Here is a 72,089-nt window from a genome sequence, read left to right on the forward strand (position 1 = left end):
ATTCATTAGACAAAAAATTGCAGGCAACTGTAATATTTTGTGATCTGTCAAAGGCATTTGACTGTGTAAATCACAATATCCTCTTAAGTAAACTAGAATATTATAGTGTAACAGGAAATGCTGCAAAGTGGTTCAAATCTCATATCTCTGGCAGGAAACAAAGGGTGTTATTAGGAAAGAGACATGTATAAAGCTATCAGGCATCATCCAACTGGGAACTAATTACATGTGGGGTCCCACTAGGTTCCATTTTGGGGCCCTTACTGTTTCTTGTGTATATCAATGACCTTTCATCAGTAATATTACCAGATGCCAAGTTTGTTTTGTTTGCCGATGATACAAACATTGCAATAAATAGCAAATCAAGTGTAGTCGTAGAAAGATCAGCCAATAAAATATTTTTGGACATTAATCACTGGTTCCTAGCCAATTCTTTGTCACTAAACTTTGAAAAAACACACTACATGCAGTTCAGAACTTGTAAGGGGTGTCCCAAGAGTATATGTCTAACATACGATGACAAGAAGATAGAAGAAGTGGACAGTGTTAAATTCTTGGTATTACAGCTTGATAATAAATTCAACTGGGAGGAGCACACCACAGAACTGCTGAAGCGTCTTAACAAATCTCTGTTTGCAATGTGAATTTTGTCAGACATAGGGGATATAAAAATGAAAAAGCTGGAATACTATGCTTACTTTCATTCCATAATGTCACATGGGATGTTTTTTTGGGGTAATTCATCAAGCCAAGCTAAAGTTTTCCAGGCACAAAAACGTGCAGTAAGAATTATATGTGGTGTGAACTCAAGAACATCCTGCAGAAGCCTGTTTAGGGAACTAGGGATACTAACTACAGCTTCCCAATATATTTATTCCTTAATGAAATTTGTCATTAAAAATATATCACTTAATCAAACCAATAGCTCAATTCATGGAATCAATAATAGAAATAAGAATAATCTTCACAAGGATTTAAAGTCACTTAGTCTTGTACAAAAAGGTGTACATTATTCAGGGACACACATTTTCAATAACTTGCCAGCAGCCATAAAAAGCTTAACAACCAATGAAATTCAGTTTAAGAGAAGCCTAAAGGATTTATTGATGGCCAACTCCTTTTACTCCATTGATGAATTTCTTAGTGAAACCAACTGATTTGTATATAAGTACAACATAACTTCTGCACAATTTCAGTGCAGTAATGTGTTCACTGAAAATTTGTGTGTGTGTCTCTCTCTCTCTCGCTCTGTGTGTGTGTGTGTGTGTGTGTGTGTGTGTAAGTATAATCTAACTTCTGCACCATTTCAGTGCAGTAATGTGTTCATTGTAAATAAGTATTACAGTAGTTGTATTACATGTTTATTACCTTATAAATAAATAAAAAACTTTTTTATTTTAAATTCAGTGCATTAGTATTTGTAAAATGACTCTTAGTGTTCATTAAAAAATTACGATCATTCCACTTGGGACCTGTGGAATGGTGCATTAGCTTATTTGTTTTAGTTGTAAATATTTGTCATGTATTGTTGTTTTTCTGACATGTTCCACATCCTGGAGGACCTCCTCACTACGGATCAATTGGAATGAAAGTAAATCTAATCTAATCTAATCTAATTTAATCTAATGCTATAGACACAGCAATAAGGAATAGCGCAGTAGGCAGTACAGTTGAAGACGAATGGAAATCTCTAAAAAGAGCCATCATTGAAGTTGGGAAGGAAAACATAGGTACAAAGAAGGTAGCTGCGAAGAAACCACGATTAACAGAAGAAATACTACAGTTGATTGATGAAAGGAGGGAGTAAAAACATATTCCGGGAAAATCTGGAATACAGAAATACAAGTCGCTGAGGAATGAAATAAATAGGAAGTGCACGAAAGCTAAGACGAAACGGCTGCAGGAAAAATGTGAGGACATCGAAAAAGTTATGATTGTCGGAAGGACAGACTCAGCATACAGGAAAGTCAAAACAACCTTTGGTGACATTAAAAGCAACGGTGGTAACATTAAGAGAGCAACGTGAATTCCACTGTTAAATGCAGAGGAGAGAGCAGATAGGTGGAAAGAATATATTGAAAGTCTCTATGAGGGTGAAGATTTGTCAGTTGTGATGGAAGATGAAACAGGAATCGATTTAAAAGAGATAGGGGATCCAGTATTATAACCGGAATTTAAAAGAGCTTTGGAGGACTTACGGTCTATAAGGCAGAAGGGATAGATAACATTCCATCAGCATTACTAAAATCATTGGGGGAAGTGGCAACAAAACGACTATTCACGTTGGTGTGTAGAATATATGAGTCTGGCGATATACCATCTGACTTTCGGAAAAGCACCATCCACACAATTCCGAAGACGGCAAGAGATGACAAGTGCGATAACTATCGCACAATCAGCTTAACAGTACATTAATCGAAGCTGCTTATAAGATTAATATACAGAGGAATCTAAAAGAAAATTGAGAATGCGCTAGGTAACGATCAGTTTGGCTTTAGGAAAAGTAAAGGGACGAGAGAGGCAATTCTGACTTTATGGCTAATAATGGAAGCAAGGCTAAAGAAAAACCAAGACACTTTCATAGGATTTGTCGATCTGGAAAAAGCGTTCGACAATATAAAATGGTGCAAGCTGTTCGAGATTCTGAAAAAACGTAGGGGTAAGCTATAGGGAGAGACGGGTCATATACAATATGTACGACAACCAAGAGGGAATTATAAGAGTGGACGATCAAGAACGAAGTGCTCGTATTAAGAAGGGTGTAAGACAAGGCTGTAGCCTATCGCCCTACTCTTCAATCTGTACATCGAGGAAGCCATGATGGAAATAAAAGAAAGGTTCAGGAGTGGAATTATAATACAAGGTGAGAGGATATCAATGATACGATTCGCTGATTACATTGCTATCCTGAGTGAAAGTGGCGAAGAATTAAATGATCTGCTGAACGGAATGAACAGTCTAATGAGTACACAGTATGGTTTGAGAGTAAATCGGAGAAAGACGTAGGTAATGAGAAGTAGTAGAAATGAGAAGAGCGAGAAACTTAACATCAGGATTGATGGTCACGAAGTCAAAGATGTTAAGGAATTCTGCTACCTAGGCAGTAAAATAACCAATGACGGACGGAGCAAGGAGGACATCATAAGCAGACTCGCTATGGCAAAAAAGCCTTTTCTGGCCAAGAGAAGTTTACTAATATCAAATACCGGCCTTAATTTGAGGAAGAAATTTCTGAGTATGTACTTCTGGAGTACAGCATTGTATGGTAGTGAAACATGGACTGTGGGAAAACCGGAACGGAAGAAAATCGAAGCATTTGAATTGTGGTGCTATTGACGAATGTTGAAAATTAGGTGGACTGATAAGGTAAGGAATGAGGAGGTTCTACGCAGAATCGGAGAGGAAAGGAAATGTGTAAAACACTGATAAGGAGAAGGGACACGATGATAGGACACGTGCTAAGACATGAGGGAATGCATTCCATGGTACTAGAGGGAGCTGTAGAGGGCAAAAACTGTAGAGGAAGACAGATATTGGAATACGTCAAGCAAATAATTGAGGACGTAGGTTGCAAGTGCTACTCTGAGATGAAGAGGTTAGCACAGGAACGGAATTCGTATCGGGCCGCATCAAACCAGTCAGTAGACTGATGACCAAAAAAAAAAATGTATTTTCATGGCTGGTTGCTTTTGTATCCTCAAGCCGCTGATTATTGGAAATTGTTCTGTCATCTCAGGCAGTTTCACACCAAAAGGGTAAGATGAAGCGCTTAACGCAAAGTGAACTTACCTCACCTTTTTTTAGTAAGGCTTTAGCTGGGATAAAGTGTCTCTTCAAGATGTCATTCTTCGGCAGCAATAAAGGTTAATTACCATCGAAAAAATAAGGAGTGGATTAAGAATAAACAAAGGAAATTCGAAAATTGTACAAATTGGAAGAAATGAAGGTATGGAGAGACTCAACATCGAAATAGGCGATCACGAAGTACATGAAGTTAAGGAATTCTTCTAACCTCGTAGGAAACTAACCGAATGAAGGGCAAGCTGGCGGCACATAAAAAGGAGACTAGCGCAGGGAAACAGAGAACAGTGGGAGAATCGCTACAGAAGATAAATATAAGCGTTATGAAGTTGTGCTACAGAAAAGCGTAAAAAGTTAGGTAGACTGATAAGTTTAGGAATGAGGAAACTCACCGCAGAAACACCGAAGAATGTAACAGCTTGCAAGCAGTGACAATGATAAAGGACAGTATGGTAGGACATATGTTAAGACATGGCGGAATAACTTCCGTGGCACTAGAGGAAGCTGTGGAGGGCAAAAAGTGCAGGGGACGACAGAGCTTGCAATAAATCCAACATATAATGGACCATGTACTGCAACAGCCACTCCGAGAATAAGAGTTTAGCTCAGGAGAAGAATTCGTGGTGGGCCTCACGTAGCCAGTGAGAAGACTGATAAAGGGGAGAAAGAAGAAGAAAAATACACTAGATTTGTAGTCAAAGACGCCAACTGTAGACACGTTTTTTCTCTCAATCCCGCCACCTGACAGCTGGCATTTCGCTCGCTACATTGGTTCCATCGGCGTCAAATTGCCTTTTGATGGGGGAGGGCATACCGACGTTCTTCATTCTTCATATGGCGTGTAAAGGCCACAGGTATACTTCAAACTTAAGTAAACGTTTCTTCGGTAAAACTAAAAATTTCTTTTCCAGAAACTAATAAATCAGTTACAGATATAAAACCAACGAAGAGCTAAAGATGCACTGTAAATGTTCACATTTTTTACATCTTCGGAAATGATATTCTCTGCTTTGTTATAAGTGTTTGAAAATGTGTCTCGGCTAAAAACTAGCCACCGAATGAATAAAAAGTAAAACTTTGCAGTTTGGACAGGTTTTTCGTTCTAATGATTAACTGAAGTTGCTGACCCAAACTACTCTAGCATGTTGGATATTCGTGAATATTATCTCGAAAACTTAAAATAATTCATCTGGGACATAGAACACTCTGATAAAAACTACAGTTTCTTCTCAGATAAAACACTAGAAAATCTCTTTTTCGAGAAGGTGCAAGGGGATACTCCTACATTGTGGATGATGTTTTGGTTGCGGTGGGTGGTTGTGGCTGGTAAAAATTGTAATGCTAAATAATTAACACTCGGCGCAGCCAACACTCATTGTGATGTGTAATCTCTGCGTTACCAGCTCGAACTATTATTTTGTAATTATGTGCGACTATTTATTCAAATTGATTTTTAAACTTTTAAACCAATTCATTATTTTTGTGTAGGAGACGTTGTAGCTCCGAAATTAAGTCTCGATGCAATCCCGTGCTGTTCAAAGAGCGCACTAATCGGCTTCATCATCTTCATTCACTACAAATAATAAAATAAAATTACCAATAATACCAAAATCAACAGCGGCAGATGAAACAGATGCTAGTTTAAAGAGTTTTACGGAGTAAAAAACAGAATTTCACAGCTGCACGTTGTTCATTTAAACTTGCCTCGATAATAAACGAAACAAGAACAAAACAGTGCTTGCAAACTGCAGATGACCAGAACAACCCAGGTCGAAAACACAGGCGGCACTGAACTGAGTTGTGCTGTATACGCCTAGCGGCAGAAATGTTTACTACACAAGCTCCGCCGGCGGCACGTTTGTTTTTTGGTTACCCCTTCGTACTTTTTTTTGCATGTAACCGATTTCATGACCCGTTGTAAGCTCGAATCGTACTCCAGATGAGTGACTACACACAAAAGCAATGAAAGTCGATATGGCCGACTTAACGAAACATCAAGCTGGAAAAGGAGCATACTATAACGAGGACGCTGGAGATCTGGAAGTCTCCTGAACTTTGACGCAGTATAAATTTCGCAGAATATTTAGGTAACGATGCAGTTTCCTTTGGGGGGGGGGGGGGGGGGCACCCTTTTCCTGCGAAAAAGGGTCCATGCTTTTAGCTGAGGCAGAGAAAGATGAAAAATCGTGCGTAGCTTGTTTGTAATTTCAAAGCCCTCTTCATAGACTTGGAGAAGACTTATGGGAATATGCATAAATTAACATTATTGAGCTACCTACGTTCTTTTCAGAGTAGTGCCATAGAAAATAGTAGCTTCTACTCACAGAACAGACGGTATAAGTAGTGACGCCTTCTGATTTTCGAGAACCGGACCTTGTGACATGGCGTTTGACACCTCTAGTCAAACATCGTTATTGTTAGCCGTGGAGTAATGTAGCACAGCCTAATTTTTATGTGAAAGTTTTTATTTGGTTGTTGATGAATGCAGACACAACATCGCTTTTACAGTACTCTGCGTATGGTAGGTCTTGGTTGTTGGTCACTGATAGGATCGTGTATATGATTATAGATCACACCCTCAGAATCATGTAAGGCCTGAAGGTAGCGTACTGAGTCACCGTAACTGGAATATAATAAAATATCAAAACGACAGTGGTAGGTGTTTTATTTTAATACGTTTTATGTAAATGGTAGTGACATATTTTATAAGCACTAGTCGGTATAAGCCACTACGAGAGTCGTTTCATTAGGATTTTGGCTGCTTTGTAATATTATATTCGAGGAACAGAGATTCTCCATTAACCAAGGTCACGAAAGTTTGCCCTAAATAAAGTTATATATTCTCGTCAAATACAGTTAAGACCGTCTCCATTGTTGTCTTACAAATCTATTCGCGTTCAATCTCAAGACAGGTCAAATGCATTGATATATCGTCAACACTGCTGATATAATCTGCACACTTTTTCCTAACCACAATCCACTGACGGGAGCAGTAGACGCGAAAGCGTAATTACAGCACTCTGTACTTACAGTGACTTATCGGTATGTTTGTACTGCTAGTAATAATTTTTCCTCCTTTTCCACTCACAAATAGAGCAGGGGAACATGACTATCTGTATATCTCGTACGAACCTAAATTTTTCATATATTCTTTACGTAGTCCTTACACGATACGCATCTTGGCAATAGTAGGATAGTTCTTCAGTCATCGAAAGGAACTTCGCCCTCTATGTAGGGATTCCCATTTAAGTCCCCGAAGCGTCTTCGCAACACCTTCGTGCCGATCGAACCTACCGGTAGCAAATCTAGCAGCCCACCTCTGATTTACTTCGATGTCCACCTTTAATCCGACCTTTAGGGAGACCCAAACGCTGGAGCAGTACTCAACAATGGGCTGCACTAGTGCTTCATATGCGATCTCCCCTACAGATGATACAAACTTCCCCAAAACTCTCCCAATACTCCGAAAGCAACGTTTTGCCATCACCACTACAATCCTTACATGCTCGTTCCGTTTCATATTGCTTTGCAACGTTAAGTCTAGATTTTTAATCGACCTGACTGTGTCAGTTGGTACATTACTAATACTGAATTCCATCATTATGAGATTATTTCTCCTACTCATCCACATCAACTTATATCTGTCTGCATTTAGACCCAGCTGACATTTATAACACGAACTAGAAATTTTGTCTGAGTCATCTTGTATGCCACTACAGTCACTCAACGGTCACACCTCCCTACACCACATCGTCATCAGCAAACAGCTGCAGGTTGCTGCTCATCCCGTTCGTCAGATCATTTATGTAGGCCTATGTGGAGAATAATAGCCACCCTATTGCATCTCACAAGGGCTCTGTTGAAGATACCATTGCCCCTTTTGAACCCTCGGCATCGGCGACCATATACTGATCACATTGCTGAAGAAGTCTTCGAGCTACTTACGTGTCCGAGAACCCATGCGTACGCTCGTACCTCCATTGAAAGTTAGCCTTCGGGCATCCTGACAGACGCTTTTCTGAAGACGAGGAGTACTGAATATGCAATCTTCATTCACAGTTCGTAGTACACCACGTGAAAAAAGGCACGCCGAGTTTCGCAAGAGTGTTGCTATCTGAAATTAAGCTAATTGGTACACATAACCTGTTTCGTCTCATGGAATTTCATTACATTCGAAGTCAGAAAACGTTCAAGAATTTGCAACATACGTATGTTAATACATATTGATCTGCAGTTTTGTGAGCCAGTTCTTTTACCCTATCTTATAAACAACCTCTTGGTTTCAGGTTGCTTGGGTCAGTGCGTTGGGAGAGAGATTCGCAAGCTAACTAAAGGGCCAATGCCTAAGAGTACTCTTTGTAATACTGATTAGGGATTCCATCCAGGCCTGCCGCCATACCTTTTTTTTATTTTTTATTCATTTATTTATTGTTCCGTGGGACCAAATTAAGGAGAAGTCTCCATGGTGATGGAACGAGTCAATACATGAAATTATAACACGATATTAGAAACAGATAAAATGAAATATAAAAAAAAAACATATTCAGGTGACAAGTCGTCAGTTTAAATGAAGACAATCAACAATGTAACACTGGAATTTGCTTAACTTTTTAGCTCTTCCAGGAGCTCCTCGACAGAATAGGAGGAGTGAGCCATGAGGAAACTCTTCAGTTAGACTTAAAAGAGTTTGGGCTACTGCTAAGATTTTTGAGTTCTTGTGGTAGCTTATTGAAAATGGATGCAGCAGAATACTGCACTCCTTTCTGCACAAGAGTCAAGGAAGTGCATTCTACATGCAGATTTGATTTCTGCCTAGTATTAACTGAGTGAAAGCTGCTAACTCTTGGGAATAGGCTAATATTGCTAACAACAAAAGACATTAACGAAAATATATACTGTGAGGGCAATGTCAGAATTCCCAGATTTTTGAATAGGGGTCGACAAGAGGTTCTCGAACTTACACCACATATAGCTCGAACAGCCCGTTTTTGAGCCAAAAATACCCTTTTTGAATCAGAAGAATTACCCCAAAAAATAATACCATACGACATAAGCGTATGAAAATATGCGAAGTAGACTACTTTTCGTGTTGAAGTGTCACTTATTTCAGATACTGTTCTAATGGTAAATAAAGCAGCATTTAGCTTCTGAACAAGATCCTGGACATGGGCTTTCCACATATCTTCTCTACGCCAGAAACTGTCATCCGTACTAAAGTCTACGTGGGGGTCAAACGACGGTATGTTTTATCAATCTTCCTGCGTGAGCGATTTCTTAACCCTTTCATGTACTTGAGAAATATTTCTGCAATTGATAAATCTAATAAGTATTGGACTGCAATAACAGTAGAAGCATCGCAAGAGCTCTACTTAAAGCATATTTATTTATTTTCTTTAATTTCTAAGTTTTATGTGTCAACATTTACTATAACTGCCATCAGTTGTTGGTTAATCTTCTTGATTCTTGCATCAAGCGCACAAACACATTTATTCACTTATTTTTTGTGTTTTGTATGATTTTTGCCTTACCTGCAACTCTTGAAGTAATTTTGCTATAGAGCATTTATTCGAAAAATAACTGCAATTAAACAGTAATAACTTTTATTTTCGTTCTGTTGGACATAGTTGTCTCAGCGTGCTTCAGTGGTAACTAGTGTACTCGCATTTAGATAATTTCGCAGGACACGAAATAGTTACTGTTATGTGAATAAACAATGTGGGATGGTATTTTAGATAGTTTTGGAAATGTATTACAATCTTTATTATTTATACAAACGAAAAAAACCCTTTGTACTAGAATAATTACAGATATCCCTTAGATCATGTGCTCCAGTAAAAGAGAGTACTTCGCTACTGATGAATGTATTATACAGCTTTTGGAGGGCTTCTAAATGACAAAGATAATCTGTTACAAGATAGAAATAAAATTTTTAAAGAAAGGCGATAGGGAAAGTAAAGATGCGCATGTTATCATTGAAGATCTTTAAAAGACGTACGCATTCCAATTAGCAAAATAAGGCAGTCGGAAGAAGTCACATCATAGACAAAGCTGTGGTACCAGAACACCTTCCAGATTCAGCAGAATTTGAATGGAGCACTACTTACGAATGAAGACAGTTCGTGATTTTGGAAAAAACGTTTCGTTTAGTATCAGTGAAAAAGCTCGGTAGTAGCAAGAAGATTAGAGGAAGGATAATTTATTTGCGGTTATTAATACCTTCGGAAGTTAGCAAAAGTGAATGCACTATTCAAAAATCAAGAGATCAAGAAGTATACTTGGAAAAGACCTGAAGATAAAGGCAAATTACATCTAGATTACACCATGATGAGACACACGGTCGGACATAAGATGTTGGATTGTAAGGCGCACCCCAGAGCGAAATAACAAGGAAGTGAAGGGGAAGGTATGGCGAAGAAATGGTCAAAGCAAGCATCAGTGAAATTATAAGCGAGGACGTCAACATTACAACGGGAATGACATTGTTAGAAGCCGAGGAGGGATCGAATAGATGGGAAGAGGACTTTAAAGGCATCTTTGAGAAATAAATGGGAGTCGATATGGGACACTTTGAGGATGAAGTAATAGATTCAGTGTTCAGAAGAGTTGTGGAAGACTTGCACCAAATAGGGCACGAGAGATAGTATAATACTTTCGGCATTTCCAAAATCAGTGAAGGACATGATAACAAAGGAACTGTACCTGTTATCTTGAGTCTGAAAGCCTGGATAGGTATCATCAGTCTTAAACAAGGGCTGGTAAGTAACACAACTATGGCATAATCATTTTCTTGGGTTAAGCATCCTAGACGCTAAGGAGAAGAGCATACAGAGGCATGAAAAAGAAAGTCTGTATGACAGCCGAAGAAACGTTTGTTCTTCGGACAGATATTTTTCTTAGACAATTCTGACGTTTCCATTAATAATGGAAGCAATACTTAAGGAACATCAACATACATTCATAGTATTTGTCGACTGGGAAAAATAAGTTGACAATGTAAAAAGGTGGAAGTTGATAGAAATTTTAAGAAACATTGGAATAAGCGAAAGGGAAAGACGGGGTACATACAGTATGTAGAGAAGAGCAATAGGGAGCCTTAAGAGTGAAAGACGAAGAACCAAGTGCTTGGATTAAAAAGGGTGCAAAACAGGAATGAAGTCTTTCGCCACTACTCTTGACTCTACAGATCGAATGATTGAAACAAAAGAATGTTTCAGGAGTAATACTGAAAATCGGCATGAAAGGATATCAACGATAAGATTCGTGGATGACGTCTCTACCCTAAGTGAATGTAAAGAAAAACTACGGGGTTACGAATACAGAATTTGGTTTGAGAATAAAATGTGCACTACCGGCCATTAAAATTGCTATACCACGAAGATGACGTGCTACAGACGCGAAATTTTACCGACAGGAAGAGGATGCTGTGATATGCAAATGATTAGATTTTCAGAGCATTCACACAAGGATGGCGCCGGTGGCGACACCTACAACGTGCTAACATGAGGAAAGTTTCCAACACACAAACAGCAGTTGACCGGCGTTGCCTGGTGAAACGTTGTTGTGATGCCTCGTGTAAGTAGGAGAAATGCGTACCATCACGTTCCCGACTTTGATAAATGTCGGATTGTAGCCTATCGCGATTGCGGTTTATCGTATCGTGACATTGCTGCTCGCGTTGGTCGAGATCCAATGACTGTTAGCAGAATTTGGAAAATTGTGGGTTCAAGAGGGTAATACGGAACGCCGTGCTGGATCACAACGGCCTCGTATCACTAGCAGTGGAGTTAACAGGCACCTTATCCGCATGGCTGTAACGGATCGTGCTGCCAGGTCTCGATCCCTGAGTCAAGAGGTGGGGACGTTTGCAAGACAATACAATCTGCACGAACAGTTCGACGACACTTGCAGCAGCATGGACTATCAGCTCGCTCGGACACCATGGCTACGGTTACCCTTGACGCTGCATCACAGACAGGAGCGCCGGCGATGGTGTACTCAAAGACGAACCTGGATGCACGAATGGCAATACATTTTTTCGGATGAATCCAGGTTCTGTTTACAGCACGATGATGGTCGCATTCGTGTTTGGCGACACCACGGTGAACGCACATTTGAAGCGTGTATTCGTCATCGCTACACTGGCGTATCACTCGGCGTGATGGTATGGGGTGCCATTGGTTATACGTCTCGGACACCTCTTGTTCGCAATGACGGCACTTTGAACAGTGGACGTTACATGTGTTACGACCCGTGGCTGTATCCTTCATTCGATTCCTGCGAAATCCTACATGTCAGCAAGATAATGCACGACCGCATGTTGCAGATCCTGTACGGGCCTTTCTGGATACGGAAAATGCTCGACTGCTGCGCTGGCCAGCATATTCTCCAGATCTCTCACCTATTGAAATTGTCTAGTCAATGGTGGCCGAGCAATTGCCTCGTCACAATACGCCAGTGACTACTCTTGATGAACTGTGGTATCGTGCTGAAACTGCATGGGCAGCTATACCTGCACACGCCATCCAAGCTCTGTTTGACTCAATGCCAAGGCGTATCAAGACCGTTATTACGGCCAGAAGTGGTTGTTCTGGGTACTGATTTCTCAATATCCATGCACCCAAATAGCGTGGAAATGCATTCACATATCAGTTCTAGTATAATAGATTTGTCCCATGAATACCCGTTTATCATCTGCAATTCTTCTAGGTGTAGCAATTTTAACGGCTATTTGTTTAGAAATAGCATAAATGAGATTAGCAATAAACTTATCATGAAAATTGCGGACCACCATGTAAACAAAGTGAAGGTATTTTGCTGCCTTGGAAGCTAACTAACTCAAGTTGGTCGACACGAGAAGCCCGTAAGTAGCCGACTAGTGTAGATAAAGAAGGCATTGTTGGCCAATAAAAGTATACCAGCATCAAACTGCGGCCATACTTTGAGGAAGAGTTAGAGAATGTACGTTTGGGGCACAGTAATGTGTGGTACTGATTGATGGATGTAAGAATATCGGAACAGGGTTAAATCGAATCCTTTGAAATGTGGTGCCACTGAAGGATATTGAAATCTGCATGGACTGATAAGATAAGGAACGAGAAGTTTCTCCTCAGATCGGCGGTAAAGAAAAACATGTGGAAAACACTGACAAGAAGAAGGAACAGTAGTAGACAATGGGTTTTAAGTTATCAGGGAGTAACTTCCATGTTACTAGAGGTAGCTGTTGTAGGTAATATTTTATCGGAAGACAGACTGCTGCAATGCATCCAACAAATAACCACGAACATAGGGGGCCAAGTGGTACTGATTGATGAGGAAGATAGCACGAGACAGCAAGTCGTGTCAGCCACGACAAACTGTTCAAAAGACAGATGACTTAATAATAACTGGAATAATCAACATTCCCTCAAATTTATTGAGATCCTCGGGACAGTAAGCCGTGGAAAAAGCCATGGTACAAATGTTACACCTGGTATGCAAGTTGTGAGTCCGTGAAATATTCTGAGACATCAAGAATAACGTAATAACTTCATTTCCAAAACAGGCCGGTGCTGTATAGATGTGAACACTACCGAACCATCAATGACTGCAGAATACAGAATCGAAACATTTACTGAAGAATGGGAAAACTTGAAGCAAGTAACCACGGTGAAATTCATTTTGGGTTACGGAGATATGTTTGGTCAAAGACAAGTAAACTTGCGTTAATAGGACTTACAGATTTCGAGAAAGCTTTGGACAATATTACTGGGCTTTACTCTCTGAAATTCTGAATGGTGCAAGGATGAAATACAAGTAGGGGATGATTATTCGTAACTTGCACAGGAACCATACTGTAAATATACAAATGGAAGGAATGTAAGGGATGCAGTAGTTGCGAAATGATTGGGGCAGGATTCTAACCTTTCCCCGTCGATACGGAATCTGTACTTTGAGCAAGAAGATATTTCTAAACTGTGAGAAGAAAGGAGAACTTTGAGGTGGCAGACGTTGCAACTCTGTCAGAGAGGGCATAGGATTTGGGAGAGCAGCTGAGGGAAATTGATAGAGTAAGCAATTTATGAATGTGACATAACCATAGTACAACAATAGTAATGGAATATAATCCAATTTTATTTGCTTCCTTCAAATTTGTTTAATACTGGGAGCCTTGCATTTTTAGAGTCAGACGTAAAAACACACTTCCCTTATAACACTCGCCTTTCTGGCATAATTACCTGTCGCGGTAAATTAATCACTCATATTGATCATTGAAGGGTACATATCTGTGACGATTATACTGCTGCAGACAGTCGCAAGTGTGAAGTAAATATATTTCCAATATTAGTCCTTAACTGATAATGTACAATATTGAATATAGCAAAATGCAGGTCTTCGTCTGATAAAACGTATACTTTGTTGCGCTAAAATTTATTTCAGCGTTTATACACCTTCCTTCCCATTTCACAAATGATACGCATTTTGTCCTAGTGCTGTTGTGTTGTGGTTCAGACTTCATAGTCCTTTTTTTAAAGAAACATATTGTCTAATCACCCTCTGACCGTCTTGGCTTGGTTTTAGAATGAATTTTCCAAATGAATCCCGATCAAGATCAAAGTAATTTTTTCGACAAAGCCATAGTCAATTCAATGTCACACCATTCTTCAACCGAACTGGTGATCCGCTGCTGTACTTCTCATATCGGTGAAATGTAATTCACTGATTGCCATGCATCTTATGAAGTTGCATGCTGCGTTCACTGATTCTTTTCACCCTAAGTCCCATACAGGTACATTTAAAATCTGCTAATGTAGGGTAAGGAAATCGCTTTACTGATGTGTTTTCGACAGACAAAATGACGTTGCTGAGATAGGAAGGGGGAAGAAAAGTATTTTTGGTATGCAGGTTATAAACTGAATCAAGCTATGAAGTTGTGCTGTAGGCATTGGCTGTAGGTACAGTGACCTGTAAGATACGGCTTGAATTTTACCTGCAAAATAGCTGTAAGATGAAATTTGTGCAATGACTAGTAGAATAGATAACTGCTGACACAAAAGAAATATACATTAATGGATGCACAAGGGTGCCGTCCGTTTTTTGAACCGATATTCATTATTTTTCAATAAAATAACCAACAAATAAGAAAACTGACTTAAGACATTTAGTGTAAACCCTTAAGATTGTTTTGTGTTTTTTTAATGTAAAAACATTTCACCAAGAGGACACTACTGGTCATCGCAGAAAGTAATTTGCTGAGTGCGAAAACGGTTGGTGGGAGTGTGAACCGCACAGAACAGAATTTAGAAAACCTATAAAGAAACTGATGGTATTGTCTGACTTAGTACTTAGAGATTTCTGACAAAATGGTGGCCTTTAAAAATGAAAGACACTTTTCCAAATAAAGCCGTTATAAAATCATGCACCCAAAATAGAAATTATGTAAAATATATCTCATGAATCGTACTTACTACAGTAGAAAAAACGTCAACTCAGAAGTTATAGAAACGTATAATGTAATTGCCTTCTTGTGTTAAAGCTCACGGCAACTTGAGAAATGTATTAATCGAAGAAAACTATTGGGATTACATTTAGAACGTTTTCTGTCAGTGTAAATAAGTTTTTCTTATTCAGGGACTCACGTTTCACTTCTAATAATAAGTAACTGACAAGTACAGGCGAAACAAGCACGTACTTTAAGATTGTTTACCAAAAACGAATCATGTTAGGAAGAGAAATCTTGTTGACAGTAGTATTTTAAGTGACCCTTATGCCCTCTGTGACACTATCTGAAACTAACAGGACCCATGCTCCGTCGGTAACTATTGTCTAATTACATTGGTTGTATTTGAATGCTCGGATGTACCAGGCCAACCGTGCAGCATATTGCTGTTTCAACACATTTTTACACTTTGTACAGATGAATTTTAAAAACAGAATCTCTAAGGAACATTTCAATCCAATAAAAAATTAGGTTAAAAAATTCTGCCTGAACCGTACCGATAGTGACATGAACTTCTAGTTATGCGAAGTACACAAAATGTAGTATTATCGGAAGTCTTACGAAAAGAAGGAAATCCAGCAAATCTGAGTACGTGAAACAAAATTTACTATATTAGAGAAAGGGCAATGGAAAAGTAAGTTAAAGAAATTGGACAATAACAGGCAAAGTAAATGAAGTGTAATTCGATGGGAAAAAGTATAGTGTGTCTTTCTAGATGCAATGGTACACTCCGGGATCCTATTTTTGATAGACGACAACTTAGGAATCTAACCAAGACTGTAGACATACCTGTAATATGCATGACACTTCGTGGACGAAGATGTCAGTACAATTCTATTAAAAATTATGAAAATTACACCGCAGATTCATATTCGAAGAGAATGAGTGACACAAGTTTGTGATTAAATTCCCTGTGGACGATACAGTTGTTCCAGACGTTTCAGTAGGACAACTTCAGAATGATTTAGGCACGCTGGCAGCTAATCCGTGTCCAGCGAAGCAACAGCACTGGCAGTCCTCAACAATTTGCATCAGGTATTGCCTACTCCACTATTGGCAACTCTCCTCCCGGCCTCGACCCACAGCAATCGACTTGGCGCTACTGTCCCACCGCAGTGGACGTGACTTGAACACGTGCCACGGCAATGCGCGTAGTATATAAAGGACATGCAGCCAGGCACAGTCACAGGTTACCAGTAGCCGTCAAGCTAGCAACATGTACAAGCAGGTGAGTGGGGTTGGCAAGTGCGATCTTACACGTTACGTTGCTCAATGGTTAGCAAAAGAATGGTTCAAATGTCTCTGAGTACTATAGGACTTAACATCTGTGGTCATCAGTCCCCTAGAACTGAGAACTACTTAAACCTAACTAACCTAAGGACATCACAAACTTCCATGCCCGAGTCAGGATTCGAACGTGCGACCGTAGCAGTCGCGCGGTTCCGGACTGAGTGCCTGGAACCGCTAGACCACCGCGGCCGGCTAATGGTTAGCATTTTTGAGTATTACTAAGAGGTGTTCTAACAGTGTGGTCGTTAAGTAACGAGAAACCTGTTTTACGTAGTAAGCAAGGAAAGATAATTTGATATGTATCTTAGTAGACACTCCATTCGCGAATGGAGCCGGGAAGGAAAATGGTGAGTTAGTGGCAAAGAAGTACCCGACGCCACACACCGTCTGGTCGGCTGCGGAATACTGATGTAGATACTTCACGTCTAATAATTAAACACAGATCTGTAATGTGCATTTTCAGGAAGTTGGAACTAATGTGGAAGGTTACGGACAATCACTGTGCGCACGAGCCATTCGTGAAAATAATTGGGGAAGCAGTAAAGTTGTAGTGGTAGCAGGGAAACCGTCAGAACACACCATAAGACGGTGTGCCGCGTTTAAATCCAGATGATAGAAATATTCACATTTTTTATTAAAGGCATAACCACTTTTAGACATACGTGTATATGGTATAAATATTTTCATAATATTGGGAAAGCCTCACAGCTCTTTGAAGACTACTTAGCTCTTAGCAGTGTGTCACTATTGTTCACAGATTAATACGTCTAGTGTAGGACCATCTCATTTAATGCTACGATGATTTCTTGTTGTGAATGTAATGTTGTTACACTTCAGTGTATAAAGTATCAGGTATTCCTCGTTCGACCTCCCGGCAAGTATCACAATTTTAGAAAATTTACACAATTTTACGAAATTGTGTAGCCTAGCAACTCTCTTCATAACAATATTGCAGTTCACTGTACGACATTAATTTTCAAAAAAATAGTCCAAATGGCTCTGAGCACTATGGGACTTAACTTCTCAGATTATCAGTCCCCAAGAGCTTAGAATTACTTAAACCTGACTAACCTAAGGACTTCACACACATCCATGCCCGAGGCAGGATTCGAACCTGTGATCGTAGCGGTCGCTCAGTTCCAGACTGTAGCGCCTAGAACCGCTCGGCCACTCCGGCCGGCTTCATTTTCAAATCTGTCTATACTGCACCATATCATGAGTTCAGAACACAATCTTTACTACAATCTTAATATCAGACGGTGAATTAGAGGAATCATGTCGATCTGCTCACCGGTGAATTGTGCAAAATCTTTCACGAAATTTGTAAATAATAGTTTGTGGAATTCACCTCACGATGATACTCAGCAGTACCAGTAACCACAGTGATTTAATTTTGATCAGCAGTACAGATGCCACGGTCTGTAGAAGAGCGTACACTGATTGAAGTTCGTGACGAAGTGCTGTGACAGAACACCTGGAAAAAGTCCTTTACGCGAAGGATAGGCAACCGGCAGATCACGGGCCGGGTCCAGTTCGCGGTAGAAATTCGCAAAGTTAACCCTAATTGTTTTTCTACTGCAACTAAACATCTCAACGCCGTATTTTGTTCTTTTATGATTTCTCTTAATAAAATTAGTAAATAATTGTCCAAAGCGGACGTGTCAGATCAGTGCAACTGTTGAAACTGAGTATAATCTATAAAGATTGAGTTGCAACCACTTGCTTGGATTAAGCTGTGACCAGCTGATTTTGTAGACGTATTTTTCGATGGCAGTATTTCAAGATGCCTAACAACACATCTTCAGATGTTTACATTTATTTATGTGTCGTGTACATTGTTTATTTACTAACGGCGTTTGAGAATTTTGCAACCTAAGTTGTTAAAACGACAACTGTAAGACATGGTAAGTAAATATATATTGTTTGCGACACGTAAATAAACACATACATCTGAAGGTGGGTGAACAAAAAATCAATGACATAAACGTGTGTTCTTAGGCATATTTTTTCCTATGGTGTGTCGGAAATATGGTGCCATTCATATCGACGCGGTACCTCGTAAACATTAACAGCACGGACGCTATAGTCTTCACTTTATGCGTTGCTGTCGTGCCATGAGACGAAGCAGCCCGCGAACTTAAAGTATGTGAATCAAGCTCGCGTATCAATTAAGTTTGCCCATGCCATTGTCTTAGGCTGTTGGTAAGCCATATCTTCGCAATTTCCTTTCTTACAAGTGTTCTAATCCTGCTAATATGCAAAGGAACGTTCGTGCAGTTTTATAAGTGACAGACTTGTAGTGGCAGGAGCAAGGCTGTCAGAGAGTGTTGCGAGTTATGCGTGGGTAGCTCAGTGGGTAAGAACATTGTTCGAGGAAATCAAGGCTTTGTGTTCGAGCTCTGATCTCGGACACATTTTTAACCTTGCTTGAAATTTCAAAACAGCACACACTCTACTGTAGTTTTTACGATTCATACTATACAATATTTAGCTACTAACGGGACTCAGTATTACGCTTCGACATTCGGCATAGGATTATTAGACAAAGCCTGACAACAGGAAAAGATTTAGTACATGACAAGGACAGGTCTGTCAATTGAATAAAGAACATCACAATGTACTTTCAAAAAGTTTAAAGTTTTAAATTTATTCTGTTAGGAATCTGTACCGCGGTATATCTAACTGATTCTGTACATTCAGTAGGCCAGTTGGCTTTCTCAAGTAGTCCGTGCTTACTGAACGCGCTGCCCTTTGCAGGTGATCGTCGTCCTGGCCGTGGTGGCCGCCTGCCTGGCCGCCCCCGGACCCAAGCCGGCCCCCGGCCTGCTGGCCAGCTACGTGGCCGCCGCCCCCGTCGCCTACACCGCCCACGCAGTCGCCGCCCCCGTCGCCTACACCGCTGCCGCAGCTCCAGTTGCCTACGCCGCCCCCTACTCTGCTGCCTACGTCGCCCCGTATCACGCAGCCTACAGAACAGCCATCTTGGGATAAACTCCCCGCATTCCTTGGACGCTAAACTACTTGTCTCTGATGATTCTGTAAACTAAATAAAAAGTTTAATTTTACATTTAACTGGTGTTTATTTGACGCCATAAAGTGATTTCTCAGCACAAATGCTATCTACTCACCGTCTGTATGTCTGTATAAAGTTGTGAAATGCCCAGCAACTTTGACATCAAAATTAGCGGAAATAAACGATTAAACAGAAGCTACTGCGAGTGCCGGTAGCATTACTCTTCATCTACTAAACAATGAGTATGAATCAAGGTACGCAGTATCAAATAATTCAGTTATTCAGAATCTGATTTGCGCACACTCGTCTTAAGTATCATCTTGGACATATAATATCCTTACAGCAAGAACAGCATGTATATAGGTTACAGTTACTTGTGTGTGGCATATGCTAAAAGGAGATATATACATTTTTCTAAATCCAAGCATGTTTCGACAGTTACCAACACGCGTATTGCATAGAGCTACAATCTGTCACTCTTTTATAATTGTTCTGATGTTGCTCGATTAATAAACAACCTCTGTGGGCTACCTTCGATCTGGCCCTATAATTACATATGACAATAAATTAAATCACACTTACAATAACTCTTGCAAGGACTCACAATTTCACAGCACCTGAAAAAATTACCGACAAGAATTCGTCAGGTGCAACTTCGTCGTTCGGCAGCGATACTTTCAACACTTTTCTAAATCCGACCCTGGCATGTAACTGTAACACCTCACAAGCGTTGTACTGCAGTAGAGAAAGCTGGTGATCCTGACGAACATTAATCACAAAAAAATGGTTTATTATTGCCGTACAAAAAGTATGGGAGGGAAGCGACAGTCCGACCAAGATAAAAAATAGTAAGATATCAATAAACGTCTGGTTTATTAGAATAATTAGCCCAACATTCCCTTGCCTAAATTATTATGACGCGTAGAATCTGCTACACTTAATACAGTTGCATTTAGCTTGGCTCCCGATCGGCAATAGAAAAGTACAGATATTTTCTTCATCGTTGGCTGAATGAAAACAATGATTTACTTTCTCCAAATCGTGGGTTAAATATTGGACATAGACGTAACCAAATATCGTATACTGAGCTCAGTCTAATCGCCACTCTGCTACGTGTTTCCGCAAAAACCTTAATCAATCACACTGCCGCTAGCTACACGCCAAGCCGTGAGGAAAGGAAAGCATTAACCCCTTACTAGGACTGCTGAGAAGAATACATAGGAAGGGCGAACAAGCGCTGTTCAAAGTCGGTTCAAGAAAAATAGGTTATTCTGTAAAAACAAACATTTTAGCGACCCACAATACAATATCAATACCAGATCATGCCCTGTTTCTCTAAAGTTAAGTGGCAACAGAATTATCAGACCATAGCCTGTGTGGTACAAATAGCTCCCAAACGGCCTGCTTCGGCTCAGCATAGGACGCTCGCAGCAGCACACAGCAACATGCAGCTTATGCGCAAAACTGCTCAGCACCGACTAAAACTCTCCGTCCGAACAGGCCTTGGAAGGCACAACGGTACCGACTGGTCGCCATGTCATTCTCAGACGACAGGCGTCAGTGGATGCGGATGTGGAGGGGCATGTGGTCAGCACACCACTCTCCCGGCCGTATGTCAGTTTACCAGACTGGCGCCGCTACTTCTCCAACAAGTTGCTCCTCAGTTTGCCTCACAAGGGCTGAGTGCACCCCGCTTGCCAACAGCGCTCTGCAGACCGGATGGTCACCCATCCAAGAGCTATCCCAGCCAGACAGCTCTCAACTTTGGTGATCTGCCGGGAACCGGTGATATCACTGCGAGAATGCCGTTGGCTCACCACGGACTACCTCATAATGATATTAACTGCATTACACGATAAGCCCACATAGGACAGCGCACACCTGGCAACAACAAGCTGCCTCAGTACAGCTGTTACCGTACAAGTGACCTTTTACAAAGGCCAAATTGCCACTGCTTCCCTTTCTTCCTTCAAATGCAGCGCGCTGATGCAACATCACCACGCTGTAATCGCTCACTAGGTGACATACACACTTCGAAGATCGCCGGTGAGTACTAAACACCTAACATCTAGCAGCGGTTCGAAAAAATACCAAAACTCTGTCATAATCGATGCGCAAAAATAAGTAATTGAAATGTAGGTGCCTGAATCAACAGACACTTTCAGGTGCAGATGCTAACTTCATCAATGCAGGTCGATTATCCACCGGATAAATATTAGAATCAACACAAAGAAAAAAGAAATGGTATGTGCCTGAAAGTTGCTGGTTCATTTCCATTTTCGTTTTCTGCCAACAATATTTTTGCCTTTCGTAAATCGCGAGACTATCTCCCCAGTGCTTTGCATGTTTGTATTATGGTCAGTTTCGATTAGTCGAAACGGCCGACACTGTCGCATTTCGTGTCTTTGGAGAGATGTTTTGGCCATCAGCCAATGGGAAATGTTCACAGGTGTGGAACCATGACGCGACACAGTTAGAAAGAGTTTAGTCCACTCTTTTTATGGTTCTCTGTTTGGTTGGCAGTCCGGTCGATTCTGCTTCTTATTTTGTCTGGTGGTCGATTCATGCTGGTTTGGAATTATGGGTGAAATCCATTCAATAACTTACCGTAGTGACTAACAGGAAGATGTACAGGCTATCTTGTGATCGCTCCGCATATACAGGGTGGTCCATTGTTCGTGACCGGGCCAAATATCTCACGAAATAAGCGTCAAACGAAAAAACTGCAACGAACCAAACTTGTCTAACATGAAGGGGGAAACCAGATGGCGCTATGGTTGGCCCACTAGATGGCGCTGCCATAGGTCAAACGGATATCAACTGGATTTTTAAAAATAGGACCCTCATTTTTATTACATATTCGTGTAGTACGTAAAGAAATATGAATGTTTTAGTTGGACCACTTTTTTCGCTTTTTTCGTGATGTTGATGCTGATAAATTCATCGATTAAATGTTTTCAATCTGTCGTTTAGTAAATTCAAAGATATCATCCCCTTCTGCGTTACAAATGATTTGTTGTCTTCCTAGAAGTCATTTACTTAGAACATGTAATTTAATTACTCTTTTCGAGAGACTTCATTTGTGTTAGCTACATTGAGAACCAATGTGGGCTTTGGGCTTTGTGAATCACGAGCAAATATCTGATATATATGCCTTTTATCTGAATCATTTCCTTCAAACCTTCTCATTTATTACCTTAAATGACAAACTTACAAGATGCTGTACCGCCACCTCGTTTGAATCTACTGCAGTGGTCCTCGTCACACCTATGCTCAGATGTGCACGAACAGTTAAATACTTGAATCATATGCTGCCATTATAAACAATTAGTAATAAATACCCAGTTCTTTGCATGAGTTAAGGATGGGGAAAGGTAAGTCTTTCGTTGCTTGTCCGAAGATGTGATTTTTCAATACACTGTAAAGTGTTCCGGTATATTCCTACATTATTTTGTTCTTGAATGATATGAATGAAGGTTTGCAATAAATATTCTTATCAAGTCGAAATTCAGTGACTGCAGATACCGGTGTTCATTCCCATGGCATTTCTTTGGGTGTATGCTGAAAGTACACTTGCGGAAGATTTTTAATTAGGGCAGCCACAGACCAGCGCAACCAAGAAAGGTAGAACATACAAACGAAAAAGAATTTCAACAATACTGACAGATACCCCAGCGAAATATACGGTACAATATGAGCAACTAGCCTCCACAGAAAAAAAACCACTTTTAACGAAAGTGCGAATGTTCTGCGTAAAAACTTACGTTCTAAAAAGGGGTTTATGATCAAGATAAATCACACGATGAATTCCTCAAGTAAAGCGCAGAAAGGAAATAGACAAATCCAAGAAAGATACTCGAGATGTAGATAAGCATTCAATCTCTTTTATGTGTCTTCAACCACTTACTCTCAGCTAATCATATGATAAATGGATTTACCGTACAGGTTATAAGGTGTGAGCACACGTGTCATATGATAAAAATGACGTGAAAAGCTTTCCTATGAATGTTTGAAGGTCCGACCTGTTATTCAGACGAAGACATACAGTATAGGGGCCTTCTTACCAGGGTTGCAACAGTGTGACGTATAACACAATTTCAGATATTTCGTGATAAAACTGATGAAGTTTTTGTACGTCTGCTTAGCTCAGTGATAAAGGGTTTGCCTACCAAACAGCAGGCCCAGGTTCCATTCGCGGCCGGCTTGGGGATTTTCTCCGCTCGTGGATTGGATATTGTATTTTTCTTATCAGCCTTTTTTCATCACCTACGCGTACGTATTGTCTGCAATAAGAATGGCAACCCGGTGACTGAACTGCATCCGCATGGAGCCTTGGGACCATGAATGCCACACACTCGTTTCATTTGTTTTTGGGGGACTTTGTATTAAAATAACCTTTATGTATTGAAGTCGATACGTTTTATATTAAACAAGTAATCTCGTGATTAAATTAAATCGCAAAAATTACATGGGCCAACTGGCCCAAACAGGTGGGGCAACTTGGGGTAGGTAGGTAGGCCCATGTGTTATTGCTGTACTGTGTTTTATGAATAGACAAAGAGTGAGAGGCCTCAGTTACTTAGCTATATATGTGCTCGAACGATGTACTAACCGCATAAAAACGTCGCTGGAAACTTTTAAAGCACAAGCTATGAAAGAGAAGGAATAAAAGAGGGCTGAAGTGGTGCAGTCTTCCATACAAGTTTTGGAGAGATCCTTGATCTTTTATTAAGCGACTCAATGATAAAAAATAATCGAGTAGAAAATTAAAATATTCCTACTTATTTCCACCAGCTGAACCCATAAATCAGCATAGAAATGACGGATATGTTCTTGCCCTGTGGATATTATGCCACACGCTACTTTGACGATATACGCTTTTATTTCGGGGATAATGTTGTATTTGTACTTGTCACACCTGTTAAATGACAGCTGCTTGTTGGTTAAACACATTATTACTCTTGCTTTGACGTTCAGTATAATATTGCTTGTGATTTAATTAGTGCGGAAATTCTTGTTTGCGAGTACTTGTGAAGTATAAAATCTGTTAAAATAAAATGCCCCGAAAATATTTGTATTCAGTAATTATTTTTCTACATTGGTAGTTAAGTGGCACTTTAATCTTACAGTCTGGCGCTTCATGTGAAGGCTACGTACCAGCATTATTTTGGTGTGAAGGTTGGAGAACAGGTTGTATCGTAGGCACCACTTATATGTTGCCATTTTTGTTCAGTTATACTACGACAACGGCTGAAAAGTCACAAAAAAATCTAGACATTTTCCTGTGTCTGTTATTTGGCTGAAGCCTACAAACCACATACACAACCTGTTGGAGAACAGGTTGTATCGTAGGCACCACTTATATGTTGCCATTTTTGTTCAGTTATACTACGACAACGGCAGAAAAGTCACAAAAAAATCTAGACATTTTCCTGTGTCTGTTATTTGGCTGAAGCCTACAAACCACATACACAACTGTTATATCTGGTAGGTTCGACCTTTAAGAGCCGGATTCTCAACGAGGAGAATAGGAACAGTTCAATAACCTGACCCTCCATATGCAGTTCAAACTATTCCACATTAGGCTAGTTTACTAGTTCCTACCAGAAAATATGTAAGTCTGGCGATATACCATCTGACTTTCGGAAAAGCATCATCCACACAATTACGAAGACGGCAAGAGCTGACAAGTGCGAGAATTATCGCACAATCAGCATAACAGCTCATGCTTCGAAGCTGCTTACAAGAATAATATACAGAAGAATGGAAAAGAAAATTGAGAATGCGCTAGGTGATGGTCAGTTTTGCTTTAGGAAAAGTAAAGGGACGAGAGAGGCAATTCTGACGTTACGGCTAATAATGGAAGCAAGGCTAAAGAAAAATCAAGACACTTTCATAGGATTGGTCGAACTGGAAAAAGCGTTCGACAATATAAAATGGTGCAAGCTGTTTGAGATTCTCAAAAAAGTAGAGGTAAGCTATGGGGAAAGACGGGTCATATACAATATGTACAACAACCAAGAAGGAATAATAAGAGTGGACGATCAAGAGCGAAGTGCTCGTATTAAGAAGGGTGTAAGACAAGGCTGTAGCCTTTCGCCCCTACTCTTCAATCTGTACATCGAGGAAGCAATGATGGAAACAAAAGAAAGGTTCAGGAGTGGAATTAAAATACAAGGTGAAAGGATATCAATGACACGATTCGCTGATTACATTGCTATCCTGAGTGAAAGTGAAGAAGGATTAAATGATCTGCTGAACGGAATGAACAGTCTAATGAGTACACAGTATGGTATGAGAGTAAATCGGAGAAAGTTGAAGGTAATGAGAAGTAGTAGAAATGAGAACAGCGAGAAACTTAACATCAGGGTTGATGGTCACGAAGTCAATGAAGTTAAGGAATTCTGCTACCTAGGCAGTAAAATAACCAATGACGGACGGAGCAGGGAGGACATCAAAAGCCGACTCGCTATGGCAAAAAAGGCATTTCTGGCCAAGAGAAGTCTACTAATATCAAATACCGGCCTTAATTTGAGGAAGAAATTTCTGAGGATGTACGTCTGGAGTACAGCATTGTAAGGTAGTGAAACATGGACTGTGGGAAAACCGGAACAGAAGAGATTCGAAGCATTTGAGATGTAGTGCTATTGACGAATGTTGAAAATTAGGTGGACTGATAAGGTAAGAAATGAGGAGGTTCTACGCAGAATCGGAGAGGAAAGGAATATGTGGAAAACACTGATAAGGAGAAGGGACAGGATGATAGGACATGTGCTAAGACATGAGGGAATGCATTCCATGGTACTAGAGGGAGCTGTAGAGGGCAAAAACTCTAGAGGAAGACAGAGATTGGAATACGTCAAGCAAATAATTGAGGACGTAGGTTGCAAGTGCTACTCTGAGATGAAGAGGTTAGCACAGGAAAGGAATTCGTGGCGGGCCTCATCAAACTGATGACCAAAAAAAACCTGCACATAAAAATATGCCCTTGAACTTGAAAATGAAGTCAGCGTGGAAGAAGAAGCACCAAGCAAGTTGTCCGAATCCCATGACTGAATTTGACGAAAAAGATAACAAGCCGCACATAATAAATTAAGAGAACTTGAATGATCTCATTTGAGACCTTGACTTGTCCAAGGAAAAGACAGAACTTGTGGGGCTATTACCATGGCAGTAGAATCTTCTTCAACGTGGGATCTGGATCCCATTGTATAGGCGATGTCATTGGGATGTGATCCTATTTCTATCTTTCACTCATTTTGTCACAGGAAAGAAAGGTCATGTAGTCTACTGTGGCTTCATAGGTTTGATGTGAATGTGAATCGTGATCTAAATGACTGGATTCTGTTCGTAGACTCCTCCAGGCTTGGTTTATGAAATTTTTGACCTTTACATACTGGTTGGGTACAAGGATCTGGGTGCGAAAAGCCATTCGGCCGGACTTATCATATAACGTTGGATAATATTATATGCTAATAACAATTCCATATAGGACACAAGTATCACTTTGAATGCAGAAGGAGACAAGGTAAACTGATATTTTACAATTGAAAGATTCAAGATAGCAACGGCCACTGGTATTTAACATTTCACCACGAAATAAAAAAAAAAATACAAATGTACATTTAAGCAACGACTGATAGCTTATATTGCATTCACTGAGTAATATAATAAAGTATTTCGACCAACTGTCAAAGGCTCTTAAAATCTTATTTACTCAAATCAAAAATAAAACACTAGTTACGAAAGCGACTTGAACACATGTGGTAGCCATCGTTATTTACATGAAAGGATACAGCATTTATGCAAATAACTAGGAAACGGCAAATGTCCATGAAAATTCGTAGCAAACACAGAGATCGTCTTCTGTTACTGAATTATTTGAATTTATTTGAGCACCACATCAAATGAATTCGCAGTTATGAATAAGAACTAGCATCAGCTGCAGAATGTAATGACGACAGTGGAAACTTGTGCCATACCGGGACACGACCGTGGATTTGTCGCTTATCGCGAGCGGTCTCCTTACCATTTGGCTATCCGTGCACGACTCAGATCCACATCCAGACCTCAATAAGTGACCAACCATGCTTCTACGACCTGTACTCGTACATCCATTACGTGTATTCCCGTACAGGTCAGACAGCGTACTTGAAAGTAGCTTGCCCAGTATCGGCATATAATTGCGATATTGCAGAGCCTGTGTTATTCTGACTACGATACGAAGTTCCTTTGGATATGCATGCATTTCCAAAGGAACTTTGCATCGTGATGGAAATAAAGCGGGCACCGCAATATCGTTATTTGAGGAAATGTTGCCATGCCGCCCTACGTAATATTCAAGAACAGAAGCGCCCACCAGTGGCCTTACTTGAACTAAACCCCGCCAGATTTAACTAACTCTACAACACTTGAATACAAGAAGGTATAAAAATATTTCACGGCAACTTGTTACTGAAAGGGCAAAATCAACATATGGCCTAAACATAATATTTTAGTTAAATATCATCTACTGTATTAGTTTAAGTTTTAACAATGGGCTCAGGCAAATTGTTTTACGGCAAGTTGTTTACAATGCCAGCATCCGACAGTGTCGCATGACGGATAGAATATTCTCAGAAACAGCAGCTAGTAGTACAAATACCTTAACCGCTTAATGTGATGCACACAAATAACAGGTAAGAACAACAAAAGAAACAGTCAACATTTTATATCTTCTCTACTTCGAACATCGTCAGTTATTTTGCTCCCTAAATAGCAAAACTTAATTACCACTTAAAGTGTCTCATTTCCTAATCCAATTCCCTCAGCATCACCGGACTTAAATCGACTATATTTCATTACACTTGTTTTGCTTTTGTTGATCTTCATCTTATATCCTCCTTTCAAGACACCATTCATTCCGTTCAACTGCTATTCCAAGTCCTTTGCGGTCTCTGACGGAAATACAATGTCATCGGCACACTTCAAAGTTTTTATTTTTACTTCATGGATGATAACTTATACTCAAAATTTTTCTTTTGTTTCCTTTACTGCTTGTTCGATATACAAATTGAATAATATCGGGGATAGACTACAACTCTCACTCCCTTCTCAACCATTTCTTCCATTTCATGCCCCTCGACACTTATAACGACCATCTGGCTTTGTACAAATTTTAAATAGTTTTCGCTCCCTGTATTTTTCACCTGCCAGCTTCAGAATTTAAAGGAGAGTATTTCAGCCAACACTGTCAATCACTTTCTCTAAGTCTACAAATGCTAGGAACGTGGGTTTGCGTTACCTTAACCTACCTTCTAAGATAAATCGTAGGATCAGCATTTCCTCACTTGTTACATCATTTATAAGGAATCACAACTGATCTTGCCCGAGGTCGTCTTCTACCAGTTTTTCCATTCGTCTGTAAAGAATTCGTTTTAGTATTTTGCAGCTGTGATTTATTAAGCTGATGGTTAGATAATTTCACACCTCTCAACATCTTCTTTCTTTGAAGTTGGAATTGTTATATTGTTCTTAAAGTCTGAGGGTATTTCTCCTGTCTCATACGTCTTGCTCAGCAGAGGGTAGAGATTTTTCATGGCTGACCCTCCCATGGCGATTAGTGATTCAAATGGAATGTCTTTTGCTCCCAGGGCCTAGTTTCGACTTTGGTCTTTCAATACTCTTCAAATTCTTAACGCATCATCATATTTCCAATTTCATTTTCATCTACGTCCACTTCTATTTCCATGATACTGTCACGTAGAAGAAGGTGTAATTACATGAATGACGAACACTAACTTCACTTAACGAAGGTTTATTCAGCACTTGCATATACAAGAGCACAGAGCGAACTGCCTCCAGCCAGAACACATATAGTATATATACCGCTACAGAACATTCCAGTACGATGAGTCTTATTTGTAGATACTTCTAGAATGTACTCGAACCGAATATAGGAATTAAAATTGTACAGTTAAAGCCGGCCGCGGTGGTCTCGCGGTTCTAGGCGCTCAGTCCGGAACCGCGCGACTGCTACGGTCGCAGGTTCGAATCCTGCTTCAGGCATGGATGTGTGTGATGTCCTTAGGTTAGTTAGGTTTAAGTAGTTCTAAGTTCTAGGGGACTGATGACCAGAGCAGTTAAGTCCCATTTAAACTACCTGTCCTGTACTGCGGGTTTAGCAGGGCGTATAAGAATCAATATATGTGTTAACTCTTCTAGAAAAGTTCGCTGTCGGTACTTTATCAGTAAACCACACAGTGACGCGTAACGTCTCTTCTTGCAGCGTCACCTACTGGAGGTAGTTGGTCATCTCTGTGATGCTTTCGTTCTTGATGTATGAACCTGTAACGAAACGCCTTGCTCTTCTTTGTATATTTTCCATATCCTGTACCAGTCCTATGCAATGGGATCCCATACCGACAATCAATATTGAATTATTGGTAGGTCGAATGTTTTGTATGCTACTTCCTGCGTTTCCTGTGGATTCGTACAATGGATCTCAGTCAAGTATCTGATTTACTCGAGATTGATATTATGTGGCCATTTCATTGCAGATCCTTCCGTAGTTGTACATATTTTATGGAAGTAACTATTTCTAGCGATTGTTCTGCAATTGTACAATTATAGAATAAATGGTCTTTCTTTCTATGTACTCGCAATGTGTTACATTTGCTTATGTTGAGGGTTAGTAGGCACTTCCTGAATCGATGTTAATCGATCTTCATGTCTTTCGGTGTTTCACTAAAATTTTCTAGCTTCACGACTTCTCTATGTACAACGGCGTGGAACTAGTGACGTTATGTACTAGGAAATCTATATATACTGTCAAAAGTAATGGTCCTGTAACACCAAGGGTCACACTAAAAGGTAGCTTCACGTCTTAAGGCTTCTCTCCGTTCAGAATGACATTCTGTGTTCTGTTTGCTAGAAACTCTTCAATCCAGTCTCACAGCTAGTCTGTTGTTCCGTACGCTCGTCTTTTGTTCATTAGGCGGCAGTGCGGAATAGTATCGAATACCTTCCCTAAGTCAAGGAACATGGCGTCTACCTGGGCGTTTGCATCTATTGATTTCTGGACCTCGTGGGTGTCACAAGACCGTTATTTCTGAACCCATGTTGCTTCCCACAGAGGGGATTTCCGCCCTCCAGAGATGTCGTATTACGCGAACGTAAAACATGTACAGCTGACATACGTCAGAGATATAGGCCTATGATTTGTGCAGCTGTTCGATGATCCTTGCTGAATTCAGGAATGACTTGTGCTTTTTACGATCATCAGGAATACATGGCTCCTCCATATACCGACGGTACTCTGCCGCAAACAAGAGGTGCAAGTTCTTTCGCATTCTATGTGTAGAATGGAATTGGTCTCCTTTCCTCTGTCGAGCGATTTCTGTTGCTTTTCTATCACGTGTTTACTTATTTCGAATCAGCCATGTGGTCATTTGCGGGACAATTTAAAGGAAATAGTACAGTGCTTTCTTCCTCTGTGAAACAGTTGCAGGAAAAAGAGCCTTAGTATCTTGGCTGTTTTTGTGTCGTCCTTCAGTCCACTGCCAATGAGGTCTCAGAAGGTCTGGACAGATGGCTTGATCCGTTTACTGGTTCAACATAAGACCCAAACTTCTTAGAATTTTCTGTGAAGTCGCTAGAGAGAGTTTTAATTTCATATTCGTTTCTACGTACGCCTCTCCCAATGATAATTTAGCGTCATTTAACTTTTGTTTTTGCTTTAGGATTTGACTTCGCTTAAATCAGCTGTGACGCTCCATTGGGTTTTGTGAGTTTTCTAACGCGGCTGTTGAGCCAACGCGGGTCTTACCCATCCAACTTTGTTTGGCACATACCTATCTAAAGCATTTTGTAAAATGCTCTTCAACTTTATCCACTGATACCCAAAGTTGTTAGTGCTGGAGATGCAATTTTCGTGCCGATCGCTCAGGTAATCTGATATCTGTTTCTTGTCGCTCTTGCTAAAGAGAAAGATCTTCCTGCCGTTCTTTGTATTTCGACTTACAGCAGTTTTCAGTGATGCTACAACGGCCTAGGTCTCTTTGATTCATTCTCTGCGCTAACGGAGTCGAAAAGTTCGGGGCTGTTTGTCACCCTAGCTGGTCTAAGATTTATTTTCACGAGTCGATTCTCTGGTTAAGTGCTCTATGTAATTCTCGGATAAAGTACTTCATACAATATCACATGTTTCTCTGTCCCTAACATCCGTCCGAATCACTTCAGTCTCCCAGTACGCAGTTGATAAGAAAATTTCCACCACGAAATTTATGCGAAACATTATTCAAGTTTGCCCCCAACTGATCCACTACAACTGCTTACGACGCAGGAGGTCTATAATAGAATGAGAGGACCCTGCGTGATCCATCTTAAAAACATAGCTCTTCTCTTACTGACTATTTTTCAAAGATGCAGGAGCATACGTATTGATTGGAAAATGATGCACTTCTTTCCAACATTTCAAACATACTTTTTGGTAATTTTCTATCTACCACATTAATACCACGATGTCACCAAATCCTGACCATGTAGCTTTCCACACGCTCCTTACCTCCGCAGCAAATTCTATCCTGCTATATGATGTAATTGCACGAGGGTTAGTAAATGGACAGCTAATTAGCGGTCTGTCTGCATTGCCACATCAGTTAATCAAATTGTGGTAACAGTCGTCACTTCCTTTTTTTATACGCGAGATTATCATAGCAAGTTAAAACGATAGATATGTTACAGAAATGAGAAATTTGAAGACTGAACAATTGGGATACAAGGACACAATGGAAAAAGTCCCCACTTACCCACGCGCTTGCTCTTACGAACATCACAGACTGTCTCAACAAATACATTAATCTCGTCATAACGCTTCAAAGATATGAGAATCTGAAAGCCACATCAAAATGAAACACTACAGCTCCAACAAACAATACTGTTTCTTCCACAATCATAGAAGTCATCAAGTTTATTTGTCTGTTCAGCATACTCTCCAGCTACTAGTTTCTTGATATGGTACAAAAGTGCCACCGAATAACAGGATAAGTAAACCGCTGTAAACTTGACATTGAAATATGCAACTGAGTTTAGGCTACTCCATCAGCGAAGTTCCAACGGTAAGTTCACACGTGCCTACACTAAAATATTAAAGTTTGCTTATGTAAACTGGAATTACGAGTAATATTACACATACACAGATCTCGCAGGAAGTGCTTTACTTCTTTCCGCGAAGGAAAGCCTGATTTCAGGTGTGCTGACAAAACCTGAATTTGTTTTAGATTCTTGGACATTCGGCGTTGTAGCTACAGAACATTTAGCTTGTTTCCCTCTCACAGACTTCTAACACATCTCCATTCGGTGCTGTAGCATAACAAAAGCCTCTCTTAATCCAATTGTGTAAGGAAAAGACGACGTCACAAAAAACCGTGCGATTACTCAGCCCCGCGATAGTCGTCCTGAGTACTATGTTATGTTTAATAGTAGGTAACGTGTCACCATCCCCCTAAGGCTCTCGAATAAAGGTGTGCAATTGGAAATGTGTTTTGAAATACTAAAATAAGATAGTGGATCGTCTTGCCTCCATATTTGACGGAACAGATACAGTTCGACTTTGACAATTAGGAAGCTCAGTATTAGTGAATAAACGGAGGTACTCCTTATAGGTAGAAGCCAATATGTCATTCTGAAAACGTAGCCAAAACTTTGGATATGTGATGGAGAAATGTGTAAGTGCTGTTAATCACGATATACAGTAGTGGAAATCAATATGGAGCAATGGATATTCATATTGGGTGCGTTAGTAAGAGCGTGAAAAAATTTAACAGGACGAAGAGGACGCTCCACTGAAAAATTTGAAGTAGGAAACCTAGTGTCGGAGAAGCCAGCTTATGGGGATAATAGGAATAAAATTACATTACCGTGTACTTTTTATTTATATTAGTTAACAGCAAATACCATCACTGACACAATGAACGTAGTATTTGTACTGTATCTTACAAAATATTCATACACTGACGGCCATCAATCTCAATGCAATCATGACTTCAACGAAAAAGGTACTGACACTTCCTGACAAATACCCCTGCAGTCTTTCTAATCACATCACAAGCAGCTACAATTGTTTCAACTAATTGCATATCCACTGGGCTCAGAAACTTAAGTGAATTTAGATATCATCATAGGAAATAATCAAGGGAATTCAGGTCTGGTGACCTCGCAAGCCCTGGAATAGAACCCCCCCTTCCAACCCAGCGACCAGGAGATACTGTACCGGTACTGCTCCATCGCATTGTTCTGTACGTCTCTGAACAGCACTGAGTAATGAATGGGTCTGTCATTGATTCTTGGAACGTTCTGTAATGGCAGGCCGGTGTGGCCGAGCGGTTCTAGGCGCTTCAGTCTGGAACCGCGCGACCGCTACGGTCGCAGGTTCGAATCCTGCCTCGGGCATGGATGTGTGTGATGTCCTTAGGTTAGTTAGGTTTAAGTAGTTCTAAGTTCTAGGGGACTGATGACCTCAGATGTTGAGTCCCATAGTGCTCAGAGCCATTTGAACCATTCTGTAATGGGATAGTGTAAATACGACACAATAGAGCCACATTAAGGAAAAGCAAACAAAACTTGCATTATGACTTCCTCGTAATCACGTTCGTTATCCTTGTTTCCTTGCAGGAGATAAAGCATGTACATGTAAATAAACAGCACAGTACTTGTAAACTTGCCAGCATGTTAGTTGTCAGTAAGCTGGTAAAAAGTAATGCTAGACAAAGCAGTAGAAAAGTTTACTCCCATATCTCCTTATGCTGGCTTCTCCGATCCCAGGTTCCTTATCTCAAATTGTTCAGTGGAGCATTCTCTACCTCCTGTTACATGTTTGTACGTCGTCACGGAAACACCCTGTAGAAATAGTAACATTACCGTTTGGAATAGTTTTACACGGTGTACATGCAATATTGTAAGATTCAGTATACCGTCCCCTGCAGTCAAATGGTATCGCATCTGATGTCAATAGCACAATATATAGCAGTAAGGGGGTGGAGGAGGTGATGGAGGTGTGGAAGTATTTATAAAGTCCGTCCGTTCTGTGCGGTGTTGGTGTGGGTGTACATTCCTTTACTGCAGATAGAAACAGATTCTATGAACGATAGTGCACGTTGTGTACGTAACATATGAATCTGTCAATCCAAGCGGTAAACAGTTATCACGTTATAAAAATCCAAAAATCTGTGCGTTCATGGAAACGGCACTCTAATCGTCAAATGGCCAAGAAGTTAAATTTTTCAAGTACAGTGATTTTGTTAAATTTGGCGTACGATATGGACAGAACGGAAAACATCTGCAAAATAGAAAATTATCTGTGGTTGGAAGCAGTCTCTTTTACACAAAGCAAGGGCCACAAATCGTTATTCTTCTCGACTTGTTCCTGATTTACGGTTGTCAATAACAGCCAGACGTGTACGACAATTTTTGTCATATGAAAAACATTTTTCATTCAAAAGGTTCTGCAGAATGACTGGAGAATCCTGTTCTAACACCCAAACATGGCTAGATTGGAGTTGCTGAAAAACATTTGTCATGACTTCGGAATAGGGAAAAGAACACCTCAGAGATGACGAGGATATGGTTGGTTGGTTGGTTCCTTGGTTGATTTGGGGGAGGGACTAAACAGCGAGGTCAACGGTCCCGTCGGATTAGGGAAGGATGGGGAAGGAAGTCTTCCGCGCCCTTTCAAAGGGACCATACGGTATTCGCCTAAAGGAATTAGGGAAATCACGGAAAAACTAAATCAGGATGGACGAACGCGGGTTTGAACCGTCGTCCTTCAGACTGCGAGTCCAGTGTGTTAACCACTGCGCCACCTCGCTCGGTGGATGAGTAAGAATTTAATGCAGACAGCCTGAAAGGGCTGCGAAATTATTAGCACGATCTGGGAACAAAACAGCAGGTAAGAATGAGCACAAAGTTTGATGGAGGAATTGTCATAGTTTATACAGCCTTCTGCGCTAATGCATAAATCACTCATTGCATAGCTGAACACTAGACTACACTATAACATACGTACTAAGAAGCTAGGGAAACAACTGATTACTATGCGTGAGGACCTAGGAGACGAAAGTCTAATGTGTCAACAAGATAATGCATTTGTGCATGTTTCTGCTATAATCAAAATGTGGTTTGATGATAAAGTTATCGGTGACTTGTCGTGCCTGCACAAAGCGTAGACTTGAACCCCATGGAAAATTATTGGGGAATACTTGCAAGGGGTTTTAAAGTAATAGAAGGCAATTTCAGGCCACCTGTGGGGCGAAAAAAGCGATACGAGAAAAGTGGGCAATAATTTCAGTGTAAGAACTACAAACCCTAACAAAATCAATACCGAAGGGAATTTTTGAGGTAATTAGGAAAAACGGAGGTTAGACAAAGTACTAAAAGCCATATCACATCAGAATAGTTAATTTCTTATACCTAATTCCATCCATGATATGCAATCAACTTATTTTGGTACTCGTGTTATGGAAGAAACTACGTAATCCAGTCATGATTGTTTGTCGTAAAAGTATCTGGTACTTTCATAACAAATTAGATATGTGTACGTTCCAGATATTGTACTGTACCTTACGTAAGAACCCAGCCCTTATAGCGATTTCCACTGGTAACTACGCAGTCTATTAAATACCATAGTGAAATTATAGAATTCCATGCCTGCTTCAGTTACAGTTACTTCCGAATTGGAATTAGCGTTCTCATGTGTTAGTAACATACGAAAAACTGTAAATAAATTTACTTGCTGAAAAGAAAAATCTTTGATCACAAGATGGAAGTTCTGAAGACCAAGTATAATGACACTAAAATGATTGTTGATGCAAATAACCACTGTTAAAATAAAGGAGTAGAGGAAGAATAGCTAGTCCCTGTGTAAAGAGTCAATCCTCCAGGTGTCTCCCTGCGTTTCACTACTGTTTTCTGGCAAGTATCTCGCATCAGTCTCCTTGAGCTTTCCAAACGGGTAAGTTAAACATATAGTTTCCAGGATATGCACTATTAATCTGCTATGGTTGCGCTCGAAATTACATTCATATCTGTCGACATCTTCCCTTAAGGAAAGTGTACCTGTTGCATCTGACAGTTGTCTGATAGCCCGTAATGTCCTATAATGTCTACTGGCCAACAATGCTAATCCGCATTTAACACTTTCCGTGAGTTAATGAACAAGGCTTTTATCCGTTTGTTTCTACAATAATGTCTTGTAGATGCCATGGGTGAAAAGAGCGAGATAAGTTTCACTAAATCGAGGTTTACCGAATATACACTCCTGGAAATTGAAATAAGAACACCGTGAATTCATTGTCCCAGGAAGGGGAAACTTTATTGACACATTCCTGGGGTCAGATACATCACATGATCACACTGACAGAACCACAGGCACATAGACACAGGCAACAGAGCATGCACAATGTCGGCACTAGTACTTTCGCAGCAATGCAGGCTGCTATTCTCCCATGGAGACGATCGTAGAGATGCTGGATGTAGTCCTGTGGAACGGCTTGCCACGCCATTTCCACCTGGCGCCTCAGTTGGACCAGCGTTCGTGCTGGACGTGCAGACCGCGTGAGACGACGCTTTATCCAGTCCCAGACATGCTCAATGGGGGACAGATCCGGAGATCTTGCTGGCCAGGGTAGTTGACTTACACCTTCTAGAGCACGTTGGGTGGCACGAGATACATGCGGACGTGCATTGTCCTGTTGGAACAGCAAGTTCCCTTGCCGGTCTAGGAATGGTAGAACGATGGGTTCGATGACGGTTTGGATGTACCGTGCACTATTCAGTGTCTCCTCGACGATCACCAGTGGTGTACGGCCAGTGTAGGAGATCGCTCCCCACACCATGATGCCGGGTGTTGGCCCTGTGTGCCTCGGTCGTATGCAGTCCTGATTGTGGCGCTCACCTGCACGGCGCCATACACGCATTCGACCATAATTGGCACCAAGGCAGAAGCGACTCTCATCGCTGAAGACGTCTCCATTCGTCCCTCCATTCACGCCTGTCGCGACAGCACTGGAGGCGGGCTGCACGATGTTGGGGCGTGAGCGGAAGACGGCCTAACGGTGTGCGGGACCGTAGCCCAGCTTCATGGAGACGGTTGCGAATGGTCCTCGCCGATACCCCAGGAGCAACAGTGTCCCTAATTTGCTGGGAAGTGGCGGTGCGGTCCCCTACGGCACTGCGTAGGATCCTACGGTCTTGGCGTGCACCCGTGCGTCGCTGCGGTCCGGTCCCAGGTCGACGGGCACGTGCACCTTCCGCCGACCTTTAGCGACAACATCGATGTACTGTGGAGACCTCACGCCCCACGTGTTGAGCAATTCGGCGGTACGTCCACCCGGCCTCCCGCATGCCCACTATATGCCCTCGCTCAAAGTCCGTCAACTGCACATACGGTTCACGTCCACGCTGTCGCGGCATGCTACCAGTGTTAAAGACTGCGATGGAGCTCCGTATGCCACGGCAAACTGGCTGACACTGACGGCGACGGTGCACAAATGCTGCGCAGCTAGCGCCATTCGACGCCCAACACCGCGGTTCCTGGTGTGTCCGCTGTGCCGTGCGTGTGATCATTGCTTGTACAGCCCTCTCGCAGTGTCCGGAGCAAGTATGGTGGGTCTGACACACCGGTGTCAATGTGTTCTTTTTTCCACTTCCAGGAGTGTATGTAGATTACTATGCCGGAGATCTTCGGTTTTCAATGAGGTTATAACACGTTACGATGAAACTTATTTTTCAGTTATATTTCTGATGCGCTACTACAGCCCGCTAATTACTCTAAGCTGATTGGCGACTACCTTTGAAACGTGAAAGACGCACCTGTGTATCTTATCGCTAGGAACTCGTCATTGCTCCAACGGCCTGCAGTAACTGAGGCAATGTGAGCCATGCGCTCATACTGTGCATAATTTGTGTACAGTAGTTAAGATCACATCGTACTACAGACAGGCGCCCTTTTTCAATGGAGCAATTTACTTGACTGTCACTCATGTCGGAATTTCCTTAATGAACGAAAGGAACAACGTTTGTGATTTCAGGAAACTGAATTCGATGTTTGTATCTTCGCAGCTGTGTCCATCCTTCCGGTGTCAATATCATCATTGAGGTACTTGGTGTGTTATTTCGAGTCAGCCTCTGTATTCGAGTTGTCAGTGTTGTCAGTGTTGATGCCTGCTATGTGAAGGACGTAGACTCTACACTTGACACTATTAAGGATTTTTCCATAGGTGAGAGAATCGGTAGGGGGGGGTGTACTCATTCTAGTATTTCGATTGGAGCACTGCTGGAATGAGAAGTAGCGGCTCCAAGGTCAAAACGGTAGGCAAAGTGATATGCTGACCAAAAGCCACGCCGCACTGCATTCGCATGACACCGAATGGCAGAGGATCACACGGCGGTCGAATCTGATTCGCCAGACCGGTAGATGAAACATTAATTTCTATTTCAATCACAGCTACTTCCATTACCATAATTTCGCTTAATTTTATTTAGTTAAGAGCTTTTTTAAATTCATAACAAATCTGGACTCAGCTTAAATCTGTTGTGATCACGTTACTTTCGTAGATATTTTCTAATACATTTTCTGAACCACCCATTACAGCGTTGTTCAGCACATACACATCTAAACCCACTCGCGGTTTTCCTAATTTGAGGCCGCAATTAACAGTGTGGTGATCGGCCAATCCGCGAGCGATTTACTGGTGATTATCGGCCGTGTGGCGGATACGTATAACTGCACCACTGTTCAGGCAATGAAAATAAACCGCAATAGAATTCTGGCTTGTAGAGGTAATACAGACCAATTATGTGGGATGTCTATAACGTCAATTACGTGAGAAGAGACTTATTGTGATCTACAGTTGAAAGTGTATGCAAAATGGGAGACAATGTAACACCTAATAAAACAGATTACCCACAACACAGAAAACATAACATCTGATTACAGTAAATTCATAACAGAGAAAGATTTCACGGAGACAAGTTTGTAATTTGGCTTTATGTCTTTCCCTCTTTTAGCCACGGTCGCAAAAGTTCTATCAGTGGAATCTTTTTTCTCTATCTCTACAACTGGAACTGTTCCATTTTAAGGTATTGTCTGAAATAATATGAAAACGTCATTATTCTTCGAAGCTACGTAAAGAAAATTCATATTACTTAGATGAAATGTTATCGTTGGATGTGCTTCAAGATATTATTCTATTCAAACTGTAATACAGTGGCTCGTATTTTTCATGTTTTCGTAACTACAATCATCTTGGCACTCTGATCCACTGTATGTTTTATAAACATGATAAATACATCTTTATTGAAACCGCACATGCTGAGATATGCTTTCTAATAATATGAATCATTCAGACACTTTCTTTTGTTCAGTCTGTGCTAACAACTAATAACAGATTAAATGATACTTTAGTTATTGCGCCATTTCGTGTATATCTCACTGGACGACCGAACAGCGACTTCGGGTGTCCCAGATATCATTCATCGGACGTGGGACTCTTGATCGAACGAATAGAACGTCGCACAAGTACCCACCATCGGCGGTAGGTAAGCGATTAGACTTTTAATTCTCCACTAGAATGTAGACAACAATCACAGCGGATTAGCGTTTTCCGTGCTTAGTGTTTTTATCCGTCCCGGCAATGTATATAAGCGGCGTGAACGGCGTCAGATTTTGGGTGATCACACCGAAAGACATGTAAAAGAAGCCAACTGACGTATAACAGCATTATTATCATCTGACAGAGTTAGAAAAAAAACCGTTTTGGTGTCCATATTGGTATACAGATTTGTGGGACATTCGGAGGTGACAGTGGCCTGATGCCGGACTGCGTGGGGAAGTGAAGGCAGGCGTATCCGTTGTCAAGATTCCAGTGGACCATTCCTGACCGTCACTGTGGGCGATTTACGTATTGCGCAACAAGCACATTGTAAGCGCTGCACATCTGCGCCTGCAGATAGAGCAGAAGTAACAGACACCCTGTAATATTATGTGTCGTCCTGCAACGTTGTGCGGAGACCAACAGCAGCCGGCCTAGACACTTTCCGCCCGTGTGTAAGCTGCCGCCAGTACCACAATACTGACGGCCGAGTTTGGACTGTAGTCGTGAGTGGGACGCATGGACTGCTGAATAATGACGTCGAATTGTGTTCAGTGATGAATCGCAGCTCCGCCCCGGCAGACACAGTATTTCATACGTAGTGTGACGTCCGTTGGGATTCGTTACGTCACATTCAAAGGAAATTATATATCCTCCTGGAAATGGAAAAAAGAACACATTGACACCGGTGTGTCAGACCCACCACACTTGCTCCGGACACTACGAGAGAGCTGTACAAGCAATGATCACACGCACGGCACAGCGGACACACCAGGAACCGCGGTGTTAGCCGTCGAATGGCGCTAGCTCCGCAGCATTTGTGCACCGCCGCCGTCAGTGTCAGCCAGTTTGCCGTGGCATACGGAGCTCCATCGCAGTCTTTAACACTGGTAACATGCCGCGACAGCGTGGACGTGAACCGTATGTGCAGTTGACGGACTTTGAGCGAGGGCGTATAGTGGGCATGCGGGAGGCCGGGTGGACGTACCGCCGAATTGCTCAACACGTGGGGCGTGAGGTCTCCACAGTACATCGATGTTGTCGCCAGTGGTCGGCGGAAGGTGCACGTGCCCGTCGACCTGGGACCGGACCGCAGCGACGCACGGATGCACGCCAAGACCGTAGGATCCTACGCAGTGCCGTAGGGGACCGCACCGCCACTTCCCAGCAAATTAGGGACACTGTTGCTCCTGGGGTATCGGCGAGGACCATTCGCAACCGTCTCCATGAAGCTGGGCTACGGTCCCGCACACCGTTAGGCCGTCTTCCGCTCACGCCCCAACATCGTGCAGCCCGCCTCCAGTGGTGTCGCGACAGGCGTGAATGGAGGGACGAATGGAGACGTGTCGTCTTCAGCGATGAGAGTCGCTTCTGCCTTGGTGCCAATGATGGTCGTATGCGTGTTTGGCGCCGTGCAGGTGAGCGCCACAATCAGGACTGCATACGACCGAGGCACACAGGGCCAACACCCGGCATCATGGTGTGGGGAGCGATCTCCTACATTGGCCGTACACCACTGGTGATCGTCGAGGTGACACTGAATAGTGCACGGTACATCCAAACCGTCATCGAACCCATCGTTCTACCATTCCTAGAGCGGCAAGGGAACTTGCTGTTCCAACAGGGCAATGCACGTCCGCATGTATCCCGTGCCACCCAACGTGCTCTAGAAGGTGTAAGTCAACTACCCTGGCCAGCAAGATCTCCGGATCTGTCCCCCATTGAGCATGTTTGGGACTGGATGAAGCGTGGTCTCACGCGGTCTGCACGTCCAGCACGAACGCTGGTCCAACTGAGGCGCCAGGTGGAAATGGCATGGCAAGCCGTTCCACAGGACTACATCCAGCATCTCTACGATCGTCTCCATGGGAGAATAGCAGCCTGCATTGCTGCGAAAGGTGGATATACACTGTACTAGTGCCGACATTGTGCATGCTCTGTTGCCTGTGTCTATGAGCCTGTGGTTCTGTCAGTGTGATCATGTGATGCATCTGACCCCAGGAATGTGTCAATAAAGTTTCCCCTTCCTGGGACAATGCATTCACGGTGTTCTTATTTCAATTTCCAGGAGTGTATATATATATATATATATATATATATATATATATATATATATATATAATTTATTTATTATATATAATTTATTTATTTATTTATTTTTAATTTATCAGCATGATTCTTTCTCTCAGGGATATTGTCTTTTCTTATCACTTTTATTTATGTGCATAAGTAAATATGAAACGGGTTCTTGAAGGGCCTCAGTTATTCATGTATCAACTTTAGATTTTGAACGTGATGACTAAAATATAGTTGCCCTTAACTGAATTGAATGTAGTTTTGTTAATTTCTTTTTATTGATTGCAAAGCAAGGCTTGAGAGAATTTCGATTGTTGCCGTGGAGCGGACAAGATAAAACTTACTGAACTCATGGAATCTGTATAGTTTAAAAACATGAACTTTAAAATAAATTAACTATCTGTTGCAATTTAAAAAGGTTCTTATAACGAAATCTGACGTATTTACAGTTACTGTTAACCCTGAAAAATAAATTAATACTTCGGCGCGTAATCGCCGACCAGAGGGTGCATCAGAAGATGAGCTTCTCGCAGCGCAAATTACTGAAATAAAAGCTCATTAAAAATAATTAACCACTGCGAGCATTTGAGGTGACAACTATTACAAAGAAACTCAGTTTGTAATTACAAGAACAAGTTTATTTAAGCGGAAATACGAATAACTTACATAAAATATGTGCAGCCGCTCAATGGCTGCCTTCCGTATAGCGAAACAAAACAGTGTGTGTACCACAAAATACGTCCTTCCTCCTCGGCCGTACAATCATGTCTCTTTCGATCTTTTTTTAATTTCATAGACATTAAATAATGATGATATCTCTACATATCAGTTGTTTCAAGAACATTAACTATATCTTTTACACTAATTATAATCATAAAATAAGTATACTACGATTTACAACCGCTAAAAATGTCAATATTTATGTGACGTACCGTCGCAGTTGGACACCCTCAACTGGAGAGGCATGATAATTTTAAAAAATCCGTTTAAGTGGTACTGAACGTAATACTAAAATGAAGCGGATTTGTCTAAATTAATAATCATACACCGCATGACTTGCTGATGACCATCGTCGGTGAGTACTGTAGCGATCTGGGGAGAATTCTCAACAGTCTAATATTTCCAGTGTTTACTTCTCGCGTCATGGTGTGGGGAGCCTTCAGGTACGACATGTGGTCACATCTAGTAGTGACTGAGGGAACTCTGACGCCACATTGGTACAGATATCCTGCGTCCTCGTGTGTTACTTCTCATGCTTCAGTATCATAGCTTTGTGTTTCAACAGGACAATCCTTGTCCACTCGGGGCACACGTTCGTGTAAACTGAGTGATGCTGAGGTACCCGTGGACAGCAAGGTCTCCAGATCTGTCCGTGATAGCACATGAATGAGACCTACTCGGACGTCAACCCCGCCGCTGTACACATATCCAGTATATTAAGGATCACTTACAACAGTAGTGAGCCAGTTTACCTCACGAGTGATACATCGACCTTATTCCATTCTTCACGATAATATCGGTGCATCCATCCTGGTCAGACGTCGTCCAACGCCGTACAGGTAATTGGTCTCAGGTAGCCAAGCTCTTTGTAAATTTGACTCTGTTTTGGTTCAAATGGCTCTCAGCACTATGGGACTTAACATCTGAGGTCACCAGTCCCCTAGAACGTAGAACTACTTAAATTTAACTAACGTAAGGACGTCACACACATCCATGCCCTAGACAGGATTCAAACCTGCGACCGTAGCGGTAGCGCGGTTCCAGACTGAAGCACCTAGAACCGCTCGGCCACTACGTCCGGCTGACTGTTTTCTAACCACTAAAATAACTTAACATATCCTGTTACCAATGAATATCCCGTTCATTTCCTCCTTCCGTTTTTGGTGGTTTACTTTTTGCCGGGCAATGTATGTCCTGGATTAGGTGTTCTATGTACGGAATTGAAAGGGGATAGTAAGAACTTACTGATAAGTACAAGTGGAAGTTGAGCTATGAATGTGCGGAAGTTGAGCTTTGAATGTGGAGAGTGTACTGTGCTTAGGTAGCTCAGTCTGTAGAGCAATTGCCCGCGAAAGACAAAGGTCATAGCTAGAAGTCCCAACCCGGCACACAGTTCTAATCAGCCAGTAAGTTTGAAAATATCACGTACTCCGCGGCAGAGTGAAAATTCAAACGGGATACAAATTGCTAATCGATTACAATCACCATAATCAATTTCACGGAGGAAAGTAAGTGAGAATAGACCGTAGATTGAATCATATTCACAGTGCAAACCTTATGAGAACAGCTTTGGACAGAAGGTACCTGATAGTAACCTTAAGTATCCATCGCCATTCACTGTACAGCGGCTTGCGTAGTGTAGATGCAGATAGGCCAGGTGTTGCCTCTTATGCAATTGGCAGCCAACCTCCTGGCCTCGCCACGGGCCACCGGTCGGTCGCTTCGCCTTCTGCGTCACTGGACGTGCGTCGGATGCTTTCCGAGCTTACGCGCTTTGTATATAAAGGCGAGGCAGCAGGTTGCTTCTTCAGATTACCAGCAGGTGTCAAGCTAGCAACATGTACAAGCAGGTAAGCATCTACAGCATGAAGTCTCTAGATGAATCTTCGTGCTGTATCCAGGCTAGTACAGCTGCAATGCTTGGAGTTGTTTCAACTGTTCATACCCTTGACGAAAGAGATAATTTGGAAGATATAGTATTCAAGCGAAGTGTTTCTCGGAGGACATAGTGTTTCTTGACTCGTTTTGGTACGTGCTTTCTCTACATTATTTGAGCACTTCTCACCGTGGTGCACGCCTCTCTTGTAACATCCCCCAATACTCTTCATTGAATATTTCTGGGACGCTCTTACGCTTTTCTACATCGCCGTTAACCCATACTGATATCTGACCTAGACCGATGAACTACATTTGAGAACTCATTCAATAATAGTAACGTAGGTGAGCATTTCTTGGGTGTATTCAATACAAGTGATTCCTCACGGCAAGATTTGATTCTTCAAATTCTCCCAGGGCACTGAATGTTAGATGAGGTTTCGGGATTGCCCTAATCGGATATTAATGCTTCCTTGCACATTAAAGCTGTGTTCCCTACCGAGACTCGAACTCGAGGCCTTTGCCTTGCACAGATAAGTGCTCTACAAAGCAAGCTACATCGACACGACTCACGATTCGTCCTCAACGTTTTAATTCCGCCAGTATGTCCTTTCCTACCTAGCAAACTTCACACATCTGTGAGACTTGTCAGGACTAGCACTCCTGGAAGAAAGGATACTGCGGAGACATTGTTTATCTATAGTATAGGGAACGCTTCCAAAATGAAATTTTCATTCTGCAGCTGGGTGTGCGGTGATATAAATCTTTCTGGTAGATTACGAGGTAGTTCCGCCAAAAATAACTCATTTTGGAAACTCTGATAATTTTTTTTCCAATTGCAGTGAAAGATCGCAGATTACCTAGTCAAATGATATCGCATCTTTCCGTGTATTTACAACGTAGCATTAAACTTATATCTGTCTAGAATCACCAGAATTGTATTCACCAAGCTCTGATCATCTGCAAGTCCCACAGTATTTCGAGAAATGTTGTACTTGAAGTCAGATACATGAATGAGAATGACTAAATGAAAGAGAGACAAGGAGCTTCGAAGTTTAAACAGTTGGTACTTATAGTTCCCGGGTTCGATTCAGGGATTTTCTCGGCCTCGTGATGACTGGGTGTTGTGTGCTGTCCTTAGGTTAGTTAGGTTTAAGTAGTTCTAAGTTCTAGGGGACTGATGACCATAGATGTTAAGTCCCATAGTGCCCAGAGCCATTTATAGTTCGAAAACTGTGTGACAGTCAATGGAAAACATAATTTCTCAATATCCTATCTCCGAATCATCACTCTGGATCCCCTCTGAAAGTTCCGCAAATTAAGTACTAAGCAGATTGTATAACTCCGTTCGCGCCTCAAAGTTATTCTACGATGCCTTGACAGAAGTCCAACTTGGTTTCCACTTCTTCAAATACAGTTGGCCATATGTTTCGTCTCGTGCACATTCGAAAGAGAAATCTTTCGTTTCTTATGTTAACCGGTCCTTCAGTTTTCAGCATCCTTCTGTAGTGGCACGTCACTGACACACTGTTTGTTATTCTGTTTGCCCATAGCCAATGATTTACATCCGTACAACCGGACGAGCAGGTTTAGAAATTTCGTTGTCAAATTAATGTCTACGTCTGATTGTCGAAGATATATTTGCCTTTGGATGTTCGTTTCTTTATTTACATTAACCTTATTCTTAGGCTCTCCTTGCTTCGTCCATCAGGAGTTATTCAGTTTTATTGATTGGAGGGAACGTAGTAGTGCTAGACCAAACAGGGTTTCAGGAGAATATCTGTGATGTTCAAATGGTAGGGGGCAATGAGTGCCTGCTGGAAAACAGAGGTGTTTCGTGCTAGCTAAGAAGAAATGTGAATACTCATGGATAGAGAATTAGCTGTACCTTGTGAACAAATTACAACAAAGGAGGTTGTTTATATGCACGGTTTCTGTTCTTTCGGACATGTACACATCACACTGGAACAGTCGTGGTGCATAGGTTATTATTATGTATTCCAGACCGTATGGATGTCATACTTTTGGCGTTGTTTGTAATAAACTAGTGGTTTAACGTCACCCTACAGTCTAAACAGGTAATTAAATACTGGGAAAGCAGTGCTTACGTCAGCCTCCTTTTTGCACGTCACAGGTGATCGTCGTCCTGGCCGTGGTGGCCGCCTGCCTGGCCGCCCCCGGCCCCAAGCCGGCCCCCGGCCTGCTGGCCAGCTACGTGGCCGCCGCCCCCGTCGCCTACACCGCCCCCGCCGTCGCCGCCCCCGCAGTCGCCGCCCCCGTCGCCTACACCGCAGCAGCGGCTCCTCTGGCCTACGCTGCACCATACACTGCTGCCTACAGCTACGGATCTGTCGTCCTTGGATAGGCACCAAACGCCTTTGAAATCCTACAATGACTTTTACATCCGACTGAAAAACCGACAATAAAGCTTCATTAATTAATACGATAAGTTTAGTTTATTCTAAAATGTCAGCTAGAAAGCCTCTCCTTCCTCACAATTACATCCGTTTCCGTTTTTTTCATTCATTTTAACCCAAGCACATATAAGTTACATCAACGATACATCAATATCGCTATCATGCACAATTTAAACAACCAATGCACGCAGCAGTCTGCTATTTGCAGGTGACATGTGCTTCACGTCACTGCAGGTCTGCAAATGACTGCTTCGTGCAGCAATGCTATGATAAAAATATTCAATGTTCACCACAACAGAAAGGAGACTGCTTACATTATCTCAACCTCCATGTCTTTAGGCTTTCTGGGCAATTCCCCTTGAATGCAATCAGAGTACTGCTAGTAGCCTTTTCTGCTTTATCATCAACATTAGCATGTAATTAAACTCTGGAATGGAAAACATTATTTGAATGCTTAATATTAAAATAACGCATGGTGAATGACATTTAGTGCCAGGCAGTATTTTATTAAACCACAAACCACGAGTTAACGAGTCAACAAGGTAGTTGACGCACTGCTTATTTCCAGCAACATTTTTCCTTGTAGAATGTTTAAGCAAGGAGAAAAATTCACACTTGCAAGTTATCAGTCCCAGCAATTGATCCAGCGCGAAATTTTCGGACATGTGTCTGATAGTATGCAGTTACAATTTTCCGAATCTAAAGCTTTTAAACATTCGCACGCACAGCTTGTTTGTTATTTACTACACCCCACTGCAGAATACAAAGCTAATTATTCTCATTGAGGGTAGACACTTGTTACCAATCGTGCTTCCAACGCACCACCCCTCTCCTTAGGGACACTTGTTCAACGCACACTCTGCATCCACATTTAAAATGAAGCATTTTAAAGTGTTTCTAAACTACTTGATTGCTTAGCTCCTTACATGTGAACTGACCGAAATTGGGAGACTTCAGGCTGCCAATGCTTTGTGCCTGACCACAAAAACTAATAATAATAATGAGAAGAAGAAGAATAATTCGGGATGCGCTAAGCTGAATTATAATAACAATTACGTAGTTACTGTTGTGTTGTGCTATCAATTAGTTTACGTATCTGTTGCGAAGTACAGTGACATAACGTCATTTTTATGATTTCTTGGGTGTAAATGTAAAAAAGGTGGTTTCGGTACATATTATTGCATGTAATCCAAAGTTGAAAAGAAGACTTACAGTTTCATTTATTTGCAGCCATTTTGACATGGTTACCTCGAGGACGGTGTCGTCTAGCAAACGAACGATTGGCAACGACCCACATCGAAGGGAGCTTAGAAAATTTATCTTTTTTTCCAAGCAGTTTTGCTGTTATAGAACAGTCTGAGAATACAATGCGTTGTTAGTTGTTAAATGTTTAACTGGAATTTAAGCAGCTTATGTTGCTACCACTATCACAGGCGAAAAGCGCAATACGCCGAAATCACGATCAAGTCACAGAAAAAAACAATTAACATTGCTCCAGATGGCAACTATTGTCCTAATCCGTTTCATTTGTTTTTATCATTCGTCATTTCGTGGCGATATGTAACTTTGAGACAGCCAAGGCAATGGAAAATTTCGTGTTCCATCTCTGTAGCCACTCTCTGGCAACTGAAACAATGATTTACGAGCAGAGATGGACAAAGAGAATAACTGTTTGAAAAAAATCTTAATTCCTTTAACTGATGATGTACATTTGAAACACTCAAAAAGATACACTCCTCTAAAGCTATAATTTTCACTGTAAATTAAATACGATGGTGCACATTTTAGTACACATGGCTTGGATGCGTGAACTCTAAAGACTAAATGGCTCACTGCAGCTTATGGAAAGCATCTCTAAAGGAAGCGGGCATACAAAAGAAACATGGTTATGAGGAGCACGTGTTGGGCTTACCAGCGACTACTAAATGAAGCACCATGCTCGAAGTTCTTTCGTTCATTCGGTACCAGAGGAAATGGAATAATGAAGTTGTGAAACCACATTGCAAAAAGCTTTTCCATAAGGAATGGAACAATTTCGGGACATTCGACGTAATTAAGTATACAAAATCAAGTGTTCTGCATTCTTGTAGAAAATTTTACAGTGTTGAAGACTATATGACAAATACGCAATAAAATTCCTTTGTATGAAATAAACGGGTCGCTGGGGCGGAAAGAAAAACGCATCAATCTTCGATATTTTTTAAACACACAGGCATTTGCTATTCTATAGAAATGGCACATACCTCATGTGCAGGTTCAGTTGTATCTCATGATATCTGTTGTGTTGGCAGAAGAGCCAACACCGTGTTACTAGAGGAGGCCGAAATGCACGCGTTTTAGCTCACGCAGGCTGGCGTTAGGAGGGAAGAACTATACTGACGTGAGGTCTGGAACATGACAAGGAATTAGAATTCAGAAAGCGGACGTAGTTAGTTTGTTACTTAACTTTAATCCATTAACGATGAACGTCGCTCTTGACGGTACATGATTCACAATATTATCTGTTCAGAAGACATAGTAACTGAATATGGCGCCTTGCTAGGTCGTAGCAAATGACGTAACTGAAGGGTGTGCTAAACTATCGTCTCGGCAAATGAGAACGTAAGTAGGCAGTGAACCATCGCCAGCAAAGTCGGCTGTACAACTGGGGCGTGTGCTAGGAAGTCTCTCTAGACCTGCCGTGTGGCGGCGCTCGGTCTGCAATCACTGATATTGGCGACACGCGGGTCCGGCGTATACTAACGGACCGCGGCCGACTTAAAGGCTACCACCTAGCAAGTGTGGTGTCTGGCGGTGACACCACAATATCAATGATTATCTTCTTCATAAATCAGCTTCTGACGCTTACATACGGTGCGTAAACTGTTCGTTTTATGTGTTCTGTTTCTATATTCAAGTCTGGCTGCGTGGCCGGTGTGTATGTTCGCAGAGCTCACAGTTTTGCTGCTGAAGCTCGAAAATTCGGACTTTTACGCATGTGCCCTAGCGTGCTACTAAACGGTTTTTTCTTTCGGAATATCATCTTTCGGTTTTCTCATATTCATTGAATTTTGATGTAACCAACAATCGAATGATGTAAATACTCAACCACATAATACTAGCCAGTTCAATGCACCAATAATTTTATTGATTTTGCTTTCCTGTTGAGTTATACTGGTAGTCGCATTAGATATTCAACCAAATTTCTGTATCAACAACCATTTTGACTAAATTCACTATAATTATCTTGTGTTTTAGGATTACCGGCTGGTTCACAAGTCCCTTTGTACTCACATTCTTAGCGTTGGTCTAATGCTTAAGAAATCTCCCAGCCACAATAAACTGCGCTTTTTTCGGCTCGGGGAAGATGACCTCGCTCTGCGAACGTATGGAGTCTACCGAATGTAACGATCCCTACATTGATCAGACCACACGAATAATACATGAAAGTTTCGTGGTACATGGTCGCCACCCTCGCCTTTCACGGTGCAATAATACCGCGGATGTCGTCCATTGTTTGCACGATCACGTGGGAAAACACAAACTTAAGTTTCGCATGAGCGGTGTTTCCTTAATCCGTGCTGATTTGTAGACGGAAGCTTTTGCGTCCCAACAAAATGTATTATTTTCGGACGCACAACATGTTCCAGAAATCTTGAGCAAACCGATGTTACGATCTTGTGTTCCGCAAGAAGATGGAAGATCCACAATTTGTACCTGTCATTGCCGTTTTGAAACAAGTATTTGACTGCATTAATTGTTGAAGAAAGTTGGTATCTCTGATGAAGGCAGAAAAGGTAGTTTGATTCGTATAGACCCGATCCGATACAGCACTCCAAAAGTCTTGTATTATTCAGGAACTTAGTACGTTGCATTCAGTGACTGCAAGAACTACGCCTTCGTAACTCTACTTGTGGGGAGATTTGAACCGATCTCCTTCGTAATCACTTTGAAACGTCAAGGGTACCCTCTGTCATCAGTTATGACGAACTATTTAATGGAAGATTTGTAAAGGAAAGTTCTGAAAAACACGTCACCCTATGTTTCTTCAGATACGTTGAAGACAGGAACGTCGTATGACCGCACGAATATGAAAAGTTCAAGAGTTCCTCCAACATCAGCACTTTATGCATCCCAGCATCAAATTCACAATGAGGCTGGAAGAAAATGGTCAACTCTCAGTACTGGACGTGCTGGTAATGGGGATGGTACTACGGGACAAAATATGTTGTGGAAAGCAACCAATTGTGATTTGTACCTACAGGTCTCCAATTCCCATCATCTCGCACAATCTGAGGATGTGCTAGGACAGTGGCCCATAGGGCTTGCGCAATATCCAGCAAAGAAGGGCCACCAATGGACCTCAACCACATCAGACACGAAAAAGAAAAATCGAGAGACATAAATAACACGTACCCTCGGGCAGAAGGTACAAGACTGCAAACAGAACACGATGAGGAAAATAAGACAGTGCTCTATCAAGCGTAAGCCGCCGAAGTATCAACTGAAATCGGTAGAATCCTAGATCGACGTAACATTAAATGCGTTTCCCGATGAACAGTTACTCACTCTCTCCGCCTCTTGTAATTAGTGCCGGACACGTATGTCTTGATACCGCACTTTTATTGTTTAAATATTATTTTAGTGTAATGTGAAAGTTCCATACTGCATATCACTAGATTTTGCGACGTGTATCTGGAGCATTGTAAGTTCGTTATCTATTGATTGCCATAAATTAAAAGTTAAAAGGAACTCGTGCATGGACTACTTATTTAGTATTGAACCTATGTCTCACTACTTCATGACCACATGTATCCGATTTTCTTTTATGTTGCTGCAAACTTTGATGGTTCACGGTCACGAATTGTTTCGTCGAAATCGGACGGAAGTTGCATACGGCGAAAAATTTTCTCCGCACTTTATTCTACTGGTTATTGCATGATATACTTCGGTCCCTTAGGAAATTCATGTTGAACTATCCAAAAACAATTATATTAGCAATAGTCATTTTCCCTCCTCTGCAAAGAAATTTCTGACAGATCAGCCGATTCAACAAGAAGCAGCTGCACACAGTCGGCGTAAAATTCTTGACCCGTAAAGATATTCAAAACTACTACAATAACTAGTTATATCCACTGGCCTAAAATACAATATATATCATTATGTGCTTTTCTCTGCGAATATATTTCCACCACCGATTATAGCTGTATGTTCATGCAAAAAATTAAACATATGGTTATAGTATTCAAAAACTAGAAACCCGCCATAAACTGCAGCTACCAAGCTGCCCATGGCCCATCGAACATAGGCCGGGGTGAGGTGGAGGTTACACCATTAAGTTAAGTAGTGGTTTAGACTTTGTACATATGTACTGTTAGTGTTTTCCTTTTTTTCCTTCATAAATGTATAGCTATGGTGTTCTTTTAATCAATGAAAAAGGTCTTGTTAGGCACTTGTGGGTTTTATTGTTCTGAAGAAGGTGTAATTATCTACGCCGAAAACTAGTTTAACACTAGGTGCTTTTTTCGCAATATGGGTGGGTTTCTAGTTTTTCAATATATTAACCAACGATTGCTGACGCGCTGCGATGTTGAAGGTTCTTATATTGCTATAGCCTCCAATTGCCATCATCTCTCACAATCTGAGGGTGTGCTACTACACTGGCCCATTAGGGCTTGCGCAATATCCGGCAAAGAAGGGCTACCAATGGACCTCAACACATCAAGCACGAAAAAGAACAAAAAAAAAAAATAAGACGCGCCTTCGGGCAGAAGGTACCAGACTGGCAAACAGAACACGATGAAGAAAATAAAACAGTGCTTTATCAAGCGTAAGCCGCCGATGTATCAACTGAAATTTGTAGAATCCTAGGTCGGCGTAACATTAATGCGTTTCCCGTCCTGCTGCCGACGTGAAATGTAGTTGCTCAATAATAGCTATGAATGCTGGTGCACGTACTTTAGGATATTATGAAGCTACAACTTCATGGCATCAACTGCAATGCCTCCCGTCCTTTCACTAATCTACCTTCACTCCTTTGAGGTCGTGGAAGTCACTAGAATTATTGGTGATGTGTAATTCACTTTACCAATAGAGAGTAACCCCGGTGTATCTTAGGGCAATCACACATATAAAAGTTGCAGGACGGCCGGTGGTGGCGGGGATTCATCATAAAGCCACACACTGCAGTTATATTACATGTAAGTGGATATTAACACCAATGATAAAGTAAACGATCGCCAGCATCGTGTAGCCTTATTTCATCTTTGTAAATGTTCGAGTCACTAATACTTGTGTGCAAATACCCTCAATTGCAGAAACTCCCTATTAATCCCAGAAACACCATCCTAATGCAATTTCCCACAGTATAAAACCAAATCACCGTAAGTAATTAACACTTATCCTCGAAAGGTAAACATATGCCGAATATTACACGTATTATGGGCAAATAACTGATTTATTTACGAATTAACACTGTAAAAGTCTTTACTTAGACAGAAAACGCATTATTTAATCTCAGGTTCTCGTTCTGGCTTGCTGAACAATATATCTCACAACAGCAGAAAATCTAATTTTTTGAAGAGTGAGTGTGTATTATGTTACAGGAGTTAGCAGCATTAACTACTTTTGACCACTGCACAAGTAATAAAATGTGTTTGAAGTACTACTTGGGCAACAGTTATGAAAGTGATGGTCACTTCTGTTCTTGTAAAACTGAGTTAGTCATTAGTATCCAGTTTAAAATCAAATAATTTTCACTTACTTGAGGCTCCCATCTGTCTATCTTCCAGCCTAAAAAAGCAGTAAGTATTTAACTATCGCTCGTAGAGCTTTGTTAGTTATAATAAACATTTGCTCACTTAACTCATCAGTGAAAGCTGAAAAACTGCAGCAACAGTACAAGACTACTACATGATTTGGTGTCCATTTCTCATCACAAAATTTTATTACTCTGCTCCTGATTTTTGTTTCACGAGAGTGGCCAATAGCATTAACTACTCTTAAGGTTTTTATCAGCTTTTGAGGAAGTTCAGTCTTATTAGAACTGAAGTTCACATACGTAGGTAAAGCTGCATACCAACACCGTATCACTTTATTTATGTGGTTATTATCTTGAAGTGTGGCTTAATAAATCTTCACTGCCTCCTATCGACTTAATGGTAAACACAAAGAACATTTGCCAGCTCTGGCACAGAGAGGTCACGGTTTCAGTATTATTCCGTCGTTGAGAAACACCTTGTAAATATTATGCTTACCCACAGCTTTTAAACTTCCTCCTCTCACAATCTTGTCTTTTAATGCGAATAACTCGTCGCAATAACTGCACATAAGTCGGCCAGTAGCGTCTTCCTTCACTGCACATTAATTCACAATATGCACTTAAACTGGAGCTCGCCACACTTAGTCTTGTAAACTATCGCTCACCTCATTCTCTCTTAAGCATTTCACGACTTCAGATGCCCCAAAATTCTGCCTCAGATTTATATTTTACCTGTATCGCTCTCGGATGTCTTGACAAAAGTATGTAAACAAGTCATTATTGCATTTACATAATGAGAGTCTTACTTAAACTCTCTCTCTCTCTATCGCATTACACATTATGATGCAGTTAATATTGTTATTTCAAACTTTTCTACAGTAACACATAACGAAATTTATTGAATACATTTAACTCAAATATACGGTATCTTATTTACATATACACTCCTGGAAATGGAAAAAAGAACACATTGACACCGGTGTGTCAGACCCACCATACTTGCTCCGGACACTGCGAGAGGGCTGTACAAGCAATGATCACACGCACGGCACAGCGGACACACCAGGAACCGCGGTGTTGGCCGTCGAATGGCGCTACCTGCGCAGCATTTGTGCCCCGCCGCCGTCAGTGTCAGCCAGTTTGCCGTGGCATACGGAGCTCCATCGCAGTCTTTAACACTGGTAGCATGCCGCGACAGCGTGGACGTGAACCGTATGTACAGTTGACGGACTTTGAGCGAGGGCGTATTGTGGGCATGCGGGAGGCCGGATGGACGTACCGCCGAATTGCTCAACACGTAGTTCGTGAGGTCTCCACAGTACATCGATGTTGTCGCCAGTGGTCGGCGGAATGTGCACGTGCCCGTCGACCTGGGACCGGACCGCAGCGACGCACGGATGCTCGCCAAGACCGTAGGATCCTACGCAGTGCCGTACGGGACCGCACCGCCACTTCCCAGCAAATTAGGGACACTGTTGCTCCTGGGGTATCGGCGAGGACCATTCGCAACCGTCTCCATGAAGCTGGGCTACGGTCCCGCACACCGTTAGGCCGTCTTCCGCTCACGCCCCAACATCGTGCAGCCCGCCTCCAGTGGTGTCGCGACAGGCGTGAATGGCGGGACGAATGGAGACGTGTCGTCTTCAGCGATGAGAGTCGCTTCTGCCTTGGTGCCAATAATGGTCGTATGCGTGTTTGGCGCCGTGCAGGTGTGCGCCACAATCAGGACTGCATACGACCGAGGCACACAGGGCCAACACCCGGCATCATGGTGTGGGGAGCGATCTCCTACACTGGCCGTACACCACTGGTGATCGTCGAGGGGACACTGAATAGTGCACGGTACATCCAAACCGTCATCGAACCCATCGTTCTACCATTCCTAGACCGGCAAGGGAACTTGCTATTCCAACAGGACAAGGCACGTCCGCATGTATCCCGTGCCACCCAACGTGCTCTAGAAGGTGTAAGTCAACTAGCCTGGCCAGCAAGATCTCCGGATCTGTCCCCCATTGAGCATGTTTGGGACTGGATGAAGCGTCGTCTCACGCGGTCTGCACGTCCAGCACGAACGCTGGTCCAACTGAGGCGCCAGGTGGAAATGGCATGGCAAGCCGTTCCACAGGACTACATCCAGCATCTCTACGATCGTCTCCATGGGAGAATAGCAGCCTGCATTGCTGCGAAAGGTGGATATACACTGTACTAGTGCTGACATTGAGCATGCTCTGTTGCCTGTGTCTATGTGCCTGTGGTTCTGTCAGTGTGATCATGTGATGTATCTGACCCCAGGAATGTGTCAATAAAGTTTCCCCTTCCTGGGACAATGAATTCACGGTGTTCTTATTTCAATTTCCAGGAGTGTATTTGAAAAATATCGTTCTTTCTTGTTACTCCGTATTACTCATTGCCACCTAGTGGTGGTTAGCGGTAATCAACCTCTTTGTTTCATGCAGCAGAAACGTACAATTCCAGTCATTAGGGGAGATGTTACCTTTACTCACACACGTATGCATGTTGCGTGGTGCAGGGTAGAGATGGCGCGACAGTGAATTTACATGGCTTTTTGCGGTTTAGACAGCTGAAAATGAGATGGGTGACACGTTTTATTGAGAGCTAAGGCACTGTCCCTACTGATCAAGCCAGTACCGCACCAAAACAACTTAATCTGCATGAATTTATTGACTTGAGGCTAACAATAAAACAAGAAATTAATTACTGAAAGGCGCCTCATGTGTTGAAAATTTTCTACACAAAATGTAATGAGGACAGAAATTGCTTCATGTGACTGTAAGGTGCGCGGCCCCTCCCGCAGGAGGTTCTGGTCCTCCCTCGGGCGTGGGTGTGTGTGTGTTCTTCTTAGCACTAGTTCGTTTAAGTAGAGTGTAGGTCTAGGTACTGATGAACTCAGAAGTTCGGTCCCTTAAGAATTCACAAACATTTAAACATTTGAACATTTGACTGTAAGACCAGATACGAGCGAGAGATTAAGTATCGCCTGGTGACGTTGCGGGCACGTAACAAGGTAAGGAATGTATGTAAACGAGGTAAAGACGAATGAGGTATTATTCTACCGACGATATCTGCTGCAAACGGGGAAATCTACCGACATATGCGGCTGCCATGGCCCGACGTCTGGAATCGTACGCCTCGGAAACGGAGAAACTCGTCGGCTATTGAAGTGATACTACCCTGAGAATGAATGGAAATCCTGCAAGGACGTTGAAACTGAGCACGCGACAGGTTTTTGGACGTCTACGCCTCTTCACAGCACATGGAGGTAGAACGCTTGTCCAGTATGTAGAGTAGGATTGTCGACTATGTGGCAGATTAGAGGACAGAATACAGTGCTATTACAGACATGTTACGGACGGGCCGGCTGCTGTGGTCTAGCAGTTCAAGGCGCGCAGTCCGGAACCGCGCGACTGCTACGGTCGCAGGTTCGAATCCTGTCTCGGGCATGGATGTGTGTGATGTCCATAGGTTAGTTAGGTTTAAGTAGTTCTAAGTTCTAGGGGACTGATGACCTCAGATGTTAAGTCCCATAGTGCTCAGAGCCATATGAACCATTTTTTTGTTACGGACGGCATCACTCAATCTGGTAGTGCTAAGTTCCTGCGGGCCCAAACTGCTGAGGCCATCGGTTCCTAGGCTTACACACTACTTCATCTAACTTAAGCTAACTTACACTAAGGACAACACACACACCCATGCCTGAGGGAGGACTCGAACCTCCGACGGAGGGAGCCGCGCGAACGTGGCAAGACGCTCGAGGCCACGCGGCTACTCCCCGTGGCGGCATCACTCAATATACATTGTTTAACACGGGAGTCTGCTTCATAAGACCCCTATGATCTACCATATTAACCCAATGATAACGTCAGTTACCATTACAGTGGGCACACAAACACGGAGATTTGAACATGGATTAATGAAAACGCGTCGCCTAGTCGGATACATGTACCACTCCTCAGAGGCCGGCCAATGAGGCACTGTTACTCTATGGGAGACATTTACCAACGTATCCGTGGGACATGTTGCAGTAATCCGAGGCACCAAGACAGTTGTGGACGAGTTGAACATTATTGCTTACTACCTACATCTCCTCATACATTATGATACTTGCCAGCACGATGACTGTCGTGTAACATGGTGAGAGTCGTGCTGCAGTGTTGGAACGAACTTACTTTGATGGCCTGGCCACCAAATTCACTTGACCTGAACGCGATGGGGTACACCTGGACCGCTGTCGTGCGCCCGTTCCTCGCTCGCAAGCCATTGGTCCGTCATTTACGTGAAATGTGTGAAATGTGTAGACATGTGGTCTGCCTACGGTAACCCACCGAGGACTCGTCGAATCGATGCCACTTAGGATCACTTAACGTATTAGAATGCATATAAAGGACCTGATATTCGTTCACGTAGTTATATTTAGATAACTGGTGCACACCTCACACATTTCTGTCATGGACAAGAATGTAAGTAAAGATCCTATCCCACTAACGGAGTGGTTACCCTGACAGGTGACATTAAATTTTGTTAGTGTTAAAAAATGTGGAGTTGTTTTTCGATCAGGTGGTTAAACTGTTTTTAAAATTTGGTTACTACTAGTACTAATTCCTGTTGTACTGATTACATGAGTGACCAATAGTTACATTATTTTCTCAATCAATGGCATTAACGCCTGACACAATGCGTTATAGTTTGTGAAACAAATCTATGTACATCGTCTTCCTCACATTGTCCATCCACTTCATACTTCGTACTTCGAAACACGCGTCTATGATGGTGAGACATGTACGTCAGATATGCTAACGGATCTCATGGAAATGTGTTCTCAGAGTTTGAGGAAGCTCCCGCAATAAACCAGATTCCTTCGTTAATCGCTTCATAACAATGTATGAATTAATTGACCGTTCAACACAACAGTAATTGTGTAATGGCTACCACCCTGCTGCAGACCCTCCACTTTATCATTATTATTATTTTTCTTACTATTATAATTATAACTATTATTATTACACGCAACTTCTTAGAGTGGAAGACGCTACGTAAAGGCGGTTCATTTTCCATTCTTCTTGTTATTCGGGTTCTTTTTATTTGCTCACAAGTTTTTCATTGTTTGAAACAATTTAGCTCTTGTTTCTCCTCTCCATTTTGTTCCGATTCTTCGAGCTTTTGTCTCTGGCTTAACCTCCCATTTTTCTACTTTTATTGTATTTTCCTTACATATATTTCTTCTTTGGTGATTTTTGGCTAATTCCAAGTCTTTATTAACATTTTGGATTCATTCTCCTCTATTACCGCGGGAATCTAGGTATTTTACTGTTCTATTTGTTAGTCTGTGGCCTGGATACCTCATTACGTGGCCATAGAATTATCTTTCCCTCGTGTCTGTCTCTATGTTACAATATTCGTCAATTTTGGACGTTTTCTGTAGTCTACATCCATTCACGGTCCATCTTGGTCCCAAAATTTTCCTAATTATTTTTCTTTCTTCTTTCTTTAGATTCTCTGTATCAGTGCCAAAGTTCCGCTGGCATATAACATTGATTGTTTAATAAGTATTTTGTAATGTCTAATATTGGTATTTTAATGTAAGCATTTTTTATTATAGAGATTTTGCACTATCTCTAAACCTTTACGAGCGTTTTGTATTCCTTTCGTTGTGCATACTTTTCAGAGATAATTTCTCCTAGATATTTAAAATATAATAGTGTGATAATTTCTCTATATTTGATTTGTAATTTGAAAATTTCCTTTCTTGCTGTAAACACTGTTTTTTCAAATGATATCTGCAGGCTGACTTTCATTGCGCATTCTTTTAGAGTTTCGATCAGTTTTATAGCCATCTCGCAAGAATCTTCCATTACTGTGAGATCGCCCGCGATGGCTAAGTAGGGGATTCGTAGGTTACTTTTTTTGGTTCCTAACTACTACTATTATTATTATTATTATTTAGTGCCTGGTTTTTAATATTAAAAATGTTCACTAAATGAACAGCAATTTTCTTCATACAATTGAAGTACGGTAACTAGTTCGAGTTGCTTTCTTACACTCATCTTCAGATCGTGCAGAATGTAAAAAAAATAGTTCATATGCATTGAAGAAGATAATCGCTGCTCGTAGTCACGAAATGACACCACATTCGTATTCAGGACCAACAAAACTGTGACACTATACAGACGTAAATTTAAAGGTAAGCGACACAGTTGTAAACCTAAATCTCCCAAGATGACGGTAACAAAAAAGTAAAATGACCGGTTGAATTGGTAAAAATTGCATCAAAATTTCTTTACCTTTCTAAAGATTACATAGCCATTAATGTAGATGACGTTGGTAGTAGGGCGAGGGCGGTTTCGTGGGGGGGGGGGGAAGGGGCATGGAAGGCGGCTCTTTGAGGGTAGTTGGTGTCATTGTGCTTCTGTGGTAATGGTCTCAAAAAGATCAGGAACAACTGCTCTGGGGGAAATCGTAAATTAAAGCGTCCAGTGGAAGATGCTAGAAACACCAATTTCATCAATGTTATTGTGATCTTCCACCTTACCTTTTTTAAAACGAGGTAGCAAAAGTACGAAACGTCATGAAATCTGCATGTAAGTTTGACCCACCAGTAAACTGACTGCCAGCTGTTAATGTTCGTAATTTATTTTGATTACTTCGTTTTGCTCGTCATCGTGAATGCAACAATTAATGTAAAATTTGTTATGGGAGTTACCGATTACACCTCCAGTTCTATTTGAACCCATGATTGTTTGAGTATAGCGAGTGCTGCGTTTATACAAATATTATTAAATGCTGCATTTAAACAACTATTATTGGATACTTCTGTGCGACCAGACACGTTTATGTCAGCACTAACTCTGTTTCGTTTGTATGTGGTACTCCATCTCACTGGCATCCAGCAACTTTGGAAACAAGCATCTGAGTGCAATATGTCGACGTTCTTTGTTGATTGAAATTTGGTGCTAAGATGGTACACTGTAATGACGATCAGTCGTTGATACCAATTTCACAAAAATTACAAAGCGATTTAGGACAGATAATTTAGTTTGGAATATTATGTGTGCGTTGGAACAAAGGCCCACATAATATTCCAAACTAATTTATGTGTCCTTAGTCGTTTTGTAGTTTTTGTGAAATTGGAATCAACGACTCATCGTCATTACAGGGTACAGAATTTTAATAAAATATTGGTTTATTCATTTAACTGATTTCACTTTTACGCTAGATAAGCAATTATTTTTCAATAAACGGCAGCAAAATTAAATCGCTTTCACACAATATTTCTGCATTACATTTCTTCATGGGGTTTCAGTATTATATTTAACTGTTTAATGTGAATGTCTTTATTGTGACCTTCAGTTTACACTAGAGAACTATCCTGATAGCTATACTGCCAGAACAAGTGACATTTGCTTTTGTTTTGTTAAATACATACTGTTTTCAGACTAGTCTTGTAGTGATTCGTTTCGGTTTAATAGTACCTTTTCCTGAAACTTCGATTCTAATTTTACATGTTAATGGCGATGCTCAGACGACTGTACTCTTCAACGCTATTTCACTTACGCGTTGTAAGGGAAACCAGAGGAGCTATGCGAGACGTTATCGGAACGAATTTATTGTAGACTGACCGGAGAAGTAGTTTAGCTATATTAAAAGCGATAGGGATAACCGATGTCATTGTCAAAGGGAGGTGAAAGTAGACAACATGCAGGAGCAGGAAATAATACTATTATTTATGGGAGTGCCTGAAAGATGCCTTTATCAAATATTGGATGACAAATAGCAGAAAGTGATGTCTACAAGATTCAGCTTAGGCATGATGTTCAGTCGGAGGATGAGCCATATAGCATTGTATTTGTGGGTTTGAAGCTGGAGGAAATTAATGATCTCGGCACACCTTACAGAGTTCTCGGATTACTACAGGACTTTTTTCAATGTCTCGCATACAGATGTTGAATCATTTACTTGTTTTATAGTTTCATTGTTACCTATAAATATTGACACTGTTAACTTCAGACCTAAAGAACGGTTTATTTCGTTTTGGGAACTATTAAAGTGGTCAATTTCGTTTCTAACCAATATTACCTCTGTTTCATTACAAATAACTTTATGTTGTATTCTCGATATAATTAATACTGGTCACGAATGTATAATGAAATAAAAGTTGCGCTTCACCAGGCAGCAGGTCATCTGCTTACAAAAATTTTCTAATCGCCGCGATAGGCATATTCAGAGAGACTCTTTCAAATAATTCCTTTTCTTGTTACGGCGTGTGTTGGATGTTGAAAGCAGTTGGCGACTTGCGGTATCTTCTCATTTTTCTATTAGTCAGTGAATCACTATGTTTTCTCAAAACTTCTCCATATGTAAGATATAATACGCACATATTTATGAAAAACATTGAAACTCACCTGTACAAAACTCTGTACTGGATCAGACTCCTTTCTTTACTAAGATTAAAAGATATGTCTGTTTACCATATAAAAAATTTCGACATCTCCTAATTAGACACGTGTTCCTTTGTTATTTCGCTGGTTTTCAAAACAAACTGTTCGATAGTACAGCCGGTGCTACCAGAGGCGCGGACTCGCCTTCACTCATCATGGTACACTTTTTTCTTTTTCCTTTCTAAGCTTTGTGTAAGAACTTCTGCTAGTACTTTAAAGGCATTATCGAAACAGCTTTTACATCCATTGTCACAGAGTTTTGCATCAGAAAACTGAGGACAAAGTTTCAAACGTTTTTCACTCTTATATTTCATACACCTTCCCCTGTATACTGATGAAGCAGAGTAATTATTAGTGAGGGCCATTGTTCATAAAACTTATTACCTTCTACGTATTTCTTAATTCCTTGTTTCCCTTTGTTCCAATACATCTGCCGCATATTTTAGGTATTGGACGATTCTCTGTCACTGCCGCATGAATTCAAAAGTAATTAATTAAGGCGAAGATGTGAGGTATGTTCTATAGTATGTAATATTTTACCGAGCAGGGTAGCGCAATGGTGAGCACAATGGAGTCGCGTTCGGAAGGACTGCCGCTCTCACCCGCGTAAGGTCATCCCGATTTACGTTTTCCGCGATTTTTCTAAATCGCTTAAGGCAAATGGCGGGATTCTTCTTTTGAAAGGGCACGGTCGCTTTCCTTCTCCATCCTTTCCTAATCCGAGCTTGTGATCTGTCTCTAGTGACGTCGTTGTCGACGGGACGTTAAACACTAATCTCCTTCTCCTAACGGAATACTTGACGCGATAGTTTAGTAAGCACTTTTAACAGTTTCTAGTTAGAAAATGTCACTACAACTGAACAATGAACCTGTCATGGGTTTGTTTCGTCGAATTCATGCAAGTAGAAAAAATGGTTCAAATGGCTCTGAGCACTATGGGACTTAACATCTATGGTCATCAGTCCCCTAGAACTTAGAACGACTTAAACCTAACTAACCTAAGGACAGCACACAACACCCAGCCATCACGAGGTAGAGAAAATCCCTGACCCCACCGGGAATCGAACCCGGGAACCCGGGCGTGGGAAGCGAATGCAAGTAGATTTTTTTGTGTATAGTGATGTAGCTTCGCCATTATTATTATGCTGTAAGACATGAAATAAATATAGAACTTAGCAACCGTATGTTCAACACTAAAATAATTATGGCAAAGTCTCTTTCCAGCTATAACTATTTAATATATTTTGACGTTTCACAGTAGTGTAACCACTATCATAATATTGATTCGGAAAAGGTAAGCTTGGGTAAGTCAAGGGGAGTAAGAACGGTAAATAGTTTTTTCACATTTTCGGATTTTTATCTCATTATATAACTTGCAATTTTCCAAATAAATTGATTCATATATAACTTATAAACTCACATGGGAAGTATTTTTTTTTAATATAATCTACACCGGTGGAAAATATTACAATATATACATGCATTAGTTCAAGATATAAAATCGGTAATTTTTTTTATGTAGAAGGCTGTGGATTGCTGTGTTATAAAGATTAAATGTGTTTCTATTGGTAGCACTGTCAAAAACAGTATCGTATCGTTTCGTAGTATAAAGTCGCGTTGTATGTCGAAGTTCTAGGGTTTCTCGGGTGAAAAGTGACGAATAGATTGGTAAATCTCTCAAAAAGTAAGGAATGACGCCAAAACTAATAATGCTGAGGATTTGTTGAAAATGGAGCAGGCGGTAAGGGCTATCTTCTTCTACAGGCTGTCAACTGATGAAAAACCAGTACACCACCTTTGCCCTTCTGGACCTGATTTATGGTGCAATTACCACAATGCCCAGTACTCAAACAGTTCATACAGCCATAAAATTCCATCCCAACAGCAGTCATTGATATCATAAAACCAGTTTACAGAAACCAGACAAATCCTGAATTACAGAAAACGTGGATGCATGTTTTTGTTGGAATTAAGACACTAAAGTAGGGGGTTAGTGATGGTGTTATTACTTTTAATGGTGGAAACACTGGTAGAGTGAAAGTGCCACAGTGTATGGGAAGTAATCCTGGTGCAAAATGCGTCAGAGTACTTGAATGGATGGAGAAGGTTCGCACTGATAAAACAGACTATGCAGCACAGTTGGCCACTAAGAAGTTCAGAAAGAAGAAAAGAAGAAAAAACTTGGAAAAAGATCAAGATGGTGATATACAGTATGGTACAGGGTTCTTCTGAGTGAGTAAATATAAAAAATTAAGCATATATTAAGTGAGTTACAGTCTTTTGAAACATTAGAAGAAGTTGCTGAAAATTTCCATTCTCTGTTACATTTTTCCCTAAATCTCAGAAACTACTTCGAATAGAGTATTCAAAATTTCAGAGAGTAATAACATACATATCGTGAGTCTTTGTCGTTCAGTAGAAACAGAACATACAGTTTCACGTCCTGTAAAAGTTGCATGTTAATGGCTACAGTGGTTACTAAAATACTGTGAAGCCAAGTAACTAAATTTTATATTTTCCGGATAAGCCGTTCAAACTCCTTTTAACACTTAAGAATCAAGTTTGTGTGACACAATACAAAAACAATACGGCATCTGATTTGAATGTCCAACAAGAAGGGAACATTTTTGCTCGCTAGCAGTAGTCTGTAAGTTCGTAATGCATTGTGTTGTGCAATGTTTACTTCAAAACACCTTATTTTTTTCAGTCGATATTTTTATGAACACGAACACACAGAAACGTCCAAAATGCCCCTAACTAAACTGACTCTGTCATAATTAGCTCAACTATTTAACATTACTGTTCGTCACACACATGAAATATTAGAAATCAATCCTATGAATCTATTTTGGCGAGTTCTTTCATTGGCCCCCCGTCACTTGGCCAAGACACGCTGCCTTCGACTCGGCCATTCAGCGTCACAAGACGTGACTTGGATGCGTGCCGGGCCTACACGAGCGGTATATAAGCGCAAGACAACGGTCTGTAGCCACAGGTTACCAGTAGCCAACAAGACAGCAACATGTACAAGCAGGTGAGTGGCGACGCCGTTCGCTTGCCATGGAGGTCGTACGAACAGCGTATCCGTGGTGTCTTTTACCAACGCGTATCTCAGGACTCTGAAATTGAAGCCGGTAGGGAAACGCGTTTGATATGTATTCTACAGGGTATGGGCTCTCGAATGTACGGGCTTCTCAGTTAAAAGGGGATGTGTTTAATATTTTTAGTCTATGTTCCAGTTTATACAAATCGCCAGGTTCTGATGGGATTCCAATAATTTTACAGAAAGTAAGTACTCTACTGCATTGGCTCCTTACTCAAATTGCATTTATCGCTAATCTCTTGCCCAACGTAAGGTCCCGAGTGACTGGAAAAAGGCGCAGGTGACGCCTGTATATAAGAAGGGTAGAAGGACGGATCCTCAAAATTACAGACCAATATCCTTAACATCAGTTTGTTGCAGGATCCTCGAACATATTCTCAGTTCGAATATAATGAGTTTCCTTGAGACAGAGAAGTTGCTGTCCATGCATCAGGACGGCTTTAGAAAGCACGGCTGCTGCGAAACGCAACTGACCCTTTTTTCACATGATATCTTGCGAACCATGGATGAAAGGTATTAGACGGATACCATATTCCTTGACTTCCGGAAAGCGTTTGACTCGGTGTCCCACTGCAGACTCCTAACTAAGGTACGAGCATATGGGATTGGTTCCCAAATACGTGAGTGGCTCGAAGACTTCTTAAGTAATAGAACCCAGTACGTTGCCCTCGTTGGAGAGTGTTAACGGGGATGAGGGTACCATCTGGGGTGCCCCAGGGAAGTGTGGTAGTTCCGCAGTTGTTTTATATCTACATAAATCATCTTTTGGATAGGGTAGACAGCAGTGTGCGGCTGTTAGCTGATGATGCTGTAGTGTACGGGAAGGTGTCGTCGTTGAGTGACTGTAGATGGATACAAGATGACTTGGACAGGATTTGTGATTGGCATAAAGAATGGCAGCTAACTTTAAATATAGATAGATGTAAATTAATGCAGATGAATAGGAAAAAGAATCCCGTAATGTTTGAATACTCCATTAGTTGTGTAGCGCTTGACACACTCACGTCGATTAAACATTTGGGCGTAACATTGCAGAGCGATATTGAGTGGGACAAGCATGTAATGGCAGTTGTGGGGAAGGCGGATAGTCGTCTTCGGTTCATTCGTAGAATTTTGGGTAGATGTGGTTCATCTGTACAGGAGACCGCTTATAAAACACTAATACGACCTATTTTTGAGTACTGCCCGAGCGTTTGGGATCCCCATCAGGTCGGATTGAGGGAGGACATAGAATCAATTCAGAGGTGGGCTGCTAGATTTGTTGCTGATAGGTTTGATCATGTCGCGAGTGTTACGGAAATGCTTCAGGAACTCAGGTGGGAGTCTCTGGAGGAAAGGAGGCGTTCTTTTCGTGAATCGATACTGAGGAAATTTAGAGAACCAGGATTTGAAGCTGACTGCAGTACAATTTTATAGCCGACTACTTATATGTCACTGAAAGACCACAAAGATAAGATAAGAGAGATCAGGGCTCGTACAGAGGCATATAGGCAGTCATTTTTCCGTCGTTCTGTTTGGGAGTGGAACAAGGAGAGAAGATGCTAGTTGTGGTATTAACTGAGCCACGCACCGTATGGTGGATTGCGGAGTATGTATGTAGATGTAGATGTAGAAGTCAGATGTCCACTAGAAGACAAAAAAAACCGCTTTACGAAGAAATAATCCGACTGGGGCGGAAATTTGTAGATGTGATGTACGTTTACAAAGTTCAATTTAAAAATAAATGGACGATCAATTCGTGAGGAACAGCTTTAGAAACTTTGTAAGTCAACAACGTGTTGATCCACGTCTGTCCGTTATGGAGGCAGCTATTCAGCTTGCACTGATTGATAGAGTTGGATCTCTTGAAGCATAAAGTGCCAGAATCTGTACAATTTGCGCATTAGATCATCAGAATCCCGAGATGGTTAGAGGACCCTGCCCATAAGGCTCCAAATTTCTCAATTTGTGAGAGATCCGGCAAACTTGCTGACCAACGTAGGGTTTTCCAAGCACGCAGAAAAGTTATTGAAACGCTAGCGGTGTGCGGACGGGCATGATCTTACTGAAATGTAAGCTCGCGGTGGATTGGTATGAAGGACAAAAAAACGAGACGCAGATTATCTTCCTCCTCCCAATCAGCTGTAAGGATGCAGGGGTCCGACTATGAAATAAATAGTACCACAAACCATGTCCTGGTTGTTGTGCCGTATGGCGGGTGGCAGTCAGGTTGGCACGCCCGGCTGTCCGAGTAGTCTCCAGGCACGTTTCTCTGTTCATCGACGCACAGTTAGTAGCAAAGTTTTTCACTGAAGACAATTCTACTACAGCCAATGACATTTCAGGCGAAAGACGGACCACTGTGAACTCGGTCTCCGACTCTAGTGACGTCATTGTCTACTGGAGACTAGGTCGTAATCTCACTTTCCTCCACCTCCCGCCTTCGTTGCCCTAAACGCGATGCTGAGGTTAACAGCTTCAAATGGCAGGTTGTTTATAGCGATGCAGTTACACTCCTCATGACCATAGCGGCCGGGAACAAATTCATAAACTCAATACAGTATCCCACCGAATGGGGTAAGTTATTATTCAGAAATTACGTCCCCTTGTCTGACGTGATCCATGTCACGCAAAAGCACGTTAATATAATTTTCCTGCATCATGTTTTTGAGATGAGTGATAAACCACTGTGATCACACATGTAGAGAGTGATTTTTCTATTTTCCGTGCTGTAGTATCGGTGGTGTTTTGTGACTCGTCCAAGGTAGTTCCACGGTGTTATCATCAGCCTGTCAATCAAACCGAGCGAGGAGGCGCAGTGGTTAGACACTGGACTCGCATTCGGGAGGACGACGGTTCAATCCCGCGTTCGGCCATCCTGATTTAGGTTTTCCGTGCTTTCCCTAAATCGCTGCAGGCAAATGTCGGGATGGTTCCTTTCAAAGGGCACGGCCGACTTCCTTCCCCATCCTTCCCTAATCCGATGAGACCGATGACCTCGCTGTCTGGTCTCCTTCCCCAAAACAACCAACCAACCAACCAACCTGTCAATCAAACTAAATAAAATGTATATCCTGTAATATTATAAGGTTTAGCGTGCATAATTTATCACTTAAAGTTGAAATATCTTATTATATTCCAAATCCAGATACGTACACTACTGTACCTCCACGAAAAAGTTTTAGATATTGTGGTATAATTTCTAGGAGTTGTAAACGAATTAATTTGTACGAAATTTGGGTGTGTGCGAAATTCAGTACACAGAGCCGCCAACTTAAATACGCATGACGTCTCCAGTCTGGCTGGAAATGTATCTGAAATGGTTCTGGATGACAGGTACTAATATATCATTTCGTCCAGGTGCAACCGTATGTCAGCGCCCATCACTCATAGTGTTTAGCGAGTTTCCTTTGTGTTAGTGGTCTGAAAAATTTGCTAGCCGTGGCTACAATCGAAAAATCTCCTGTTGTCTGAACAGTACTGAACACATGCTGTCTTTCGTTATCTTGTTGAAAGATAACTTAAGGGATGGCTTCAGTGCAGGGCACAGTCACCGTGACGGCTGCTACACAGATCACCAGCTATTCGAAACAGGGGTTGTCGAGTTGTTAGCCCAATGGCACCCCAACTACCACGCCTTGTGCTAGGAACGTTTGACGATGATGAATGCTTCATCTCAATGATCGTGATTCTCTGACCCTCCACACACGGATGTGTCCATTATGATACTGTGCGCAGAAACGGAAGTCATCTGAGAGACCGAGTGCTGCCACTTCCTCGCCCAGTATTGTCGACGGACAGGCGACTCACTGCGCTCCTTTCCCTGGTGACACTTCCTGGGAAGGCACAACTATTTTCGCAGTGCTGACATTACCTGGTGCAGAGTCATTGCGACGCATCTCGCACGGATATTGTCTAGGTGCACACAGTAACATTTTCAGACTCACCGAAAGTGACATGACTGTATGATACCTTACGGTTGATCAAATACCTCATCCCTTGCAGTGTTAGCCGCTAACAGTTTATTGTCTGTAGAGAGAACTATACGGAGAAAAGTTCGGTGAATCGTCAAGTACGTGGAATCAGTATTTTCAGCTAGTGATTGATTTCACAAGCGAAGAAGGTATTGTACCGCACAGTAGAGCGGAAGCTCGGACTAACAACATAGCTGAATGAATCTACCTTATCATGGAAGTTTTCAGGATGTTGTGCCGTGTTATACTGTATATTTGTATCAGAGATGAATTGATGATTTGACCATGGCTACAATGGCCTTCTTCAGCCACAACCCTACGCAATTATATAGGATGTTCCATACTATGCTTATTGTAAGTAATCACGGCCCTAAACGAGACGAAAACAGATACTCGAGAGATATGCCACTCATAATTTTTACGTACATGGCCCTTATCGAAATGGACATACGGCGGCTGGTCATAAACTTTTAGAAATTAGGAGTCCGAATAGCCGTTCATTTTACAAAATACACTAATTATTTGACAAGTGTTAGTGGAATCCCCAGGCCCCAATGCAAACTCAACTGTGACAACAAACCACCGGTGCATTGGGAGAGGTACGGTGTATATTCATTGGTATCATGGATTTCTATTTACACGATGTGTGCTCTCCAGTCATCTAACAATAACTGTCGCAGTTTTTTTTTGGATAGCTACAGTGCACACATGCTCTAAACATAAATCCATGATATATGAAGACAGTAACTCTTCTCGAAAGAACAGATGCTGTTGATGACCGTGCAGCTTTTCCCTGGAATAAACGATGACTAACTGAAACCCTCAGCTGCCGGCAGGTGTTCTTGATATACCTCGATGTGGACAGTTGAAAATAGGTACATTACATATGTAGACTTGTGGACAGTTGGGAATGTGAGCCTCGTGGGAAGCGTGCAAGGGATATGTCCCAGCAGTCACGCTATTCGTCTGTGTCCTCGGTGGCTCAGATGGATAGAGCGTCTGCCATGTCAGCAGGAGATCCCGGGTTCGAGTCCCAGTCGAGGCACACATTTTCAACTGTCCACATCGAGGTATATCAACAACTCCTGCCGGCAGCTGAGGGTTTCAGTTAGTCATCATTTATTGCAGGGAAAAGCTGCACGGTCATCAACAGCATTTCTTCTTTCGAGAACAGTTACTGTCATCATATATATATAGTTAAAGGCCAACCAGCCATTGACCTTCGTCTGTGCGAATGTGCACAGGTTGCCCAAACTCTTACGGGAATCGCCAAAGTGTGCGCGAGTAATGAGAGGTTGGGCAAATATCTGTAAGCTCCAATACATATGTAGACTTGTGGACATTTGGGATTGTGAGTTTCGCGGGAAGCGTGCAAGGGATAAGTCAATGCAGTCGTGCTATTCGTCTGTATCCTCGGTGGCTCAGATGGATCGTGTTTGGCCAGAGGGTTAGCTGCCCTCTGTAATAAAAACACTGAGTTAATCGATCAACAACGAACTTAAGCGGATGTCTTACGACGTCCGCCCCGAGCAGATGCAATGAACAAGAGCGAACAAATTGAGATAAAAAAAAAAGATGGATAGAGCGTCTGCCATGTAAGCAGGAGATCCAGGGTTCGAGTCCCGGTCGGGGCACACATTTTCAACTGTCCACATCGAGGTATATCAACAACACCTGCCGGCAGCGGAGGCTTTCAGTTGGTCATCATTTATAAATCCACGAGACCAGTTAATATACAAGATATCTGTGATAGTGCATTCCGTTTGCAAAGGGCCCAGCAGATGCCAATAATATAGCGTCGAAACTCATCGAGTAATTAACATATTTTAGAGGTAGAAAAGCTGTTACTCCCTATTTCTACGAGTGCCAGTTACATGTCGGGGCAAATGCGAAAACTTGGAAAGAGAGTCGTTTACAGCACGTTCTTGAATTTTCAGCAGTAGATAAGATATTACGAGATTGTGTAGAATAACGCGTTGTAAATCAAAATCTGCAAAAAATTGATTTTAATGGCCAATGTTTTATTTCATATTTCCTGAAAAAGATATACAGAGAATTTGTTTATGGAACTCTGTTATGTGAATATTTTAGGGGCTCTACCGTACATTCTTAGGTTACTTGCTCTCCGACTGGCTACATAATACGTACTGATAGCCTAGGCCGCAGCTGTTAGTTGCTAGAATTAATCACAAGTAATTATGCACAGTAGACTGGTTTTAAGAGGAATCAGGATAAATGCGGGTCGCTGCGCTGTAATTTATTATAATTTAGAACCACAAATAATGGCCACAGCTATGAACATTACGAACGAAGTGAATGTGTGTAATTTTAACGCACTCATTTTCTTTTTCGTCATACATTCGGCAAAAAAAAAACACTTGTTTGCAATTATTCGGAATATTCCATAGTATTTCTCTCTTTTTTATTTTCAGTTGCGAATCATCCGTATGGACGTCAGATACACGCACATAGCCATTGCAATCATCCACTTTTTTTTTTTAGTGAAAATCACAGCTCGTCAATTTGTTCGCAGGGCAAATATCTCA

The 72,089-nt window shown here is 41.6% G+C and overlaps 2 protein-coding genes across 4 annotated transcripts in view; both read left to right on the top strand.

Moving 5' to 3' along the window:
• Nucleotides 1–16,476: 16,476 nt before the first annotated feature.
• On the top strand, nucleotides 16,477–47,321 carry LOC126094640 (cuticle protein 21-like). Of its 3 annotated transcripts, none has more exons than XM_049909132.1 (2): nucleotides 16,477–16,505; nucleotides 19,325–19,639. In XM_049909132.1, exons 1-2 carry the CDS (start codon nucleotides 16,494–16,496, stop codon nucleotides 19,556–19,558), a joined length of 246 nt encoding a protein of 81 aa, XP_049765089.1. In that variant the 5' UTR covers nucleotides 16,477–16,493; the 3' UTR covers nucleotides 19,559–19,639. The 3 variants fall into 3 exon arrangements, with proteins under 3 accessions (XP_049765089.1, XP_049765092.1, XP_049765091.1); XM_049909135.1 differs by lacking the exon at nucleotides 19,325–19,639 and adding an exon at nucleotides 47,013–47,321 and having other exon boundaries at nucleotides 16,480–16,505; XM_049909134.1 differs by lacking the exons at nucleotides 16,477–16,505; nucleotides 19,325–19,639 and adding exons at nucleotides 44,827–44,853; nucleotides 47,013–47,321.
• An 18,171-nt stretch (nucleotides 47,322–65,492) lies between these two features.
• The window catches only part of LOC126094643 (cuticle protein 19.8-like), a 7,904-nt gene continuing 1,307 nt past the window's right edge, over nucleotides 65,493–72,089 (top strand). Inside the window, exon 1 of the mRNA XM_049909138.1 lies at nucleotides 65,493–65,521. Within this exon, the coding sequence (XP_049765095.1) occupies nucleotides 65,510–65,521 (12 nt within the window). The 5' untranslated portion in view covers nucleotides 65,493–65,509. The remainder of the gene's footprint in view (nucleotides 65,522–72,089) is intronic.

This window comes from Schistocerca cancellata, chromosome 8 (assembly GCF_023864275.1).
Source record: "Schistocerca cancellata isolate TAMUIC-IGC-003103 chromosome 8, iqSchCanc2.1, whole genome shotgun sequence".
NCBI classification, from domain to species: domain Eukaryota; kingdom Metazoa; phylum Arthropoda; class Insecta; order Orthoptera; family Acrididae; genus Schistocerca; species Schistocerca cancellata.